At 33.1% G+C, this 60,948-nt stretch overlaps 4 protein-coding genes and 1 pseudogene across 9 annotated transcripts; 3 read left to right on the forward strand and 2 right to left on the reverse strand.

Annotated features, from left to right (window-relative positions):
• The first annotated feature begins 23,107 nt into the window (after window positions 1-23,107).
• On the forward strand, window positions 23,108-27,604 carry LOC133304297 (uncharacterized). 2 transcript variants are annotated; one of them, XR_009750591.1, is made up of 4 exons: window positions 23,108-23,325; window positions 23,433-23,499; window positions 23,588-25,815; window positions 27,210-27,604. XR_009750591.1 is itself a non-coding variant. In XM_061504301.1 (3 exons), exons 1-3 carry the CDS (start codon window positions 23,251-23,253, stop codon window positions 24,493-24,495), a joined length of 1,050 nt encoding a protein of 349 aa, XP_061360285.1. In that variant the 5' UTR covers window positions 23,108-23,250; the 3' UTR covers window positions 24,496-27,604. The 2 variants fall into 2 exon arrangements, 1 of the variants encoding a protein (XP_061360285.1); XM_061504301.1 differs by having other exon boundaries at window positions 23,588-27,604.
• Window positions 27,605-30,459: 2,855 nt separating this feature from the next.
• On the forward strand, window positions 30,460-31,848 carry LOC133304291 (uncharacterized). The gene is made up of 2 exons (XM_061504294.1): window positions 30,460-31,263; window positions 31,369-31,848. The coding sequence occupies exons 1-2, from the start codon at window positions 30,460-30,462 to the stop codon at window positions 31,846-31,848; spliced, it is 1,284 nt and encodes a 427-aa protein (XP_061360278.1).
• Window positions 31,849-35,298: 3,450 nt separating this feature from the next.
• Window positions 35,299-37,129, reverse strand: LOC133304292 (formin-like protein 8; annotated as a pseudogene).
• Window positions 37,130-38,208: 1,079 nt separating this feature from the next.
• Window positions 38,209-40,650, reverse strand: LOC133304307 (two-component response regulator ARR5-like). 5 transcript variants are annotated; one of them, XM_061504317.1, is made up of 5 exons: window positions 40,405-40,650; window positions 40,219-40,295; window positions 40,036-40,113; window positions 39,776-39,846; window positions 38,209-38,716 (listed from the first exon to the last, which is right to left on the reverse strand). In XM_061504317.1, exons 1-5 carry the CDS (start codon window positions 40,556-40,558, stop codon window positions 38,455-38,457), a joined length of 642 nt encoding a protein of 213 aa, XP_061360301.1. In that variant the 5' UTR covers window positions 40,559-40,650; the 3' UTR covers window positions 38,209-38,454. The 5 variants fall into 5 exon arrangements, with proteins under 5 accessions (XP_061360301.1, XP_061360299.1, XP_061360298.1 ...); XM_061504315.1 differs by having other exon boundaries at window positions 39,776-39,849; XM_061504318.1 differs by having other exon boundaries at window positions 38,211-38,713; window positions 40,405-40,649.
• Window positions 40,651-56,267: 15,617 nt separating this feature from the next.
• On the forward strand, window positions 56,268-59,520 carry LOC133304301 (uncharacterized). The gene is made up of 6 exons (XM_061504305.1): window positions 56,268-56,931; window positions 57,392-57,443; window positions 57,912-57,995; window positions 58,702-58,766; window positions 58,877-59,029; window positions 59,106-59,520. The coding sequence occupies exons 1-6, from the start codon at window positions 56,290-56,292 to the stop codon at window positions 59,154-59,156; spliced, it is 1,047 nt and encodes a 348-aa protein (XP_061360289.1). The 5' UTR covers window positions 56,268-56,289; the 3' UTR covers window positions 59,157-59,520.
• The last annotated feature ends 1,428 nt before the right edge of the window (window positions 59,521-60,948 follow it).

Consider the following 60,948-nt stretch of genomic DNA (forward strand, 5'->3'; position numbering starts at 1 on the left):
GATAAGCTCTTAATTAAGAGCTAAGATATTCTAACTACCTATTTTTTCTACTACCACTTCACTACCATTCTAATCACCATTTGATTAAAGGCAAAGTTGAATGAAGAGAGAAAAAAAAAAATAATTTTTGAATCTAATGATGATTAAAATGGTAGTGAAGTGGTAGTAGAAAAAATAAGTAGTAAGAATATCCTACCTCCTTAATTAATAGTAACTAGTTAACTATCCTCGTGAAGTTCCAATCCACCTGTCACGTACTTGGAAATCCGAACACAAAAAAGGAAGTATAGGGCGTGTAACCAACTCAGTAAAATGAAGACATGCTTTTGATAATATATGTGTTATGAGATTTTGAACTGAAGTTAAAAATTATAAAAATTACTATATGTTTATAACCATATATTTGGATTTTAAAACATTTCTTTCTTTCTTTTCTTTTCTTTTTTGGTGGAATAAAACATTTATTTTTTCTTCTTCTTTTGTTAATATTTTTTTGTTTTAATTTTGTTAATATATTTCTTTTTGTTGTTTAATCATTTGGGTTTAATAAAAAAAGAAGAAAAAAAGCAGCCAAATAACGCCATCCATCAAATGTGTAAACATCGATCCTTAGCAAAATAAAAATAAAAATACTTAGAAAAACAGTTAAAGATATAAAATAAGAAACAGTGTAAAATGTGTAATATATTTAGTTATTTATATTTATTATAAGAATTTAATTAGTATGAAGTATCAGTGTCAAATAGCTTTACACTGATATTCAAAAATATTTTAAAATTATTATTTATTACTTATATGTAAAATATGTCATGCGGGTGATATGCCTCCAGCATATATATGACTTATAGTCAAAAAGAAAAAGAATCTTGATCAATTTTGGATAAAAAGGCTATAATTGTTATTAAATTAATAAATTTCAATCAGATATCTTGTTACTGATTTTCTTCTAATTTTGTAGGAAAACAGGACAAAAAGAAGCTCAAATTGGAAGCACAAGTCTGAAGCCCCGCGCCATTAGCGCGGAATTTTTGATCCAGAACCACCACGCTACTAGCGTGGCATTGGCGCTATCAGCGCCAGCCATTCACACCAACCGTGCTATCAGCGTGGAAACCATGCTAGTAGCACGAGCCTGCTTTATCAAGAACAATGTTCTCACGCTATTAGCGCGAAACTGGCGCTAGTAGCACGGGAGATACGTGAGAAATTTTTAAACACATCTCAGGCTGTATCAGAAGAGATTGGATCCAAGATATACGATGAAGATTCGATCAAAATTTCTAAGCAAAGGCACAAAGTCTATAAATAGAGGCTCAGACCCTGAAGACAAGAATCTTTGGCTGGAGAGAATTGTGAGACCAGAGAATTGAGAGAGTTCTTGGAGACTCACGCTGGAAATCAGGATTCCGACGGAGTTGAAGACCGAAGGCCATTGATCTTCCATCTTCTTCTTTATTGCTTTCATGAATACTTTTTATTTATTTAATTTGTTTAAGCCAGCTATGTCTGACTAGTTTTTTTTTGTAGTTGGGATCACAGACTCGATGTGAATCCTTTATATTTTTCTATATTGCTTTTATAATTTAATTAGTTTGTTTGTTTTATTCTACCTATGTTAATTTTTTCATATCTTGATTAGAATTGGCAACTCTAATTATAAGCTTTGAGGGTTGAGATTCACAATAGACATATTGGGATTTTAGTCTGGACAAGGGTAGAATAACAATTTATGCATGACCTAGACATAGGCTTACATAGATTGCAGACTTGTAATTCATTTGTTTAATGTTTAATTCAAGAGGAATTACTAAGACATTAGAATTCTAATTGGGTTAAAGGATTGAAATCACTAAGACATTAGGGTTCAACTATTTTATAGGAAAATAATGAATTGTCTGAGCAAACCAATTAGTTAATTATAAAATACAATATAGGAATATAAGGGAGGATCGAAGGTGAAGTGCATCCTGGCTACAATCTTTTTACAAATTTCCATCAATATTTTCTTAACGTTCTTGATACTCTTGCATGCGTTTGAATTTAATTGTTCTTAATTTTCTATTTTTAAATATTATTGTTTTTAAATTCTGTTTTTAAAATACCAAAATCAATTACTTTCACAATTCAAAGAAATTTTCTTTTCCAACTTAAGGAGAATAGTTAAATTAGTACTTGGTGCATTAATCCTCGTGGGAACGATCTTTACTTATCATTTTATTACTTGAAACGAACGATATACTTGCCGATTTCGCAACAGCGGGTCCAGGGGGAAGCCCGTGGCGGGAGACCGTCACCAATGGGCTAAGCTACTCCAAATACACCAAGTGAGTCCGACACCACATCTTAACCGAAAACCTTAAGACATTGGATTCATGGGTACTTCCACTTATATACTCTTCACTTAACCCATTACCAATCAATTGGGACTCATCACCACTTGAATATCTCAACAATCTCCCCCTTAGGTCTGATACCATTGTCAGGCGGGTCCAGGGGGAAGTCTATCGCGGGGGACCCCCACCAATAGGCTAAGCTACTCCAAATATACCAAGTGAGTCCGGCATCACATCTTAACCCACAAAGCCTTAAGGTTTTGGGTTGAGATGTCGGACCCACTTGGTGTAGTTGATCCACTTAGCCCATTGGTGGTGGTCCCCCGCCACGGACTTCCCCCTGGACTCGTCTGACAGTGGTATCAGAGCCGGGTTGGGCTCGAGCTAGCCTGGTGATTGGCTAAGAGGTGGGTCCAGGGGGAAGCCCGTCGACCACCACCAATGGGCTAAGCTACTCCAAATACACCAAGTTAGTCCGGCATCACATCTTAACCCACAAAGCCTTAAGGTTTTGGGTTGAGATGTGGTGTCGGACCCACTTGGTGTAGTTGATCCACGTAGCCCATTGGTGGTAGTCCCCCGCCACGGGCTTCTCCCTGGACTCGCTTGACAGTGGTATCAGAGCCGGGTTGGGCTCGAGCTAGCCTGGTGATTGGCTAGGAGGCGGGTTGAGTACTTGGGCTCTGGGGTACTCGGTTGAGGGAAAGCATATCAATGTTGGGTTTCACACTTGAGGAGGAGATTGTTGAGATATTCAAGTGTGATGAGTGCCACATTGGTTGGTAATGGGTTAAGTGAAAAATATATAAGTGGAAGGACCCATGAACCCAATACCTTAAAATTTTGAGTTGAGATGTGATGTCGGACCCACTTGCTACGATTGATGTAGCTTAGCCCATTGGTGGTTGTCCTCTAGCCACGGGCTTCCCCCTGGACTCGCCTGACAGAATAGAGATAATCAGATAATAGTAAATGATAATATTAAAATATCAGTAAATATGAATGTAAAATTCTTTCACACTGAAATTGCATATTAATTAATTTTTTAATTTAAACTAGTATAATGATAGGGGTTGATCTAGGAGGAGAGGGTAAATGATAGGCGGTCATCCTTCCTTAAATTTTAATTTTTCTTATTATATTTATAAAATAAGTTTTTAATAATACTAGTGTTAATAATTATTCCTCTCTAAAAATACTTATAGTAGTTAAGCCTCTCTTATTAATCTAATGCTGGTAACTTTGATATTTTATTTTGTCCCTACTATAAAAAATCATAGGTTATATAATTAAATAAGGTACTTGTGTGAATTCTTATATTCTGGTTGAAGTCTGACAAAGCGACGATAATAATATAATACGTCAAAGTCTCTCTCCCAAACCAACACATAATCATTTAGTATAAAAAGATTTATGATTTATCTTTTGACGAAGTAATTTAGGAATTTAAAATTGCAAGATTTGGTCAAATACAGTGTGGTGAATCCTGCATAATGCCTACATTCACGTTATGCTTCATCAGCAAGAAATTAAATGAGCTGCATGCATTATCATCACAAACAAGACAAACTTTCGACTATTGCAAGAAAGCAAAAATCGATGCCACATTTTATTGCACATTTTATTTTAAATTATCATCACAAATAAATTAATTACGCATTTATTACCGTTTAAGAAATAATTACACATTTATTACACAATATGACGCCCAATGTGGGCGTCACTAAAGACATCTAAATTGGGCGTCACTCAAGAGGCAATCACGCCTAATTTAGACGTTACTCATCAGGTGTTGACACGTGTCATATTTTTTTTCCTAAAAAAATAATAATTTCATCATAAAACTTCTGAAGGCCATAACTTTTGACTCGGGTATCCAAATCAGGTAATTCTTTTTTTGATTCCACATAACTTTTTGAGATCTACGCAATGACATCTCATTTGACATATTTTATTTCTCACAAACACAATTTAAATTTGCAAGAATGGTATTATAAGAGCGGTTAAACTCAGAAGCCTATGAGTTTTGGATTTGTGATTTAATATTAAAAAATAAATAAAATTTTGATTTGTGATTTAAATTTTTTTATAATCATTTTTTTATTACAACAAAAATTTGGTTTGTGATTTAAATTAAAAATAAAATTAAAAATTATTATTAATAAGGAAAACAAAATAAAGATTTGATTTGTGATTTAAACTAAAAAATCAATTTGAAAAATCTGTAGAAAGAAAGAAAATAATTAAATAAATATTCTAAATCTCTAAGGAAGAAGGATATTATTTTTGAAATTAATGATTAATGCTATAAGCTTCTGGGTTATTATTTGTGGTCTGAAATTAATTATGGCTTATGAATGTTTTTCAAAAATAAAATTACCTAAATTATGCCTGATTGCCTCTTGATTGAAACTCAATTTAGACGTCATTGATGACGTGTCAAGTGTTGACACATGTCACGTTTTTAAACTCAGAAGCCTCTGAGTTCTGGGTTTGTGATTTAATATAAAAAATAAATCAAGATTTGATGTGTGATTTAAATTAAAAAAATAACAATTATTATTAATAAGGAAAACAAAATAAAGATTTGATTTGTGGTTTAAACTCAAAAATCAATTTGAAAAATCTGTATTAATAAAGGAAATAATTAAATAAATATTCTAAATCTCTAAGGAAGAAGGATTACTTGATTTAAATTTAAATTATGTTTGTGAGAAATAAAATATATCAAATGAGATGTCATTGCGTAGATCTCGAAAAGTTATATAGAATCGAAAAAAGAATTACCTGATTTGGATACCCGAGTCAAAAGTTATGGACTTCAGAAGTTTTATGATTAAATATATATTTTTTTTGGAAAAAAAAAATATGACACATGTCAACACCTGATGAGTAACGCCTGAATGAAGCGTGATTGCCTCTTGAGTGACACCCAATTTAGACATCTTTAGTGACGCCCAAATTGAGCGTCATATTGTGCAATAAATATATAATTATTTCCAAAATTATAATAAATGTATAATTAATTTATTAAAAAGCATTAAATTAATTTTTTTTGCCGTTTTAATCATCATAATTAATTTGGCTTATAAATCACATTGACGAGGCACGAGTCACTTTTGATACGCTTTGTACAATGAGATATGTTGATTGACCAAAAAGCACTAAGGATGAAAATAAAGGAATAATTGACCAAGCAAAACAACCTCCCATTCTCACGAGAATGAAATGCATGACTGAATTTTATTATTAAAAGAAATAGAGGGAGACAAGAAGCTAACAAAATGTGAGAGTTTATGTATTATACCCGTCAAGCCACGTGCAATTTCCTAACAAATGAAGCGACATGTAACATGGAGTGGGAGCCAAAATCTGCATATATATCCTTTAACAGAGGGAGAGAGGGAGAGAGAATAAGAAGCAAACAAAATGTGATTAAACCCATCTACGTCTATTTCCATCCCCTCTCGAGAAGAGACAGAGAGTTTGTGTGTATATTCCCAAGTTAAGCTAGCTCGTTCCACTATTGAACCCATCAACCCACGTGCAAATTTTCCTAACAAGTGAAGAGACATATAACATGAAGTGGGAGCCAAAATCTGTATATATATCTTTTAATTGACTCAGACATTCTTCATGTCAGTCATGGATTTGTCTCCTTTTTGGGACAGATAAAAGTGCATATAATTAATCCCCCGTAATATTCTAAACTAGAAGTATATATGTGAAACACATACATTATATTGATTAATTATACAAAAGAACTCAAACTTGAACAATGAAAATCCAAGTGTTTTTTTTAGTGCTTTGGTTATACCTCAATCACTTTTTAGTGATTATAATTATAACCAGACTTCAATTTTAGAATATTCATGAACTAAATATGACACAATCTTTTTACCAATATATATATATATATATATATATATATATATATATATATATATTGTGTGTGTGTGTTTGTGTGTGTGTGACACAATCTTGTGATAAATTGATGAGATAAGTCATATCCTTTTTCCTGTATTCCCACCCAATTTTAATAATATCTTATGTTAACAACATTTAAATAACACGTAATATAAAATTGTATAATTGAGTTTAATTTGTTTTAAACTCAAAGAAATTTGAGAGTGTGACATAATATGCTTAGATCAGAACTAACGTGTTATGATGAATGAGGCCAAGATAAGTAGAAGAGTTGGAGCCCCTTGCTGGGCCAAAGACTATGTAATGTGAGCAGCCCAAGATGGGGTATTGATTAGCTATTAGGCCCACTGGGTTGTAATTGTTGATTCATTAGTCAGATAGTATGGTGCTGGTGTGAGTCATGTTATGGGGTATACGTGTCTTGATTAGGAAATCAGTTAGAATGCTGTTAGGAAATGTGGCTTATATAGAGGATAGGTGTCATTATGCAAAAACTACTTGATTATACAGAATTTTCTTGTTGTTTTCTCTGTTCTTATTCCATTTATCTTGTTCTTCTTCTTTGAGATATCTCTGTAGGATTTATAATCCTATCATTGGTGCTTTCATCTCATTGGAGCTCAACGGGATTCCACCATGCGCGTTCAAGACTTGGCCGATGAGTTTGGGGCGTTTCAGGTTCGTATCGATCGTAGCTTGGAAGACATGCAAGCTAGGGTTGAACAACGATTCAACGAACATCAGAACCAGTTCATCACTATTAATGCTCAGTTACAGGAGAATTACCATTGCTCTGCTCAGGTAAAGGTAAAGCAAATGGTGTGTTATCTCCTCTAAAAGGTTTAAGTACCGAAACATGAAAGGAGGAGTGAATTTTACAGCTTGCAGGCAACCCCACTTGGTAAGCTACAGGACTCAAAATCCTAGTGATAGGAAAAGGGCCATAGTACCTTTTCGCAAGTTTCTGGCATTTCCTCTTGGTGAGTGTAATCTGTCTGTATGGCTGCAGTTTAATCAAAACCAAATCACCCACAGAGAAGGTAACTTCCTTCCTATGCTTATTAGCCTGAACTTTCATCCAGTTCTGAGCACTATATAATTGGTCCTTGAGAAATTTTAACAGCACATCACAGTGACTCAAGGTAACATCAACAGCTTCAACTCTAACCGAACCCTGAAGATAGGATGGAATCATGGTTGGAGCGTTACCATAAAGGGCTTGGAAATGAGACATTCCAATGGCTGAATGTGCAGCAGTATTGTAATGATACTCTGCCCATCCCAAGTAAAAGGCCCACTTATGGTTCTCTTCATGGCAGAAGGCTCTCAAATATTGTTCCAAATATCTATTGGTGACCTCCGATTGTCCATCGGATTGTGGGTGGTAAGTTGTGCTGGTCCTTAATGTAACACCCCGTATATATCTGGTTTGTTATCATATCATCATATTAAGCCACGCTTAATTTAAAAATGCGAAATATCTTTTTCTGTTCAATTATGACGTCATTATCATTAGCCAAGTTGAATTACTTAATTCATTTCATAAAACATCATTTGTATGTAAAATGCAAAAGACAACTAACTGAAATACCTCATAACATAGATGTGACTATCTAAGTCACGGATCTACAACACGTAGTCCGGACAATATCCTGATACATTATTAATTACAACTAGAAACAACTAAGCATAAAGTCAAGTCAAAGTGGCATGGACAATCCCCATGCTCAACCAAATAAGGCAACAAAGCCCTACAACAGTCTCAACAATAACATCATGAAGCTAAAAGCATAAGAGGCAACAATCAATATCCATCATCCAACATAAGTAGCATAACAGCATATATCAGCTAAGCTCCGGCCTCCTGCCGCTAGAGGTCTCAACCCCCGCATTACCTGAACCTGAAATATGTACCCCAAATGTGGGATGAGATCTCTAAAAATAAATCTCAGTAAGACAAGGGGTCCTCAAGGATCTTCCACCCCAAGCTCGCTTACACGTGCAATATAAGTTCAAAAGCATTTAACAGTATAAGTTCTAAACTACGCAGTGCAACAGATATTCATGCCATGTGTGTTTTAACTAAGGGTGCTAAACGAGCCAGGGGCCTTTGGCTCGGCTCGTGAAGGCCTGAGCTCACATGTCTAAAATTGATTGTTGGACCCAGGCTTGGACTTGTATAAAAGCTCGTTTAATAAAAAGGCATCAGGCTCCAATTCAAAAGTTCGGCCTTAGAGCCTCTCAGGCTTGCCTAATATATATATTTTTTTATATTTTTTATACTACTTGTGATAGCATTCTCTCTCTTCTCAATTCATTTCATCCCATTTTATTAATTAAACAGACTTTTTGAATGATTTTATTTTATATTATGCTACTTGGATATACATTAAATTTATGAATATTTATGGAATTACTAGTGTTGTTGATTGTAGATTTTGTTTGGGGTAAATTTTTGTTGTCTTATTATTTTAAAACAGGCTAACAGGCTAAACTAGGCTTTTATTTTTTGTAAATGAGTCAGGCCACAGACTGATATTATATTCGTAACAGGTAACAGGTTAAGGTCAGCCTGACACATTTGAACATAGGCTCGACCCGTTAAGATCAAACTCGGCTTGGCTCGACTCATTAACATCCCTAGTTTTAACTATTCTACTGGCCAGAGAAATGCAGGACGTACGTCTACAACCCACAATAAGTACAAGGAACACAGCTTGACACATCTTGTAAGTCTCCACATACTCAGGCTTACCGTATAGGTGGAACACCACATGCATATTATAAAGGCACTCGCATATAACAGCTCAATAGCATTTATCAAAACAATACATGAAAATAACATCATGCATATAAACCATCCCCCCATGGGACATGGTGGAACCAACGATGACTAAACCGAGGACACCAAAGCTTACCTTGTAAGCTAACAATTCAAGCCAAGAGTCCAACCAATCTCAAAGCCCAAACACAGCAGAATCACAATCTGTTTTGGACCAACAATCATATCAAAATCATACTCAACAAGTATAAGACACAAGGCCAACGTCTTTCCTTTACATTTCATGTCTTAAGGCTTCTCACAAAGCCACAAGCCCTTAATCACTTAGATTCTGCCTTAACTAATCAATACAGAAGCTTAACTTAACCAGTCTAGGGTCCACAAACCCCAAACATCATTCTGTATGAATAGTGCAGCTACTGTTCTTCGAAAACCCAGAATATTCGGATATTTGTCGGGGGCATATCCGGATATCAATATCCAGATATCTCTCTGCCAATATCCGGATATCAATATCCGGATATTCAGATCCCCATATCCAGATATCAATATCCGGATATTTCGCGACAGAATGCAGTTCTGCATTTCGCGAGATATCCTTCCTAAAGATGGTTCATTTCATGCATACAGAAGCTCAAACATGCGATTTTAAGTGTGTTTAACCTTACCCAACCTTAAGTTATGATCTTTAGCTCATTACATGCATCAAGGTTCCTTTTTTAACCATCAAACTCATGATCAAAGGTTGTACAACTTACCCAAGGCTCAAAACAGAGAAGGGAGTGCTCTTGGAGCTCACCAAACTGCTCCAAATATTCAGACTACTAAAGAATACGAAAATGGCACTCAACAAGGTTCTTTCTTTCAAAAGTTTCACACTTGGCTCTTCAAAAAACAAGGAAATGGTTTTCACCACTCAAGCCATGCAAATCAGCCCACACACTCCAACCATAGAGGCAGAACACTCAAAGAAAAAGGAGTCACACTCACTCACAAGGCCACTTCACCCTATCTCAAGATGCTAAGGTGAAGGTTTAATGAATGGAAAGGTCTCAATGCTCATAAAATGGAGAATAAGAGAAGATGACAAGCTTGGGAGGCAACCAACTCAGAAAGGAGGCGCAACATGCATAAGAATCTGACCTAGGGACAAGTGCCATAGCCTTATATAGGCCACTTAAGTCTTAATCGCACTGTATTAGAGCTAAATGTTACGCTTAGCATTTTAATCCCAAACTTAGGATTCAGAACCTACTCATTTTTCTAAGATTTAACATATTTTTATTTTATTTTTCGCAGCACCTTTCCGGTACGCGCTTTTCCATAGCCAGTATCAGTTCTGGCACCAGTTCTCATTATTTTAACTTGCAACTCGTTTTACAAGTCCTATATATTATTCTAGTAATATTCCTACACTTATTATAATTTTCCAGGATACTTTATCGGTACGCATTTATACCGAGTAGCAGAACCGGTATCTGCATTTTTCGTCCGAAAAGTGACTTTCAGCATTATTACTCACTTACTATAATTATCTAAGCCTCATAATAATTATTAGGGTCAATTATGGAATTATTTTTTAATTTCTCATAATTAATTACTTAACTTCCTTAATTAACGGTGTGGGTTCTTACACTTAGCATTGTACCACTGCATTTAAAAAGTTGAGACCAGAAATGACTCAAAAAAATTGAGTCCCTGTCAAAAACTATGGTTCTTGGAAACCCATGTAGTTTGACCACCATATCACAAAATAAAGAGGTTACCTTTGCAGCAGTGTAGGGAGTGGCTAAGGCACCAAAGTGAGCAAATTTGGTCAAACGGTCTACCACCACCAAGATAACACTAAACCCTTTGGATTGTGGCAGCCCTGTAATAAAATCCATGCTTAAGTCTTCAAAAACCCCATCTGGAATAGGCAATGGTTGAAGTAAACCCGAAGGGGGTGAGGTGGATGTTTTAATCATTTGGCAAGTAGAGCAGCACTTGACAAATTCATGGACATCCTTCATCAAGCCTTTCCAATAGAAAGAGGCAGATAACCTCAAGAAGGTTCTGGAAAAACTAGCATGTCCACCAATCAGAGTTGAATGGGCTTCCTGCATAATATTATCCTTCAATGCAGAATTTGTGCCTAACAAATATCGATTTTTATGGTATAAAATACCATCTCTTTCAGTAACTGCTGGATCTTCCAACTCATTTTGTTGAAGCTTCAGCCGAATATTAAGCAATTCAGGATCAACCTTGTTCTCCTCTCGAATTTGATCCACTAGTTGAAAAGTAACTTCTGATAGCAAAGCCATAGTACTACCTGTTTGCTCCTCCTCACAACATCGTGATACTGAGTCTGCTACAACATTGGCTGTCCCTGGTTTATATTCAATGGAAAAATCATATCCATTAATTTGCAAGCATACTTTTGTTGTTCAACCATTTGTACAGTTTGAGTTAAGAGCTCCTTAAGACTCCTATGATCTGTACGAATGGTAAACCTGGAGCCAAGCAAATAGTGTCTCCATTTCTTAACTGCTTCAGTCAAAGCATACAACTCTCTAACATAAGTTGATGCCACCCTCACCCTTGGTCCAAGCTTCTTGCTAAAGAAGGCAATATGATGGTTCTATTGTAGGAGAACAACCCTTATTCCCACAGCTGAAGCATCAGTCTCCACTACAAAAGGCAAGGAGAAATCAGGGAGAAATAGAACAGGAGTGCTAGACATAACCTCCTTCAATGCTTCAAATACATTGGCAGCTTCCTCAGTCCAAAAGAAGGAATCCTTCTTCAACATGTCAGTCAGTGGGAATGCTAAGGCTGCATACTGTTTAATGAATTTTCTATAATACCCTGTCAAGCCAATAAAGCCTCTCAACTGCTTAATGGTCTTCGGCTGGGGCCACTGCTTTATAGCAGCAATCTTCTTTGGGTCGGCTTTCACTCCCTTTCCAGAAACCAAATGACCCAAGTAATCCACTTCAGCCAATGCAAACCCACACTTACTAAGCTTCACCATAAACAAATTCTCCTGCAAACAAGTCAAAGTTATTGCAAGATGATTATAATGTTCCTCCATAGAACTACTATAGATGAGAATATCATCAAAAAAGACTATGATAAACTTCTTAAGATAGGACCGAAACATGTGGTACATGGCTGCCTTGAAAGTTGAGGGGGCATTGGTTATCCCAAAGGGCATCACCAAGAATTCATAATGCCCCTCATGAGTCCTGAATGCCGTTTTAGGAGTGTCTTCTGGAACCAATAATATTTGATGGTATCCACTCCTCAAGTCGAGCTTGGTAAAAATCCTTGCTCCTTGAAGCTCATCAAGTAACTCATCAATGGTTGGTATAGGAAATCTGTTTCTGATGGTGATGTTGTTCTCATCAAGTAACTCATCAAGTAATTTGTTTTAAACTCAAAGAAATTTGAGAGTGTGACATAATATGCTTAGATCAGAACTAACGTTATTCAAAATTTACTTTAAGTGATTCTAGATTTAACTCTCAACCATACATATCACATTCACTTTTTAGCTGTTGAATATGAAAAACAAAAAAGTTCCACATTATATTGTGTTTACTCGTTTTATCTCTTTATCCATCTGTAACTGTTTATTTTCTTTTCATTGCACTAAAATTCATAGCCGAGAGAGATCGTCAATCATGGATCAAGTGAGCAGTAATATTAAGTGGGCTCGAAACACCACAATCAAATGCAAAATCTTAAGATATTAGATGCATGAGTCCTTCCACTTATATAATGTTTACTTAGTCCATTCTTAACAAATGTTAGACTTCACTCACTCACACCTGTATTTCGTAACATTAGCATTGCTTCTTTCTTTTTGCCAGAAAAATTAGCAATTGCTAATAATTGTATCACAATTGCTCAAAGGAAAATGTCATTACTTGAGTAAAAGAAAAAATCCTTCTAAACTTTGGGAGTATTATACCTTTTTACTAAAAATATAACACATTAAATGACATGAATACATATTATTAAATTGATTTTTTTGGTACATATATCACTTGCTTAATTTTAAATATTATCATTAAATTTAAATTAAATCTTAACAATTGAGAATATTATTTTTAATATACTAAGGGGCTATTTGGTATGGAGATTGTTTTAGAAATCCTGGAAAAGTAGGGTGGGACAAATGTTTTTCCAACATTTGGTATAAGAAAACTAAAAATATTCGCGGAAAACTTTTTTTTTCCCATCATTTCAGTTTTAACTACAGAATCCAAAATGAAAATACCATCTAATACTAGGGAAAAAAAATTCCCACCATATTCCCAGAAATCTTTTTTTCCTAGTAAAAAAAATATATCGTCTGCCAAACGTCTCCTAATAGATTTACATATAAGAAGGTGAATTTTTTTTTTTTACAACTATGTGAGAAAGAAATTAGTTCATATAAATTTTCCACACGATAATATTATATGAAAAGAGAAATAAATAAAAATATTTTAAACAAAGTTTCATAAATTTTAATAAGACTTAATTTATTTAATATTTTTAGAATTTTTAAAGAAAAATAATGTGAGAAGAACAATGTAATGTACAAGATGCTAGTGGTGGTTGTTTTCCTTTGGGTCAAAAAGTACATGCCCAAACGGTCTTTTTTCTTTTTTGGATACAGGAACAGACTTGATCCCATGCAAAACGGTCTTTACATGTTGTTCAACCTGATAAGTGATGTATTTCTATGGTTTTATTGTGCAGCAAAGCTCAAGTGTTCAACCGCCTGTCCTCTAAGGCAAATTAGCGCCCAAAAAAAATGGATTTAAACTTTTTTTTTTTAATACAATGATAGGAATTGAATACATAATCTAATATAATGGCAAAATTTAATCTTTTTAATTGATAAAATTGTCAATTTATTTCAATCCTTCCTTAATCTTTTTTTTCCTTCTCACGAAGTCTTTTGAGCATTCCTTAAAGCCTCCTCCCAATATGGGCCTCTTTCTTGACCCCCCAAAAAAATGATGTAGATATATGTAAATTTTATAGGGACTGGTTATATTTACAAATTTTTTTTGTTTATAAACTCTTACAAACTACACTAAGTACGATCGGTCATACTTTAATCATGCAGTGTACGATCAGTCGCACTTAGTGTAATTTGCAAAAAAAAATTATACACGGATCCTATCCCAATTTTATAATGTAACATTTAAGTGTAAAACACTTATGCGTAGAAGTGTTCCCCTCATGTCATATACTTATCCAAATTTTCAAAAAAAATTTAAGAAAAAAAATTGGTGAACCCCAATATATCTTTATCTCAGCTGCAGAAGATGGAGCTTTGCAGCAACTGCAGAGATACGAAGCCAAACATTTATTCTAATAAATGGTCATGGAACCTTAGCATTCCAACGCTCAAGTAACAAAATCCAATTTCTAAGAAAAAAATATTTTTTATTCTTAGATTGCTATAAAAAAATTATTTTATTTTTTAAAGGGGGTCAAGGGAAGGGGATAAGGTTAGGAGGATGGGAAAAGAATTGCAGGGATCCTATAAAAATCAAACTCACTCTGTTACAATGCGATATAGCCCTGAAAACAAACCTTGTCCTCATCATTTTTTTCTGTCTTAACCGGGGCAGGTTGTTCTTTGTTTTTTTAGCTACCTGTCTAATAAAGACGAATAAGCTTCGAGGTGGAGTCCACTGTATTTGTCAAAAGGTGTACCAAATGTTCCACAAGAACTATGAATAGGGTCTATTTGGTATGGGTAGGCTAATAAAGCCATAAACGCTTTCATTAGCAACATTGTTGTCTGAGTTGGTCATGGGCCATGAGTCCTTAAATTGGGCTGATTGGCTTTCCTCAAGAGGTACGCATAGATATTCTATTACTTTGTGTTTGTTGGTTTTTTTTTTTTTTTTCTTAAATGCATCCACGAATGTTCTTTTACTACTGCTTGTTTGATACAAGGAGTAGGGCTAGTTTCTTGTGATGTTTTGGTTTTTTAGATTAGAATGAGAATTTCTGAGATGTTACTCACACTTGACAATATGGAAACTAGGGGTGCTAAACAAGCCAGGGGCCTTTGGCTCGTCTCGTGAGCTTACATGTCTAAAATTGATTGTTGGACTCAGGCTTGGACTTGTATAAAAGCTCGTTTGATAAAAAGGCCTCAGACTCCAATTCAAAAGTTCGGCCTTAGAGCCTCTCAGGCTTGCCTAATATTTTATTTTATTTTTATTTTTTTATACTACTTGTGATAGCCCTCTCTCTCTTCTCAATTCATTTCATCCCATTTTATTAATTAAGTAGACTTTTTAAATGATTTTATTTTATATTATGCTATTTGGATATACATTAAATTTATGAATATTTATGGAATTACTAGTGTTGTTGATTGTATATTTTGTTTGGATAGATTTTTGTTGTCTTATTTTTTTTAAACAGACTAAACAAGGCTTTTATTTTTTATAAATGAGCCAGGCCACGGGCTGATATTATATTCATAACAGGTAATAGACTAAGGTCAGTCTGACACATTTGAACACAGACTCAGCCCGTTAAGACCAAAGCTCGGCTCGTTAACACCCCTAATGGAAACTGAAAATTAAGTCTATATACTATAGTTATAAGTTTTTTTTTTTTTTTGGTAAGCTATAGTTATAAGTTTTACTTATTCGTTTCGATTATTTTTTAGGTAATAAAGGCATAAAGTTCAATTTTAGAATATTATATAATTTGTAAACTTCCCAATGCTTCAATTTATAGCCAACTCTGCAGGAACCGGGATTGGTCAAAATAAATGTTGATGGCATCAATGTAAAAAAGATCCGGCGGTGGTGTCAAGGTTGTATTATTTTTTAAAATTCAACAAATATTAAGGTTGTATCAAATTTTTAAAGAAAATCTACGGCATTTTAAAAAATTAGGTGTTACCTACCTCCCAAGTGGCTCCGCCACTTGATGGCATGGTTCGGAAGCACATCGAGTCCATGTTGTATGACACCAACATGACACGACACGACACTCCGACACATTAATTTTAAAAATATTAAATTTTGACATGTTAAAACACGTTTTGATATTAAATAATATTTTTAATTTATGTAGTGTGTATTATATTTAATATTTAATAATTTAATAAAAAAAATAAAACTAAACTTATAATACCTATCAATTTTGCAAAGAAACATAAGATGTAAATATTTACTGTTATATTTTCAATTTGAAAATCTCTTATACACTCGAGTGAGATTTATTCGGTATCCATTTTTAATTTTATTATATCAATTTAGTAAAACATTGATTAATTTTTTAATGATATATAATGAAATTTCAAATATTATAAGTGTCGGAACATGTTAAAGTGTTGGAGAATATCAGATACGACACGTCAGCTTTTTGAAGTGTCGGTATAACATAGCACTAAAAATAAGAGAAGCTAAAAATAAGATATACCAAACAAGTCCCTAGTTTTTCTTTATTTTCTTGGGCTTAGCCCTCTTTATCTACTAAAAAAAATGAGATTGATACGCTCAAATTTACATGTAAGTTTCTATTTGGTTCATATGAGTTAATTTACACAAAGTTCATATTGTTATGTATTAATTTTTTATGTGATTGAGTTAACAACGATATATGAAGAGAAGTTATCCTTTTCAAAAATATTCCAAATGTTATTTTAGAATTTTTTTTATACATGTTAGAAACTCTCAAAATCCCATTCTCAGACTAACACACTGTATCCAAAAAAAAAAAACTAACACACTCTAATAATCATAATCACAAAACATTGAAATAAGGCATAATAACAATTAAATTACCCTTATCTCGTAGGGCTCGTTTGGTGGACAGGATAGGATAAGGATAAGATATGATATGAGGCTGATAAGGGTAGGATATAATATGTGGCGCCTATAACTTGTTCTGTGTTTGATGAGCACCTGATTAGTAATCTGATATGATTATGTAGAAGGAGAAAGGAGAGAGAAAAATAAAATATAATGCAATAAATACAAATATATTGTGTAGTGTGGGATATAAGGGATAGCGTGAGAATATATTGGGTATCCAATATTGGTTTCCTATCCTGTTGAATCCTAACCCAGCTCCCCAATAGGATAAGAAATCATGTATTGGATACGATAAAATGAGATAATAGGATAAGCTAATCATATCCTATTGACCCACCAAACAAAAGATAAAAATAAGATATGATAAGTTATTATATCCTATCTTCTTTATCAGATGCTCCAAACAGACCCTTAAGGTTTAGAAAAATAGTGTTGAGTGGATTGTTTCGATCTGTAAAAGTTTTCTCCCTTTCTCTTATTATCTATTTGGATATGAGATTTGGGAAAAGATAATAGGGAAGGAAAATACTTACCATTAATATTTCTCTTATGTGCATGCGTGTCTTATAAAAATAGGAGAAATGAATGAGAATTTTTTTATTATCTGTCAAAATTTCTCTCTTCAGTATTTATCTGAATTATCTAAATTAGGAGCTTTAGAATAATAACAATTCAATTTACTTATTTACTCCTATTCAAGTTTAAGACATATTTTAATCAAATTTATAATAATTCCTTTATGTTATTGTTGTGAACCAAATTATTAAGCTCAATCTACAAATAATTCAAATTCTTCCTCGTGCGGGAAATTCCACTAAAGTACCTTAGTCAATTATTATTACGCCACATTGCTTTAATACCTCTAAACAATAACACTTCATTTTAGCCATCGCCACCAACAACCAATAAAATGATTTTGCTGCCAAAGACCCAACACTCATTTGTTGGGATCACTCGCATAAACTTTCAAACAAGTTTCCCACACACTATAAATAAGGTTACTTAATCCTTAGGGAGTGTTTGGTAGAGGGACAAAAAAAAATTAACCAGGAAAATAAGATAGGAAAAATAATAGACAATGTTTGGTAGGAGGATTAGAAAAAAGGTGTTTGGAGAAAAAAAGTGTCCGTGTTTTCATTTTGTTCATGAATGGGTTCAAAAATTTTGCAATTTTAAAGGTGGTTACCTTTTTTTCCTTGTCAGTGGCAAATTCTTAAACTTTGTTGTCACTAAAATGCCCTTGCATTAAAGTACATTTATCAAACCTCAATTGGTGAGCGATTGTTTAGGTGTGAAAAAAGGTAATTTCAGTACTAAATATTCCTATCATTTTTTTACAATCAACCAAATATACCTTAGTAAAATTAATCCAAATTTTCCTGCAAAATTTTGGGTTACCAAACACCTTTTCATTACTTATCCGACAACAAAAATTTCTCATCATATTCTCATAGAATTTTTCTTTCCGGTCAAAAAAAATTTCTCTAATACCAAACGCCCCCTTAAGGTATTTATATTCTTCCTCTAAATTAAATAGGTTTGAACAACTATCTTGCACCAGAGTGTCTTAGAGGTATATTCTTCACTAGTTTCATTGAAGACCCATGAAGAAACAACCTCAAAACATCATCAAAGGAGTTTCAACAATATGATCATGTTTAGTTGAGAAATTTAGGTCTAAAAGTTATTTATTCAAATACAAAACTTTGGACCAAATTCAATTCAATTAAAGTGCAATAGTTTCTTGATATTACAAATATGATTAATTTTGCACATTAATTATAGTTATCCATGAGTTGGTTTTTTATATTTATTTTTTCTATTTTATGAAAAATATATTATTTTAGTTGTTTTTTTAAAAGATAAATCCTTTGCAAATTTGTAACATTGCTTCGGGATCAAGGTCTCATTAGCCTTCTACCCAAAAAAAAAGGGGCGGGGGGGGGGGGGGGGGGGGGGGGGGGGGGGGGGGGGGGGTCTCATTACCCAAAGAAGACCCTAGCCAATCCACGTGGGTAAGGGTTTATTCCCTCATTTACAATTTTTTCTCATCCTTCATTCTCCGTTTGTATCTTCTCTTTTTCCATTTCCCCTTAGCTTTTAATTGTGAAACATACTTTTAAACCACCAATAAGATATTGTTGAGAGAGATAGCAACTTTAATTATATGACAATTTACATTAGGTCATTTATTTTTTTACCACTATATTTGAAAGGGGCATGTTGTATTTACAAACTTTTTCGTTTACAAACTACGCTATGTTCTCCCGGGAGAACACTGGTTAAAAAAGTTTGTAAACGGATCCTTCCCCTATTTGAAAAGTAAAAAAAACAAAAATGTCAATACAAGTAGCAAAACAAGTATAACTCATTGGATTGATCTTTTTAACCTATCACTGATTGAGACTCTCAACCCGTTTAAGACTACTATGCATAAGTGGGTCAAATAGTTTGAACTCGTGTTAAGATGGATTGACCTGTCATTTTTTAAAATAAAACATTAGTCATTTATCTTTCATTTTTTTTGGTAAATAATCGTTTAACTTTTTACAATTTTGTGATCTTGATTTCATACTATTTACTTCTCCGAGTGACACAAGTAATTGCGTTTTTTTTGTCAAATTCTATACTAAGAAGATTGGTAAGGCAAGTCGAGATAAATTGCTTACTTTACCACTTTACATATCAACACACTAAAATGAAAATGAAATTGAAAACATGTGCCAATAGTAATCACACTCAATTAAGTAAGAATAAATTTATAAAAAAATAATATAAGAATCAACAAATAAAGCAAATAAAACATAATTAACTAGTTAAGAATAACATTAATAAAACAAATTAAATCTAATCTTGATTGATTTAAGATAATAACAAATGTAAGTATTCATAGTTTTTGTATATATCCCAAGTGAAATTACAAGTTCACATTGTTTATGATTGAATTTAAATCATCCACAGTGACTCATTATTCTTTCATTTATTGATGTGTATGGTAAAGAAGAATTCCCGATAAAAGAGAACAATTGTTTCAACAATTACTTATGACTTAATAGGAAAAATAATAATGGTATAATTGATTTATCCTATTTTAGTATGAGATTAATGTTCTTTATGTTATAAAAGATAATTTTATCTCGTACATATGCATAAAAGTATGTGGGTCATGTGAAGAGAAAAGAAAAAAAAAATAGATCTCACACACTTTATTTATGTGTAGAAAATAAAAGAATCTCCTACAACATGAAAAATATTAATCTCTTTTAGTATTTAAATTAATACTTCTCTAAATATTATTGATAAATAAATTTTAGCGCGGGGCAACCTATCGTGAAATAAATTTAAAATAACAACTCATCTTGTATTGTGATAGGTTAACCCACCTAAACAATAAAAAATAAATAAAACTTTAAAATGAAATTGCATTAAATATGGGGAAATATTTATTTTTAACTACAGAAAAAAAAAATATCTGTTCGTATCCTGTATATCACGTGCAGATAACTTCTCATATGATGCTTAACTAGACGTAATAAATACGTACAAAATAATATGAAAAGTCACAACTAGGACGAAAGGTGTACTTGTTTCTGGGGACACGACATTTATACAATGTGAAAATCATGTGAAATCTATTAACCACAACATTTATTTTTAAAATTCGGAAAGATTAAGGAGAGCACTTATAATTAGGTAGATTAAATGCCTAATATTATTTCCTTGTGATATTGTGTGTTGACAAAAACAAACAAAATAGGTAATTGGATTTGGTTGTACAAAGACTGATTAAATTTTTTAACATTAGGGCCCTTTGGTATACGAAAAATTTTGCAGTGCCTGAGATATCATGGTTGTAGAAGTAACAACCCCATGTTTGGTACAATAAGATGAAAAAGTTTTCAGAGTAAATATATTTCCCAACAACGCTTTTTGTATGCAAACCTTTATACGGTAAACAGCTCAATAGTTCCATGGATTAAATGGAATTTTTTGGTAACCCACGAAGTGGAAATTAAGCGCAAAAATAGTGGCGAAATTAACCATGCTTTTCGTTGATATGTGTGAAAACATTTATTAAGATATAAAGTTGGGGTTATTTTCGTAAAATAACCTCGTATTCTCATAAATATTTCATAACCAACTAAACACATGTTCAATAGGGGTGTAAATGGGCTGGGCTGAGCTTTGGCCTTCTTGGCCCAAGTCTACGTAAAAAAAAATTTAGCTTATCTGGCCTATTGGCCTATCAAAGGCTTTATTTGTAGGCCAAATCCGGCCTATTTTTAAAAATAAGAAAGCCCGACATGGCCTACAGGCCTTGTAGACCTACCACTGTAGATACTAAGTAAAGAAAATAATTGTATAGAGCAAAGAAAGTTTCATTCATGAATGCACTAGTACTTCTCATAAGAAAAAAATAACAAACAAGAAAGAGTCAACATAATACCCCAGCTTTAGAATGTATATCATAGAGGAATAGAGTCAAAGAAATGAGCAAAATAAGAAAAATACAATTATTGGGTGCTGAAATAAAGTCTACAAGAGAATGTCTTTATCTTAAAAATAGGCTTGATATTGGTACTTTGTCATGCCACATAAAATAAATATTATTTTTTTTAATAAATTAAATAGGTCAGCCTACAAGGCTTTGGGCTAGGCTTGAAAAATTGGCCTACGGCCTATTTGTTAAAAAAACTTTCTTAAAAATCTAAGCCTACTCTACTTTTCTGAAAGGCTGGGCCAAGCCAGACTTAATGTAGGCCGGACTGGGCCAGCCAGCCCATTTACACCCCTAATGCTCAGTAATTTAACCATAAAATTTTAGAAAAATTTTATCCTACCAAACACATTTTAGTAACATTTGAGCTGAAATATTTTTTTTTATCACATTCTGATAATAATTATTTTTTGGATAAAAAAAAAATTCTTCAAACCGAATATCTCCTACATGAAAAATGAGGTGTGATGTGATCATATATCCTATTGAACTACGCGTTATAAATCGACCACATAGAACCAATCCTCTGAGCCGGACATTAGGGTCTATTATGAGTGCTAATCCCCTACACCCCAAAAATGAAACAAATGTTCCTTTATTACATACTATCCTTGTCACACCCCTCTAATTCTCGGTGTTCGCCTGTGACCACTCGGTGTTACTTCATTTTAGAGTTTTGATCATACTATTATCTCTTTAGATTACTGTTTTTTTTTTTGGTAGCATCTCTCTAGAATATTACTGTTATATCCACATATTCTACTCATGTGGGAAACAATTCTAACCCTTTCACCCAAACATTTCATCAATGAACATAAAAAAAATTCACAAAACGAATCGACCCGCATCTAAACCATTTTAACCCGTCTAATTTGATAAGTTAAATTATAATTATGGAACTATTAACCTGCCAGAATTCGCTCTATATGTGTTCATGGTGGGAGACAGCATAAATTTTTTTATAAAAACAAAATTAAAAAAAATATATAATTGATAATGATTTTCATTTAATGTACTTTAATCTTTAAAAAAGTTGTTATTTGTGGTAGAAGATTTATTTTGAGATTGATGGGAAAGTGTAAGTGAATATTGGAAAATATCACATTTGGTTCAGGTTTTTGAAAAAAAATATTAAGAATATAGGATAGATGAGAAAATGACTTTTGTGTTGATTTTTGGATGGAATTCACTATTACAGAATACTACTTAAGATTTGGTATTTTGAGATAAATGGGGAAGTGAAAAAACATGTGTGAAGTTTCTCCCGAACATAGATTTTGTAAATTTAAATAAATTTCTCTGATAATATTTCGGTCAACCAAATAATTTTTTTTACATTTTTCTACCAAACTCACTTTCTAACCATTTTCCTAATAATTACATTTTCTTAATATTTAAAAAATTTCTCCTTAACCAAACTCCACTCCCTGAAAAAGAAAATGGCAAACGGAATATCTTTTATCAAGAAACAAGCCAGAATTGTTTTTGTAATTGATTTAAGCGACACTCTAATTAATAATATATGGTCGAAATATGCTCACAGATATCAGCAAATCAACGACGTCGTCTAGCACTTGTATTTCACTTTACACATATAACCTTGATTTGCTTCAAAATTCTACAAATCGTGACCTCGAGTAGCGTAAATATTAATTAAAAGAAGAGGGTAATTGGTAATTAGGCATACTATAAAAGCTCAACCAGGATCTTTTTCTGAGGCGAAAAGGTGCGCGAGGACCAGAGGAGTTACCGTGATCCATATTTGTTCTCTCTAAGTTTTTTCTCTCTCTCAAGAATTTTCTATCGTCTCATTCTCCCTCACAAATTAGGGTTTTTGCGAATCTCTTATCTTTTGAAATCGAATCCAACGGTTCAGCCATGGTTTCCGATTCAATCGCCGCCGCTCCGATTCTTTCCGCCGCAAACACTAAGAACCCCGGCAAGAAGAAGAGGGTATGATTTCGATTTCGATTTTCGATTTTAGTTTTGAGTTTTTCTGTTGTTATATGCATGCCGTTCTCTGTTCTTATTAACCCATCGTTATCCCCTGTGGATTTCAGACCAACAGGTCTGCTAAATTGAAGCAGCATAAGATTGATGCCCGTCGCGAGCAATGGCTATCACAAGGTATGTGGTGTGCATAATAATGTTTCTGTTGACGTTTTCTATCGCTGATTTTGTTCCCTTCTTCGATTTCGGTTGGCGTGAGTTTCAGGTACGGTCGTCAAGAGCAAGGGGTGCAAGGACGGAGTGGACGATGACGGCCACGCGCCGCCGTTGCCAGCAATGAAACACGGCAAACGCTCGTTGGAGCCTTTGGAGACGAGGCATGGTGGAGGCGAAGAGGATGATGGTTCGATCCATCAGGACAGCGATTTGGAATCGCCATCTAACTGTCCCAACAGTCTTAATTTGTGTGGTAACGATTCTGGGACAAGTTTCACAGGTGGCAGCAGCATCGGCGGCAGCAGCAGCAGCAGCAGTAGTTCTAGCAGTGCCGGGTGCTGCTCCGGGAATATCACTGAAGAAGAAGACGAAGAAGAAGAAGAGGGTGATGATGGATGCTTGGATGATTGGGAGGCTGTGGCAGATGCTTTAGCCGCCGATGACAAGCATGAGAGCCCTTGTTTGGATTCCCCCCCTGCACGTAATGAACCTGTTCTGCAAACTGTTTTGCCTAACGAGTCAAATTCAGGAGCTCCGAATTCAAAACCAGAGAGTGGTAGGTTGGTTCCTTGGGCCACTGGTAATAGTCGAGCTTGGAGAGCTGATGATGCTTTTCGACCTCAGAGTTTGCCCAATCTGTCTAAGCAGCACAGTTTGCCGAATCCGGACCGGCTTTTTGGAGCAGGGGTCCCTTGGGTTCGCACTTCTCCGCCATCCCCATGTCCAATTTGCTTTGAGGATCTCGATTTGACGGATTCGAGTTTCTTGCCTTGCCTGTGTGGGTTTCGGCTTTGTCTTTTTTGCCACAAGAGGATTCTTGAGGAGGATGGCCGTTGTCCTGGGTGTAGGAAGCCGTATAAGTGTGAAACTATCGAGACAGAGACAACTGTGCTTGGAGTTGGAGGCAGCCTGGCTCTTAGGTTGGCTCGTTCCTGTAGCATGATCGAAAGGTCTTGAGAGATTCTCCGTTTTCATGAGTTATGTACGCCGTGGTCTCTTCTTTTTTGCATTATTCCATCGTCTGTATTTTAGTTCGAAATATCTGATTTTCATAGGTCTAGTTGGTTTAGGTTTATGGGTTTTTTTAGCACCGCGAAATCAAGTTGTTTCTCATTTGATCGTGCATGTGTTAATGTAGAATACTCATGTTGGTATGTGAATACATAAGGTGGTATAGAAATTCAATACATTGAAAATAGTTCCTGCTGCTTGTGGCTTATTTCCTTTATGCTTCCATTTCTTCGCATTTTCTGCACATTTTCTGTATTCCAAGTTCAGATACTTTACATATTGAATATAATCATGTTTAATTGAACGTGCTCGAATTTTGGATTGTGTAAATTCAATTTTTGCTCGTGTTGCGATGTATTATGTTTAAGTTCTTTCTTTTGCACTTGCAGTTATTGCATTCTGAGGCTGCTTATGATGCTGTCCTACTTCTTTATATCCCTTTTTCGTTGCTCTTCATTTGATATCTTCGTAACTATATATTAATGTATTGAGGGTAGATGCTAATGATCATTAGTCAAATTCTCTGAGTTTCCTCTATCCTTCAATCAATTTTGTTTTTGTTTTTATAAATAAGGAGGGCTAAGGCCCAGAAAACAAAGGAAATTAAGAACTACATCCTTTAATCATTTTTAAAATGTCTTATAGCTTAATGCTTCACTCTGTCTTCGAATGATGGAAGAGTTGGGGGTATTTTTTTGACTCATTCTTCTGCTTGGAAATAATATTGTTTGCCATATTATGCATCATATTCTTAAAATCTGTTATTATTTTAGTTAAGAATTGTGTTGGCAGTGACAGTGTTAGTAAAGCTCTGAAGACTTGATGAACTGATAGGTAACTAAAGTTCAAAAATAAATATTTAATCGTTCAACAAACTGGCTTGTGAGCTGTTTATGACCATCAAGGATGGTGCAGAAGCACTCTGTTGTCTGTATTTTTTGCTTCTAGTCTTGCTTTACATTTGACAAAATTTCTCTCATGCAAAATTTGTTTAATATGGATATCGTTGCATATGTCAGATATATGCCATTGTTAAAGCTTGGTCCTTCTTTGCTCTATGTCTCCTACTACCCTTACTTAAAAAGATTCTGCTGATTTGATTTGCTTTTCCTAATGTGAGTTATCATTGTCAATATAGCTTGATTTAATATACTTATGACATTTGAACATTGTTTTTGTTTCATGTTGATTCTATTCTAGGAACCTATATACTTGTGGTAAGTATAAATTTGAAGGCTGGTCAGTAGGGTTTTCAAGTTTTTCAAGGTATGGTAATAATATCTTTATGGCATTGCTGTATATGCTTCTTATAAGTTTGATTCAGAGTTAGTCAATGAATAATTTTCCCTTCCTGTTTCCTTGGGGTTCTGATAATTGGTGCTTGACTAGTTTATCTTTGATTTCTACCAACCACTGTCAGATTATCATCCTGATTTCCAAAATTCTTTCAAATTGGTACTTCTTTTAAGTAGAGTACATCAGTATTAGTTCTTGTGCAGAACAATCATTACATTATGTGTGCAACTTCTAATGCATTTTTGTGGGAAACCTTCTAATGCATTTTACATGTGTATATATTTTTTGCTCCTCCCTCCTTTATCTGTTTTCACTCAAAACCAAGAGACCCACAAAATAAGCGAAGTCAACTATAATCTTGAACATGGAAGTTGGACTATTTGTATAAGAGTTTAAAGTTTCTAAAGTTATTTTAGATAACTTTATCTAATGTTCACCAAAATACACACATAAAAGTGTATTGGGCCCATTTTTTTTTCTCTCTCTTCTCTTCATATGGGTCCACATGGACCCCATGCGTTTTTTTGTGTGTGTTTTGATGAACATTGGATAAAGTTATCTAAAGTAACTTTAGAAACTTTAAACCCTTTGTATAATTATGCAAATATTTATAGTAGTGGAATATTTATAGTGGTGGTTTGTTGTGAAATTTCTCTCTACAGAGTAAGGTTGGTCAATTAATATGAAAAATGCCAGTTGGTTAAACATAAAATTAGCAATTGTCGATAGATCAGTAGTCTACTTTAATGAAACTGAATGACAATGAAGAAGACAAATATCTTTATGCTAGTAGTGTTTATGTTGGTTGAGAAGACGGAGTGTGGGAAGGTGGAGATTTTGGAATGGAAATCACTTTCATTTGCTTAGTATAATGAAATATGATAAGGGTGGAGATTTAATTGGCTGATAATTTCAGATTTTGTGCCTTTCTCATATTGTTTAATAATCATATATCATCTGTCGCCATTTTCCATACTTGGTAATATATATGCTTTTCACAAAATTTTCCTCTGTTGCTCGGGCAGTTGCTAGTTTTTGGGGTTTCTTGTAGTAGACAATGGAACTGATGACATGAAAGGTACTAATGATTATTTGTTTTTGCACTGTGTGCTTTGGGTTGCTCTATCCATACTTAACGAAGATTTGATTTTATGAGAAGTATAAAACCTTTTGCTTTCATCACCCAAGGAAAAAAAAAGATTGTTGTTATTCTTTCGTTTCATTTATGGGCTACACCTCTTTGGTTGTTTTTTTCTCCCTACGAATTGGATGCCAACAGATGACACGCCATTTTTTAGGTCTTTGAGATGCAGAACTGTGGTAAGTCATACTTATGTTATGCCTTAATCAAGTTACTCTGCCAGTGGTAGGTCTGTCATTTAGATAAGTTCTGTTGATGATGTATCAAAACGAGCTGAAGAGTGGGAATCCCTAGGAAACTAAGATAAATATTATCAAGTCAGAACGTCACTGATGCTTATTTAGTCAGCGTGACAAGTTACAGAAGTTGCTGAAATGTCGCTTTGCAAACAGAAGACCTTTGCGCTTTTGGAAGTGGAGACATACACAAGAAAACTAACTCTTCGGGATTATAATTGGACATACCCTCCAATGGAGTAGATTAGATATGGGAAGACCAAGAAATCACTGCTTTTAGTCTTTTTTGTACTTTGCTGGTTGCCTACGTATGTACTTTATTGATGTGTAAGGAAATTACACGAGCCTTTATCTCCTAAGATGTGCACGTTGTACACATTAAGAAACCAATAGTAATATGTTCTTTTATTATTTCGTTGCGTGAAGTATTCGGTGTTAGTCACATGTGTTTGTGGGGCAAGTTTGCCTGGTTTGGAATAAGGAAGGTGGGTAAGATTTATCGAAGCTTTGCCTGGTTTGCAACGGATAGGAGCATATGCATATTGCAAAAGATAGGTTTTTGAATTGACGATTATTATGGCTGGCCAACTTTTATTGTGGGAGATAATCTTCTGTTTTGTCGGCTATCATTACTGATCGTGTGCTGATTTTCCGAATTTGAAGCTTTCTGTTTTCTTTTTCTCCCTCTTTCTCGTGTGTGATTTCATACTCTCTTGCATTTGTTTAATCGGTCGGTTCATTCCCTTCATCTTAATTTAATTGGTCGTTCATTCCCTTAATGTTCTCGGTTTTTTATTTATTTGCTGACTTGCTGTAACTAACGATGAAATTTGGTTTTGGCATTTGGGTAGCCACGTCATTGCGAATTGTAGTTTGGGCCAACTTTTATTGCAATTTGTATGTCGAAATCTAGGTTTTTGGAAGCTAGCCTTTTGTAATCAGTATGTTACTCGTCGGTCTTCATATCTCTTTTTGGAGAAGAGGCTGTGGCTGCAGGTGCTACAAGTAACTATCTAGTAACTTGTCGTAGATGATGATTTTCTTGTTGTTATCACACGTTGCGTCTTATAGTATTTAATGTGTTTCGTTTGTCTATTGATATATGGTGTGTTTTGGAGTCCGCTCTAATATATTCAATTTAAAAGTTCCCAACTGTTTGTACTTATTAAAGGACGGTATCTAATAATGTGCATTAATACCCGACTCGCTAATTCTAAAAAGTATTAAATTTTGACACATAAGAACACGTTTTGATATTAACTAATTTTTTAATTTATGTAGTGTATATTATATTTAATATTTAATAATTTAAATAAAAAATAAAGCTAACCTTATAATTACGGCTGTAAATAGACTAGTCTTTGGCTTAAATAGGCTAGATCTGTGTAAAAAGTATTGGGTCTGACCTGGCCTTTTAACCTGTGTAGGCTTCAAATTACAAATCTGGTCTGATCTATATTTAAAAAGTTAAAGTTTTGGTTTAGGCTTGTTAGCCTATTAAACATTCAACAATTAAAATAATAACTAAAATAATATTATATTATTATTCAAAATTATTAAAATAATAATTTTATTTAAAATAATATACGATATAGGCCGGCCTGTAGACTTATAGGTCCGACATGTATAAAAAAAATCTATGGCATGTTGTCTAAATAGGTTTTTTTAAAATCTAAGCCTATTCTATTTTATTATTTGTAATAGGTTAAACCTGGCCTAATATAGGCTAGGCAATAAGCCCCTATAGGCCGACCTAGTTCATTTACACTCCTACTTATAATATCCATCAATTTTACAAAAAATAAAATAAAAAATATTTCAAATATTTATATTAAACTCAGTAAAATTATAATCATACTCCAACAATGGAAGTAAAAATCAAAATGCAACACAACCTTTGTAAGTTTTTGTCTTTTTTTCCTCATCATTTCAACTGAATTTTTATTGGAAACTTCCAACTAAATATTTTTCTGTAAAATGAATGCGTGGTACTGGACACGGTTTTCTTGGAAAACAAAGGTGGGAACAATTACAAACGACACATTTCATGGTTATTTGCACTGAATTGAGGCGTTTATTGAGGAATTTGGATTTCAGGCTTTGACTGCTTCTCTGCGTCTTTTGTACATATATACAATTCTCAGTTTTCTTTTAATGTCACTGGAAAGAAAGGAATCCATGCCTTTAAGCGAGCAATGGAGGTGGCTTTGGCGCTTGAACATCCCTCAAAGGTGCAAGATCTTTCTATGGCTGGCCTTGAATGATAGGCTCCCTACAAATACTTCAAAAGCACTTCCTCATATTGCAGATTTTGCACCTTCATCTTGCCCCTTTTGCCATGGACAGGAGACTCTACTTCATTTGTTGCGTGATTGCCCTCGAGCCACAAGCGTTTGGGTTCATCTTGTTGCTCCCCATCACCAACGTTGCTTTTTCTCTTGCTCTTTATGGGGCTGGATGGTGACTTATCTTCAACAGCCTTGGTCCAGTGTCAACGCAAAAGATAATGATTGTGTTTTATTCGCTGCTACTGTTTGGTTATTATGGAAGAATAGAAAAACTTGGGTCCCTGATGGCCGTGGTTTTTCCTCTGAAAGATTGCTTCATGAAATGGGCACTCTAGCTGATGATTATGGGCGAGTTCTTCAAGTGGAACATTCTGCACCTACCCCTGCTGTACGCAATGTTTCATGGTGTTTCTACTGGAACCAACCTCCTTCACAGCTTCATTTGAGGTTGGTGGCTGATAGTTCACATGACGTGTTTCCCAAGTTGTAGATTTGCATGGTTTTGATGGCTAATGGGTTGTGAGTTTTCACATGTTTCACTGCAAGTGATAGAAAACTCTTGTTTGATAAAAACTGTTAGAGTCTCTTTCTTTTTTGTCCGTTAGAAAATTCAATGGTCTTTTAAGTTTGATGTAACGGCCATGTGCTGCACTAAAGTTGTTTGATGAGTCTTAACGGTATCATAATGGGTCAGTTTTGGGTAGTATAATGAGTCATTAAGTTAGAGTTTATTTGGGTGTAATGTGTCTCTTAATGTTATGTTTTTCAGTTTTAGTTTCTGATTTATATTAAGTTTGAGTCAGTTTATGAAATTTGTATTCCCTCTTCAAAACATTGTGAGTTATATTTCTGCATCTTAATTTTTCTCTATCAGTGGTATCAAGAGCCAGGTTGAGAGTTAAACACGTGAGGGAATTGAGTTGTGAAAAAAAGAGTAAAGTGAAGAGTCATGGCCACAGATTCTAATTTTGTGCAAGCAGCCATTCCACGTTTCGATGGTCATTATGATCATTGGAGCATGTTGATGGAGAATTTCCTTCGATCCAAGGAATATTGGGATGTAGTTACCAATGGTGTTGTTGAACCAGCACTAGCAGAAGGAGCTCAGTTGACAGCAGCACAACGAGCAGCTCATGAAGCAGTAAAGTTGAAGGATTTGAAGGCGAAGAATTATCTCTTCCAGGCCATTGACCGTTCTATCTTGGAAACCATTCTTTCCAAAGAAACTTCCAAGGATATTTGGGACTCCATGAAAAAGAAGTATCAAGGCTCTGCAAGAGCAAAGAGGCAGCAACTTCAAGCTTTACGCTCGGAATTCGAAACACTTCGAATGAAGTCGGGAGAATCAATTGCAGATTATTTCTCTCGCGTGATGACCATTGTCAATAAAATGCGAATTCATGGAGGCAGGATAGAAGAAATAACTGTCATAGAAAAAATTCTTCGATCATTAACAGCAAAATTTAACTTTGTTGTTTGTGCTATAGAAGAATCTAAAGATATAGATGATTTGTCACTTGATGAATTGCAGAGTTCATTGGTGGTGCATGAACAGAAGTTCAAACAGGAAGACACAGATGAGCAAGCATTAAAGGCTTCTACCGATACTCGTTCCAACAATTTTCAAGGAAGGGGTAGAGGTAGAGGCAGAGGTAGAGACAGAGGCAGAGGCAGAGGAAGGTCCACTAATTTCAGAGCCAATAATGATCAATTTCAAGGCAGAGGCAGAGGAGGAGCCCCTGATAAATCCAAGGTAGAATGTTTCAGGTGTCATAAATTTGGTCATTATCAATCTGAATGTTATACTAAGCTGCCAAATAGCAAAGAAAAAGAAGAAAGTTCAAACTTTGCAGAAAAGGAGGAAGGTGAAACCTTATTGATGGTTGCTAAAGATGAAAAGCAAATTGAGCCAGATGTTTGGTATGTGGATACTGGCTGTAGCAACCACATGAGTGGTAGTAAGTCTTCTTTCTCTCATCTGAATGAAAATTTTCAATCTACTGTGAGTTTTGGTGATCATTCTACTGTGAAAGTAATGGGAAAAGGTGACATTAAAATAAAAACCAAGAATGGTTTTGTGGAAACAATATCTAATGTATTGTATGTTCCTGATTTGAAAAGTAATTTATTGAGTGCTGGCCAATTACAAGAAAAGGGTTATGTGATCACTATTAAAAATGGTGTTTGTGAAATATATGATTCTGTTAGAGGTGCTATTGCTGTTATTCAGATGAGTTCAAACAGATTGTTTCCATTAAAGATTGAAGGAATCCAATCTAGTTTAATGGCTGAAATGAAAGACCCTTCATGGTTGTGGCATTTTCGCTATAGCCATTAGAGCTTTGGTGGGTTGAAGACGCTCCAACAGGAAAATATGGTGACAGGCCTCCCTCAAATCACAATTCCTCATTCTTTAATATGTGAAGAATGTGTTGTTAGCAAACAACATCGTTCTGAATTTGCAAAAGGGAACTCATTGAGAGCAAAGGGAATTTTGCAATTGATGCATTTAGACATTTGTGGTCCAATAAATCCAATCTATAATGGAGGTAAAAAAAATATTTAATTACCTTCATTGATGATTTTTTTAGAAAAACGTGGGTTTATTTTTTACAAGAAAAGTCAGAAGCTTTCTCTACATTTAAAAATTTCAAAGCTCGTGTGGAGAATGAGATAGGAAGGATGATTCAGACACTTCGCACAGATCGTGGTGGTGAATATTGCTCAAAAGAATTTGAAGCTTTTTGTGAAGAACATGACATCCGAAAAGAGCTTACAACTGCGTATACACCAAAACAAAATGGTGTATCAGAGAGGAAGAATATAACCAACCTCAACATGGTTAGAAGCTTGTTGGCAAGAGGAAGAGTTCCAAAGACGTTTTGGCCAGAAGCAGTAAACTGGTGCATTCATGTCTTGAACAGAAGTCCAACCTTTGCAGTTCAAAATATGACGCCAGAAGATGCTTGAAGTGGGAGAAAACCAAATGTGGATCACTTTAGAATTTTTGGATGCATTGCATATGCTCATGTCTCGGATCAGAAAAGAAAAAAACTTGATGACAAGACTGAAAATTGTGTCTTTCTAGGTGTAAGTGATACATCTAAAGCGTATAAATTATTTAATCCACTGATAAAAAAATTTGTGGTTAGCAGGGATGTTGTTTTTTATGAAGAAAACACTTGGCATTGGAATATGCAGCAGCCTATCCAAGTTCTTTGTGATATTGATTTTGAACAAGAGCAAAATTCAGCATCTAGTATGCCTGAAAATTCATCCATTGCAACTTCTTCAGCCAATGAATCCTCACCAACAGTAGTTGGAGTTAACGAAGAAGAAACTCAATCTCTTCGTCGTGTTAGAAGAAGGCCTACTTGGATGGAAGATTATGAGGTAACTGGAATTGAAGATCCAATTACTCACTTTGCTTTGTTTTCAGAATGTGATCCCGTGACTTTTGAGAGTGCTGTCAAAGAAGAAAAATGGCGAAAAGCAATGGATGCTGAAATTGATGCAATTGAGAGGAATGATACTTGGGAGTTAACTGATCTTCCAAATGGACACAAAATCATTGGTGTGAAGTGGGTGTTTAAAACAAAGTTAAAGGAAAATGGTGAAATTGACAAGCACAAAGCACGCTTGGTTGTCAAGGGGTACAAGCAACAATATGGGATTGATTATACAGAAGTTTTTTCTCCTGTTGCGAGACATGATACAATCAGGTTGGTGGTTGCATTGGCTGCACAAAATTCTTGGCCTATTTACCAGCTAGATGTCAAATCGGCATTCTTGCATGGGTACTTAGAGGAACAAATATTTATTGAACAACCCCCTGGTTATGAGAAAGTTGGAAATGAGCATAAAGTTTACAAATTGAAAAAGGCACTTTATGGACTAAAACAAGCCCCTCGAGCTTGGTATAGTCGCATTGAGTCTTATTTTCTTAAGGCTGGTTTTATAAAGTGTCCTTATGAACATACACTCTTTGTTAAGATTGGTGATGAAGGAAAAATGCTTATTGTTTGCTTATATGTAGATGATCTTATATTCACTGGAAATTGTGATGTTATGTTTGAAGAATTTAAAAAGTCTATGATGAATGAGTTTGAAATGACTGATCTTGGTATGATGCATTACTTTCTTGGCATAAGTGTAGCACAATCAAGTGATGGAATTTTTATTTCTCAAAATAAATATGTGGAAGATATTCTAGACAGGTTTCAGATGAAGGATTGTAATCCTGTGCACACTCCAGTTGAATGTGGCTTGAAGTTACATAAAGATCATGGAGGAAAGAAGGTTGACAGCACCTTCTACAAACAAATTGTGGGAAGTTTGATGTATCTCACTGCAACAAGACCAGACATAATGTATTCTGTGAGTTTAATTAGCAGGTATATGGAAAATCCTACAGAAATACATTTGTTGGCTGCCAAGAGAATCCTTCGCTACTTGCAAGGAACAAGAACTTTCGGGATATTTTACAAGAAGGGTGTAAAATCTGATTTAGTGGGATTTACTGACAGTGATTATGCAGGAGATCAAGATGACAGGAAGAGCATATCAGGTTATGTTTTTATGATTGGTACAGGTGCTATTTCTTGGGCATCGAAGAAGCAACCAATTGTCACTTTATCAAGCACAGAAGCTGAATTTGTTGCTGCTACAGCTTGTGCATGCCAAGCCATTTGGCTAAGGAGAATTCTTGAAGAACTTCACTTCAAGCAAGAAGGAGCAACTTTAATTTATTGTGACAATAATTCTGCAATTAAATTGTCAAAGAATCCAATTTTACATGGGAGAAGCAAGCATATAGATGTGAAGTATCATTTCTTAAGGGATCTTACAAAGGCTGGTATAATTGATCTTATTTTTTGTAGAAGTGAGGATCAAGTTGCTGATTTGTTTACGAAGCCTCTCAAATATGTTGCGTTTCAAAAGCTCAGGGGATTACTTGGCATGTGTTCCATGGAGAAAGTCAAAGGATTTGGAGTAAACTGAATTTTTCAAGAACATCACTTTAAGGGAGGGAATGTTAGAGTCTCTTTGTTTTTTGTCCGTTAGAAAATTCAATGGTCTTTTAAGTTTGATGTAACGGCCATGTGCTGCACTAAAGTTGTTTGATGAGTCTTAACGGTATCATAATGGGTCAGTTTTGGGTAGTATAATGAGTCATTAAGTTAGAGTTTATTTGGGTGTAATGTGTCTCTTAATGTTATGTTTTTCAGTTTTAGTTTCTGATTTATATTAAGTTTGAGTCAGTTTATGAAATTTGTATTCCCTCTTCAAAACATTGTGAGTTATATTTCTGCATCTTAATTTTTCTCTATCAAAAACTAATACAAAATAGATTAAATAAAATAACAGTCGTGGGTTAAGTAAAATAAATATTTTGTTGTTGACTGTGATGTTTGCTGAAGAACAGAAATGTTGGTAATTTCTTTTCTGAAATAGATCATATATTTTCTGTTAGCGAGACCTGTTTGGTGTTGGTTCCTGTTCTTTGCATAAATATGTATGCTGGCATTTCTTTTTAGAACATTAACTTTGATCCTTCCTTGACATCTCCTGAGTTTTGCTTTGTTGGCGGAACAATAAATCCTTGCCTTCTCTCTTAACGTTTACAGATACACACAGAAGATATGGTGGGATTGGAAGACATTAGTTGGGTAGGTTGGACAGTATTACATGCACACACACAAAAAAAAGCTTTTTTCTTTCTTGTTTCTTTTTTTCCCAGGGCAGTCTTGAAATTTTCATTTTGACTGAAAGCCAAAAATAACAAAGCTCACAGCTTCACAAGCTCCATGATCCTTGTCTAATCCTCTCTTTCCACCTTAAGCTCCTCCTCCTCCTCCTCCTCGCATTCCTTTGGGAATCCTTTCATTACCTTAAATCCACCTCTATCACTGTTGTCACAGCATGTTATGAAATCTGTCGAATTTCATTAACATTAGCTTTGAGAGTAGAGCACATACCAATGAAATTCTGATGCTCGATACTGGCTGTTTTCTTTACTTTGGATAACTCATCCCTTAGCCCTTCTAACACTGGTATACCTAGCATTAGATACTCTTTTGTCTGTCTCTTGTTGTATCAGTCTATCTGAATATGGTAATTGGTGTTGCTTATTTCACCAGTGCTTCTGTGAAGGTTGTGCTTTTGATCGATAACTTGTCTTCTTTCATACTGAACTACCTGCTTCACAGTAAAGTGTAGCAAACTAGTCTTCCCATCTGTGCTTCTTACATCAGAAAGCTTTTTAAGGGCGCTTAGGTTGAAACTTTGTGCATTGCCTCTTGAAGTTCCAGCATTTATCCGGTTTCCAGCTTTGAGAATGGCCTCAAGGAATTTCAAAAGCAGACCTCTAGTCTTCATCTCCTTACAACCTATTTCAAGAGTTTGTAGGTGTTCTTTAAGCTGAATAACCTCACAATCATAACTTGAACCGAAAAGCATTGCTTATAAACGAATGAATGCTGTTGGAATTGCTCTCACGATGTAGTAGAGGAATGATTCAGCATCAGCAAGTTTTATGGATTGACACTAAATTGGATGATTTTCACTTGTTCTTCTTGGGTAGGAGCTATCTTAGTGTCTCAATACTGTGTCCTTGGCCATCAAGGAGTGCAACCAGGATTCCCCTGCGAGAAATTGCAAGAGATCTTAGCACAATTGCTGTGTTTTGGGATTTTGAGGGTCCAGAATGAATAATTGAGGTGCTGTGTTGGAGTTGGACTTGGTTGAAGTTGAAAGGCTTTGTTTGTTAGTTGAATATCCAAAGAGTATTTCCATGAGTTCATAATCAAACCTGTAAATGAGATTTGGAAAAAAAAGAAAACCATAAATTATGAAGTTGACAATGGTACAATGCACTGAAGAAAAAGAAAATATAAGGTAGGGATTCATATTAAGGAAGACTAACCAAAAAGAACCATCATTTATCTGATCCCACACTGTTGAATGATCAACATTAACTACAACCTCTTCCCAATATAGAGGCTTCGGCCTTGTTTGGCCAGCACCCTTTCATCTTGAGCTCTCCCCTGTTGCAGCCTCAGTGGTGTTTTTTTATGTTTGGTTTTTTGTTCAGATGCTAATGGGGGTCTTAACGAGGAAATGAAGCCACAGGCCTTTGAAGGTGACACTGCACCTTCCCTATTTATAATGGGAGATGAAGGCCGGATGGGTGCTTTTAGAACTTCCTTTCTTGGAGGGGATGGTTGTGGAGGATGAGGTGGCAGTGGCAGTGGTAGTGATTGAGTTTTCTTCTAAAGAAACACGGGTGAAGGTTGTGGTAGTGAAAGAAGTAGAGGTGGTAACAGATGCGATTGTGGCATGTGGTGTGTCGGTGCTATTGATGCTTAAACTAGCTTAAATTTTTAGATTGAATTGGTTCGTTACATATATTAGAGCTTCTGTGACCATTTGGTTCATAAGTTCTACTCACTGCCCCATTCTATTAAAAATAATGATGCTAAAACTGAATAGGGCAGAGAAGATGCTTGTGATACTGGTTTGATTAGATTCTCATGATCAATCAAGCCTGGACCTCGAGATTCACATAGCAGTGGAACTAGAACCTCCTGAGACTTAAATTGTTTGAATCTTTGGACCATTATCTCTATTCTATTTTCTTTATCATCTTCATAACTTTTGTGTCTGTGGCGTTATCGAGCAAGAGCAGGTTTTTGGACGTAAAAGAAAATCCCAGCAAAATGTAAAGTAGCCGCAGGTGTAGCACCCACAGTCATTGCAGGATTAGGGCCTAACATTGATTAGTCTTAAGGTGGAAGGATTCAAGTGTGCTTTGGTGATATTTTAATGGATCTTTAAGTGATCACAGGCAAGAGATATATCAATATTCCACTGTATAATGCCACTGTCACTGTGATATTCTAATGGATCTTTAGGTTCTGTCCCACCTCGAGAATCTATTGCCAATGTTAAAAAGGCACACAATTGATGACCTTTCTCTCGGTATAATGCTCCTCCGAATGATAATATTAGTTGTGCTTTTTTGCTATAAATGATGCTGTTTCTCAATATTGTAACTTGGAAGGCAACAAGCTTGCATCAGCTGCTGCATTGGGTAAGAAGTTTGTTCACGTCTCAATCTTTAAGGGCATCATCAGTGCTGAGTGCTACTTACTTATTGTACTGATGGTCTTTTGTGCTGATTGAAAATGGCTTGGAAACGCGCATGCTCCTCCAGGGCATTGTCCTAGTCTCTATAGGTAGGTTGCAGTATAATAATGGCGATCCAATTTGGAGTCACTTACAAGCTTCCCACCGGCAAGATTATTTAAATTGGCATAGAAGAGTTTAGACTATGGCCTTAGTTAGGCACGCGGGGTTGGGGTTGGAATTATTGCTGCTAATGCCTAACTATTCGAGATAACAAGAAAACATATAAAGAAAAATGCAAAATAAAAACTTCATATAAAATTATGTAAAATAAAAGGAATTTAGACGTAAGGTAGTGCCAGCATATACGTTTTCTTGTTATATTCAACATTTCATCAGCAGTTCCTTTTGTGTGATTTTCCCGAAACTAGGACTTCATTGAGTATAATAATGTGGATGGTGATAATGATTGAGCATCCCAGGCTCTGCTTTAGTTTTTTTGTTCATTCATATTTTATAAGATTCGGACACTTTGGAAATTAAAAATATAGAAGAGATATTTAAGCAGTTGCAATTAAAAAAATATTGGTCAAAACAACACCCTGTTTTTTAATTTTTCAAAAAAATTGATCTGTTCAGAAGCAAAGTCAGCAAAGAAATCAGCTGCCAAAAAAAAAAAAGGGAGGGGTTCTCATTCCTAATACGAGTACTAACTGTATAGATTTGTGAACAATAGCAAAGCACACTACATGCTTTTGATATGACCATTGGTGTAGCAAAAATGGAGACATATATAGGGCCCAAGATCAATCTCTGATCACAATCTAGACTTCTTTGAGGATAATAATGTGGATGGTGATAATGGTGAAATTACTGATGATGGATCGCATGGATGAGACATTGGTGAGAACATAGTTGATAAAGATGGACTGCAATCATCATCTGATCGTCTTCTTTTGGGAGATCCTTTCTCGCTTTCTTTCATTTCACCTCTCATGATGAAATCTTTTAGGCGTGTTACATCTGACAACTTGACGGGCTTCAACAGAAACTCCTCTGCTCCTTCCTCCAGGCACCTGCTAATTGGTAAACATGAACTATTAAGAAGCATGCCTTGAAAAACTGGCCACTAAACAGAAGCAGAGACTTAATTAATCGTCACTACTGCTAGGTACAGAATACGATGTAATATTTTATTTAAAATAAATTAAATTTCCAATTGATTTATATTACCAAAAGCGCTCAATACTAATACAAATACATGCTTTGTGTAGTTGTTATAAAATGTACAAGAATGTGGCAGTTGTAATGATAAAAGTTGCTGACATGCCTATAAGAAATCTGTAGAATCTGTTGATCATTAGACGAATAGATATATCTGATTTTTAACAAGCTTCAATCATTTCAAGAGTAACATGTTTCCCAAGGCTTGAAATCCAAGCCTATGACACTATTCTGTCTACTATAGTTAAGAGGATTTTGGCCATGTTTTGTTGAGGGGAGGGAAGGATTTGTTATTTTGGAAATTTTGCTTAATAGTTTTGTGCTTACTTAGTTATTTATTGTTTGCTAAACACTAAATAGGGGGACAGAAATCTTAATCACAAAAAAAATTCAAAGTAGCTTTCATATCCATTACGATGCCGGTTGCCAGCCTAGGCCAAAGTGGCAATCTGCAATCCCTTAGAATCTTCCACACTCTCGCCTCCCTAAACCTTATAATTATTCATAATGGTATGATGGCTTACTGCGTTATTAGTGCTAAACATGGCATGGCCTATCACAGTGCCAACCTCGGCCTAAGTGGCCATCAAAGATCTCTAGAGAATTTTAACACTCTTGATTCAATATTATCAGTTCAATATTTGGGATCCACACAAGGGAGATTATGATCTTTACATGAGACAATTTTGATTAGAACCAGGTTAGAAATAGGAAAACTTAAGGAATTCAAGTTAGATGGGATTCATCACTTATGTCCAAATATGCAAGTTTTTCACAGGAAATATCAGATTGCAGATGAAATACGATGGTAATCCTCAATAATTTTCTGGAGAGGTTTGACACTTCATCTTAACAAAGCACAGGCATAATCAACAAACACCATCAAACGAAGTGTAATTTAGTCAAGAGCTTACTTATCAATTCGAGTCAAGATATTCTCCGACGACATGACCACCACTGGAATCTCTCTAAAAACAGAAGACTCCTGCTGAAATTAACACAAGGGAGTAGATTTAAGAAACAACTTCCTCCTTCATACAATTTAAAAATGCAACACAAAAAGCAGAAAAATACAACACAATTCTGTACTCAACTATTACTAACGAAACATTTAACTGTTATGAGCAAGCATCTCTTAATAGATAGAAAACTCCAAATAACACTAAATACCCACCTTGATTTTCTTGAGTAGTTCATATCCAGTCATCCCCGGCATGGAATAATCCGTCATTATCAGATTAACCTTCACACCCTGCAACCGTAACCAATCAAACAAAAACGTTAGCAACCACCATTTCCACGCAACTAACATCATCATCGAATCACAGTTAAGAATCCAAAAGCAAGATTTTCTTACATCAAGCCCTAGAGAACCCTTCTCTCCGTCCAATCCCAAATACTGAAGAGCTCGTGTTCCACTCTCTACAACCGTCACTGATTATTAACAAAACAGTTCCAAAAACATCAATTCCAAATGCAACAACAACAACAACAACAACAAACAAACAAAGTCACAGACACGGGATTTGTTTAACCGAATTACCTTTGCAAGAAGAAATCTTGAGCAAGCGTTCAATTAACTTGCGATCGACGAGGCTGTCATCAACAGCAAGAACGTGCAGCTCGTCTGCACCGGAAGGTGACTCCTCGAACATCTCAGTAAAATTCTGCCTGAAAACTTCGCCGGCGGCAGCCATTAAACTCAACTCAATTGTGCTTTTTTTCTTTTCTTTTGGGTGAGAATAACAAACACACACAACAGAACAGACAGTTACGAGTGAAAATGAAAAACGAAAGAGCGGTGAGGGGTTCTATTTATATGAGAGTAAAAGGAAAGAGCAAGAGGGACGCGTAATAATAAATTAAATAATAAATAAATAAATGGATAAAAAGAAAGAAGAGAATGTGGGGCTGAATTAAAGAAAATAATAAAGTTGAGAGATTCGGAGGATCCAAATCTCAGAGATCTTTGCAAATCCGATTATCCCACCTCCACTTGTCCCTTCTCATGTCAATATCAAAATCAAACTCAAAATCTTACTTTTATCATTTTGTTTTAATTATTTAATTAATAGCCAACGTTGGTCACCGTTATAGGAGGCCGAACGTATCTTGTTTGGGCCCAGTTTTTCTTGTACTTGCCCGGATTTTGACTTGGCTTGGCTATTCCACTTTTCCTTTTTCTTTTTGTTTAAGATGTTGAACAACTCTACACCACAAAATAAAAAAAAGTTTAACAATCTTTTCCTTCTTTTTTTAATTATTTGTTTTTGGGTGGTGTATGGATTAGGATTAAGATGAAAAGAAACAAAAAAAAATTACGAGAAAAATGAGAATATCAGTTAAATGATTTTTTTTTTTAACGTCAAATTCATATGAGATATGCTACGTATAAGTATCATAACGCTCCGTCATCAAGTAAGATAGTTTTTTTTTTTTAGGTTATTTTCATGATGAAATTATGTATTTTTTAGCGCTAGTTATACGGCAGTCCCCGTTCTCTTATAGTTGATGTGTAACATAATAATTTAATAATATATTTAGCACTTTCTGATGTTTAATTCAAATGCGTGGACATTCAATTTAAATATACTCTGATTACAAGGAAAAATGAATATAAAAAAAACTCTCTACTCTCCTGGTAAAATGTGTATTTTAAAAAATCTTTAGAATAAGTACAGAATTGCATATCATATGAGGAGCAAAATTTGCATGAAGATTCGGTACAATAAGATAAGCTTATCAGCAGTATGAGCTTCTAAAGAATAGCAGTGACATTTGCTTGCAATATGTTAAGAATTAATAAATTATTATTTTTATTATTGTTATTATTATCATTATAAAGAAATATTACTCTCACATGGTTCGTAGAAGAGAAGGTGTTAGTTCACGTTGCAACATTACAAATATTTTTTTACAACACTATTTCACATGATGCCCGGTAAAGAATTACATGTAAGGGGGCGTTTGGTTCAGGAAATATTTTTGGAATAGTAGGGAAATGTAATAGATAGAGAAATGATTGGAAAGATAGATAAGTAGGATAGATAGATAAATGTAAAAAAAAATTGTTTGGTGGGAAAAAACTTTACTGAGAAAATTAGGTAATTTTATGAAATCAACAATGCATTAAAAGCTAGATAACCGGTTTTCCGAAAAATTTCACCTTCAAATTGGGTTTCTAAACAGTACGGATATCTATGTTTCTCATAAATTCATACAGATTGAATAGATGAATTTTTGGTGAAAATACGTTGAAACAAACATGGTGTTTCTAAAAACCATACTTGAAAAACATAGATATCCGCTGAAAAGCTCCCAACCAAACACCACCTAAGGGCCTTTTGGTGAAAATAATTTTTTTATTATTGTGAATTATGGGTTCCATAAATATGTTGAGAAAGTTAATTTTTTAAAAATGTGAGCAAAAAATTATTTAGTAAGTCAAAATATTATCCTGATTCTATGTTTGGATTATCAAATATTACTGATAATGTATGTGATTTAAAAAATTATACTGTTAGTGCTAATGGCGTCGTCACCATACTAGTGGAAGAAAATATTACTTGAAGTTTGTGGTGCAGAGTCAAAATATTTTTTTTACCTCTAAAAAATCCTGACGACATTTTGTCTTAAAAAATATTCATAAATTAGAATTTTTGAAAAATCAGATTTTTGAAAAAAAAATTATTAACCCTATATTACACCTGAATAAATAAAATTTTTAATTTTAATTTTCCGCGATGCAAGAAAAATCTCTTTACTAAAAGGACCGTAACGACTTCTTACCGAAGTGAGATGGTAAAAAGTTTTTTTTAAAAAAAAAATAAAATATTTTTATACGTTTCTAAATTTAATTCCAATTTGGTTATATTCCTTCTTCTTTTTCACACTTATTATGTTTTAGGAAGGCGGCGTTTGGGTTTGCCGGCAGCGGTAGTGGGAATAGTGTTATTGAGACGTACAGGATTATATCTTAGGACGATACGTTTACATTTATTACATTACAGGTAGTCCCCACTCCCCACACCACACCCCTCGTATTTTCCTCCGTTTGCGTGAACGGAGATCTCTAATAAAATAAAATAAAAAGTAATATTATATAATAACATATATCGCCATTCATTTGTTTCGTGATTGTTTCTGTCATGGGATTCGCTGCTTCCATAAAAGTTGGCTCGATTTGCTTCGAAGTTTACACTCCATCAAATCCACCTGATCTACCTTTTCATGCTCCATTCACGATGCAACTTATCAAAGTATCTATTAAAATAAAAGGATAGATTATGTTTATAAATTTTCTTTTACAATTTTTTATAAATTATTATGTATTTTAGATAATATATATTCAGAGCAGGTTATATTTATAAAAAAAATTGTTTACAAATTCTTACAAATTACACTATGTTTTCTCGGGAGAACACTGATTACACTATGTTCTTCCGGGAGAACATAGTATAATTTGTAAAACATTTCAAAAAAAATTTGTAAACAGATCCGTCTCCTATATATTCATGTAATATATATTATCCATAATACATAACATAATTTGTAAAAATGTTGTAAGCAAAAAATTTATAAACCTCTTAAACAAATATTATATGAACTAGCTTTTTAAACAAATAGAAATATTATTTCGTGCGAGAATTAAAACTTACGAATATTAAATGTTAATATATTCTCCTGGGAGAACATAGTATAATTTATAAAAAATTTTAAAAAAAATTTGTAAACGCATCTGTCTCCTATATATTCATGTATATATATTATCCATAATACATAACATAATTTGTAAAAATGTTGTAAAAAAAAAATTTATAAACCTCTTAAATAAATATTATATGAACTAGCTTTTTAAACAAATAGAAATATTATTTCGTGTGAGAATTAAAACTTACGAATATTAAATGTTAATTAAGGGAATAAATTTTAAATTTTTCTATTCGAACGGATGACTTCACATTTTTCTATTGTGCTTCCGCGATTTTTAAACCCAAGTAGTTTTACATTCATTCATTCAAACTAGCATAGTTGATAAATTGTACATTTATCTTCACATAAATTAGATAACAGTAAATTTCCACAACATTTAAAATAATATTTGTCCCCACCAAAATATTAATAATAATATTTGTCTCTTTTGATGAAATTCATAATTGGATATTGGGAGGTAACTTTACTTTTTTGCGAAAAGTTGTTCCTTTCAATGCAACTAAATAGATCCGAGTCCTCAAGTCCATCACAAAGAAGCATTTGTCTATTGAGCCATATGACGCGCATTCGAAGTATTATTTTATTTTTTTTACTTGTTTTAATTAACTTGACCTTTAGTAAATTAATATAAATATTACAATTTTATATGTGCGTGTAGTTTGATATCCTTTCAATAGATGCCTTTTCGGGTTTTCCCAAGCTAATACATAGTACATAATAATCAATAGCTTCATTTAATAATTTCAGTTTTTAAGAAAGCTTTGTTATAACATGATATAAGGACTTTTTATAAACATATGTATTATTTGCACTTCTAATAAAAAAATCTAATACAAAAGAGCTATGTTGAATCGACACTGACACAAGATAAGAGATATGACATAATATTTTGATATATTAATTCTAAAAAAATATTAAATTTTGACACGTTTTGATATTATATAATATTTTTAATTTATGTAGTGTATATATATTTAGTATTCAATAATTTAACAAAAAAATAAAACTAAACTTATAATACCTATCAATTTTGCAAAGAGACATAATGTATTCAATATGTTTATATCAAACTCAATAAAATTATAATCGTAATCTAACGAATCTAATAGTTGGAACTCAAAATGCAACACAACGTAACCTTTAAATCTTTTTTGAGTCTTTGCAATGAGTATTGGAGTGTCGGTGAGTGTTAGTAAATGTCGGACAGAACGCGTCGGAATTTTTGAAGTGTCTGTGCTTCATAGCAAAATAGAGCATGATAGTGATGATAGTAATATTTACATTTGATATAATTGATATCTATTTTATATTTATTTTTTTCTGGAAGTTTTTATTTTCGGTAGGAAAATAGATACTGAGGAGATATTTGGTTTACTTTATAATTTTAGGCTTAGTTAATATATTTTTTATTGATAAGTGAAAGCTGACATGTTATTTTATTTTATGTTTTGTTTTATAAATTTTATGAAAAATGTAAAAATAAAGAGATAAAGAATAAAAATAATGTTATATTTTTTATAATTGTAAGTAAAAATAAATTAATTAAAAATGAAAAAAAAATTCTCATGTGTCTTTTAAATAAATGTCGCGATCCATTTGGTTGATATTCTTGAAACCAATCATATCATCTAAAGACCTAGTAAACTTAACGTGATACATGTACCAAAAAAAATACGGCGTGATACAAATTAACACATAAATAATAAATTTTCAAAATTACAAGACACAACACTGTCAAAATAAAACATAAGATTAATCTAATATTAACATAAAAATGCGAATTTTAAATTAAAATAAGTACATTAATGTTTCCTACTTTAAAAATAATCACTGTACATATAATAGCATAATATTACCTATTCAATCATTTCGATAACTTACTTTTATTAATGTAAAAAATCAATTAATGTTAAAATATCAATTAATGTTAAAATATATGGCTTATTGTGCCAAGATATATATATATATATATATATATATATAGGGAAAATGTCTATCATTTAAAAGAACCATCCTTTTAGATGAATGTAGTGCTTTTTTTAAAATTTTAAATTTTAAACTTTTCCCTCCACTCTCTCTCCTCCATAGCTTGTTCCTCTATCTCTCTTAAAGGATATAAGTGTGTGTCCTTTTAAAGGACACACACTTTTCCCTATATATATATATATATATATATATATATATATATATATATATATATATATATATGTGTGGCTTAAAATATAAGTACAAAATCATTTCAAAACGAGTGTTGTAAGTGCGAGGATGTGTAATGTTGCTATTTTGGTAAGTAAATCGATCACAACTCTCTTGGCACTTGGCAGAAACAATCGCTTAGAGGGCGTTTGGTATGAGGGATTCCCGGGAAATTAAATTTTTCTAAATTTTAAATTTTCAGATATTATCGTAAACTGAATGCAAAAATTATATTTTTGAAAATTGAGATTCCCGGACAAATAAAAATTTCTCTTATACCAAACGCCCAGTCAAAATTGGACCCCGTGTCCCTACTTGAGGAATCTCTATGCCTTGTAACTGAATTTTTCACTTATATTAAGACTGTGTTTACATTTTCACTTTTATATTTGTGTACAATATTATTTTATTAAAAAAATTAAATTATGAATTTTTTTAATTTATAAAAAATATTTTAAGAAAGTATTATATATTTGTCTGTTAAAGTAATTTTTAATGTATTGAATGTGATAAAAAATATAAAATTATAGTTTTGGATTGTTCACTAGTTGCCGTGGCCATAAGACTTTTGGCTTGGACTTTTATAGGGTTATTTGATTTGGTTGTTTTTTTGTCCCTAACCCATGTGAAATAGGATCCAATGAAATGGGTTGGTCCATTTTGATTTTTAACTGCTCCGGCTACCATATGCGAAAGCTAGGGGTGTTCGCGGTCTGGGTTGGATCAGTTTTGGAAGCAAAATTCATCTGATCCAATCCCTTCGGTTTGATCATATAATCATTCATTCGGTTTTGATTTTTTTTCAAATCCGATCCGATCCAATGGATGGGATCGGTTTTCGGTTTTTTGAAAATCCTAAAATTTATTTCATGATTATTGTGCAAATAACATCTTTTGTATATATTGGCTTTGTAAAAAAAAAATTGAAATACAAAAGCATTAATAAACTATAATATAATCTTTTTAATTTTGGCAATGAGATATGAAGCTCTACAAAGATAAAATTTTGTTGATAAGATATGACTAGATTTTTTCTTGGGTTTAGTTGATGGGATAATGGGTCTTGGGTTTAGAAATTTGTAGGCTATGATTAGGGAAATAACCAAGTAGGTAGAGAGAAATTAATATATTGGATCGGTTTGGATTGGATCGGTTTTCATCAACCCATCCAAAAACCGATCCAATCCAATTAAAATTTGCGGTTTTTAATCGGTTTTCGGTTTTTCGGTTTTCGATTTATTCGGTTATCGGTTTTTCGGTTCGGCGGTTTGAATCAGTTTGGATCGGTTGATGAACACCCCTAAAAGCTAATAACCTGTCATGAAAACCAAGTCAACAATTCAAATTGGAAGTTTTAATCTTTTAAATTAAATTTCTGTTATATTAATGTTTTATTTATAATTAATTGTTAATTTATTTATATAAAAAAAAAGAGTTTTATAAGAATTATGTTGTAGGAAAAGTGATTGTGTAATGTTATAGAGATTCGTTTTGCGTGCCTTAATTTTTTATTTATTTTTTTGTTTTAAAAAGTGTGAGCCCCACAAAATGTTGTGAGTGTAGGAAAGTTTGTTGTGTTATGTTAAAGGATAAAACGAAACCCAAAAAAAAAATCTTAATAGTATAGTCGCTGAACTCACACAAGTCAATCTTTCTCTTGCGTAAGGATAGATGTATGACAACGGACTAGGATTCTAGGAAGGCTAGACCCAGCTTACTGTGGGTCAATATTTGTGAGTTCAATTCAACTCGAGCGTATTATAGATTGGGCAGGCATCAATTTTAATTTTTTTTAAATATAGTAAATTTAATCTTTACAAAATTTAAATTATTAAGTATTAAGAAACTTAAATGACTTTGTCTGATCTAATAATATTTATATGGGTCCATTTCTTTTTACTGTAGTTGCAAAAAGACTTCTTCTACTATCGATTATAATTATATATTTCGATAAATATATAATTATAATAAGTTTTAATTTTTCTAAAATGAATATAGATAAATTATTTACATTGGCTCTCAAAACAACGTCGTTTCGGGTGGAAAAATTAAAAAATTATAATAAAAAAAGACTATTATAACCCTTAAATAAATTATAATTACAAAAATACCCTGAATTTTGCCTCAAAACGACATCGTTTTGGGCTCAATGTAGATAAGTTATCTAGATTGACGGTAGAAAAAGCGAACCCATTATAACATACAAATTATTTTTATCTCTCTACATGTTAGCCAACAAATTATGAAGAGAGAGAAAAAATAACTTTAATATTATAACTATATATTGCATAGAGTACATAGTTATAATTGATGGAAGAAGATGATTTTTTGCAACAACATAAGAACTAGACATATATATGGGAAAAAAAATTCTCAAACAGTTTAGATAAGTTTATCTACGGCTACCCAAAAACTACGTCATTTTATTTATTTATTTTCTTGTATTAATTGATTCTCCTTTGAATGATTATGATTTCCTTTTTCTCTCTATTCCTTTATCACCATTGATCCATCTTTCTACGGTTATGATTTAGTAGTCAGAGATAAGATTATCTCAAGCAGCTTGAGAAACGATAAGCCATATATATATATATATATATATATATATATATAGGTCTTTTTATAATTATAATTTAATTCAATTATATATATATAGGTCTTTTATAATTATAATTTATTTCAGAGTTATAATTGTTTTTCTTATTATAATTTTTTAAATTTCCAACTCCAAAACAATGTCATTTTGGGAGTGAATGTAAATAATTTATCTACATTCACTGTATAAAGTAAAAACATTGAAGCCATATGTGTGTGTGTGTGTGTGTATGGTTATATTTATCTTATTCAACATGAGATAAACTAAATTCCTACACACACATAATAAAGGTGGGTCCCACATTTATTTTTTTCTCTCCAATTAATTGTGGGTCCCTATTATAATTTTATTTTACTAACATAAGATAATAAATCTCCAACAAAATAAGAAAAATATTTCCTATATATATATATATATGTTTGTTTGTCTTTTTAAATTATGGTCATTTTAATAAAACTAATATTTTTATTTAAAATTTAAATAAATAATACTCACTTTCTCCCTCCATGATTTTTATTATGTATCTCTCTCTCTCGTTTAAAATGACACAATTCTATGACTTTTAAAAGGACAAACACCAAACTCATATGTATATATATATATATGGGGCATGATATTTTTATATTGATGTAAGAATAAAAATTCTTACATCAAGATTTGTTTCTATCTAACTACCGTTAAATATAAATGAGATAAACAATCAAGATTAAGAGTGTAACTTACATTATTGTGTGAATATATATACATATATATATATATATTACAGTGAATACATACAAGTTATCTGCACTGAGCTCAAAATGATATTGTTTTGGGGCAATAATTAAGGTATTTTTGTAATTATAATTTATTCTAAGTTTATAAATTATCTTTATCATTATAATTTTGTAACATTTCAACTCAAAATGATGTCATTATATATATAATAAAAAATATTTCTCCAGTAACTTGAGATAAGTTTATCTAGTCACTCCAAAACTACGTCGTTTTGTTTATTTATTTCTTTTTATTAATTGATTCAACTTTAAATGGTTATGATTCCTTTTTTCTCACTCTTCCTTGGTGATTGGGTTGGTTGTAAATGTGATAAAAAATTTTGGTGGTAAGTATATCATTCCCCATATATATATGGGGTTTACATTTCTGCAGCTGTTGTACGTGCAGCAATCAAATACTTGCCATGTATATACTTGAAAGCATTAAATGCAGGAATCATAACCATAGAAAGGATAAAAGCATTAAATGCAGGAATCATAAACATACAAAGGATGAAAGCATTAAATATGGAAAATTATAACCATATACATGTCGTTGTTGTACTTGTATGTAAAGTGGCTGCAGAAATAATTTTACCTATTTATATATATATAGGGAAAAGTGTTTATCATTTTAAATGACAGAAAGTTATGTCATTTTAAGAGAGATACAGACACAGAAAATTTGAATTTTAAATTAAAAAAAACCACTCACTTTCTCTCTTCCATGATTTCCGTTTTTCTGTGTCTATCTCTCTCCTAAAATGACATAACTTATGTCATTTAAAATAACAAACACCAAACCCATATATATATATATATATATATATATATATATATATATATATAGCTTATCGTTTTATATATATATATATATATATATATATAGCTTATCGTTTCTCAAGTAGCCGGAGATAACTTTATCTCCAACTACTAAATCATAACCATACAAAGATGGATCAATAACGATAAAGGAAGAGATACAAAAAGGGAATCATAACTATTTATAGATGAATCAATTAATATAAGTAAATAAATAAACAAAACAACGTAATTTTTTTATAAACAAAGATAAATATATCTCAAGCTGCTAAAGAAATATTTTTCTCATATATATATATATATATATATATATATATATATATATATATATATATATATATACGTATACATATTTCTACAGTCACTTTAGATAAGTTTATCTGTCATTACTCAAAAACTACGTCATTTTGATTAATGAAGGGTGTTTCTGTAATTTTAGGTGAATTAATGAAGGGTGCTCGAGTAAAATTCATATGATAAAAAATAATTACAAAAATACTCTTCATTAATTCACATAAAATTACAGAAACACTCTTTATTAATCAAAACGACGTAGTTTTTGGGATAACTGTAGATAACCTTATTTAAGGTGACTGTATAAATGTTTACCATATATATATATATATATATATATATATATATATATATATATATATAGGGAAAAACTATTCTTATGTTGCATAAGATACATTTTCTCTCCTACACACCCTTCGATAACTTTGCCACCTTTTTTCTGGTGGTGGAGCCCACAAATTTGTCTCTATGACATGAGATAACTATCTCCTTTAACATGAGATTATTAAAACTCATATATATATGGGGGAAAATGTTTCTGCAGTTAATGCAGATAAATTATCTGCATTTATTTCCAAAACGACGTCGTTTTGTTATTGAAATTTTAAAAAATTATAAATATAACGACTATTATAACCCTGAAATAAATTAGAATTACAAAAACATAATGATTTTCGCCCCAAAACGACGTCGTATTGGCTTACTGTAGATGAATCCATATATATATATTCAGACTTAAGTTTTGTTAATTAAATCTATTAAATTCGAACTTAGTTCAGTTAGTTGGATAGTTTTAGCCGAGAAATAGTTATATTCCGTGTTTTTTGGAAAAAGAAATAAAAGATGCTTAAATTGGATAATTTTAACTATATTGAAGAGTGGATATTAATTGGATAAAATAATAGATATATTTATCAAGCCGGGGTCTATAGATATCAATTTCTTCATAAAAAAATATATAATATTTAATTTTTTCCAATCAATATCTTGCTAGATATCCTAAACTAATATATACAAAATGTCTGGTAAGGTGCGTGCAACACTAGCAGCACTAGATAACTGTATTGTACAAAAAGTATGTCAATCTTTATACAGAGACATAAATATAATATAAATAAAGGGTTAAACTAATTTCATGTTGCATGAAAGAATATGTCTTATGTTGTGACAAATTTAATGTGGGTCTCAATAAAAAATAAAAAGTAAAAAAAAAAATAGGGTTTTGATTTTCTCATGCGATAGAAGAAAAATTTCTCATATTGCACGAAATCGAAGAGTCACTGGTAGGAAAAAACAATTCTCCTACGACATGAGAAAATGTTTTCCCAAAAAAATAATTAAGATGAGATTCACTTTAATTTTGTTACATCCACGTAAGAGAATTATCTCCTACTACATAATATTAGTTTAGCCCATAAACAAAATGGCTATGGATAGGAATGTTAAACGAACCAAAGGCCTTTGTCTCGGCTCGTGAAGGTCTGAGCTTACATGTATAAAATTGGTTGTTGCACCATGTTTGAACTTGTATAAAAGCTCGTTTAATAAAATGCCTCAGACTCCAATTCAAAAGCTCGGCCTTAGAGCCTCACAGGCTGACCTAGTATATTATTATTATTATTATTTTATACTTCTTGGAATAGCTCTCTCTTTCTCCTCAATTTATTTCACCTCATTTTATGGTTAAAAAGACTTTTTGAATAATTTTGTTCTATTTTGTGCTATTTGGATATACATTGAATTTATGAATATTTATAGAATTACTAGTGTTGTTGATTGTATATCTTGTTTGGATAAATTTTTGTTGTCATATTATTTTTAAAGAGGCGAAACCAGACTTTTATTTTTTGTAAACGAGACATGCCACAGACCGATAATTATGTTTATAACAAGTAACAGACTTGGTCAGTCTGACACATTTAAACACAATTTTAACCTTTTAAGATCAAAGTTCGGCTCGTTAACACCCTGGCTATGGATACCAACACTTTTCACATTTTAAAAACCCCAAAAGGAATCATTTTATTTTTTAATTTTTTTATTAGACGAGGGATATAACTTTACTACGTGATCCTTCTATGTGGATTTGTAGAAGTAAAAAGGACAGGATCAAGTTTGATATACCCCAGCGACTCCAGTACGTGAGCTTTTATCGGCCATTAACTATTATAAATTGATTCCTCTTGTTTTGCAAACAAGAAGAAGAAATATATGCAAAAAGCATATCTTCCTTTAAGACCTAACTTTCTCAAAATGATAAAAAAAAAAAAAAAAAAAAAAAACACTTTTTTTTCGAATGTGAGATAAGCCTAGAGCCCTAGACAACTCAAATGATAAAGTGAATGATAATTTAAATGAAAATTGTTTAAATTTCAACAACTACGTGCTTCATATGGGTTATAAAAACTTGAAAATAAACCTGGTATTCATCGATATATTATATTTTGTATACTTTTTGTTTTGAATATTAATTTTAAAAGAAGTTAACCTTCAGGCATTGGCAGACCCACATTGGGGCAATTGTCTGCAAGTGCACACAGAAATTTTTGAAGATTTTTTTTTTTTTGAAGAAGAAGAAGACCATGCAGGTACCATGGCAATGGGAGAAATGCATCTATGAACTTTGAAGGGAAACGTGTATGTTGTTATTATACGTCCTGTGATCGTTACTAGTACTTACTGAAAACCTTTCCCTAAGGTGTGAGGTAAATTACCAAATTTTATGTCATTTATTCTAGGAAAAAATATTTGTTTTTTTAAATGACATAACTTATATCCTTTCACTCTCACAAAGAGGTGAGATTCGCACATTTATATCTCTCTCTCCTCTTTTATCTATTTCTTTCTCTCACTTAAAATGACACAATTTTACATCCTTTAAAATGATACATGTTTTTTCCTTTATTATATCCATGCATTGAGTTTCATTATCCACCATTTTATGTTATGCTTTGCAGAAAGTGGTATTTAGAAATGTAAACACACAACCCAATTTTTTTTTGCCTTGGGAATTTTGGTCAAGATCATAGACTGTTTGATTCTTCCTTACGCTAAAGGAAAATTAACATGCATCCTTGTTGATCTTACATAGTTTTTGATGCGGTGAGTACTTAAATAAAAGACTTTCTTCTTAATTAGCAGTCTAGCCCCTTCACCACTGACTCCAGGTATGGCTTATGTGTTTCTTCCCAATTGGCTCGAAGCTGCCACATTTTTGTTGAGATTGTATATACATCTTTTCGTTTGATTAACAATTTATTGCTTCTTCAAAGTTTTTTAGAATAATGATTTCTTTTGCAAAATTTAGAATATTAAATTATTTTTTGAAATATTATTGGCATTAGTTTGATCTACGAATAACAATCATTAAATGATATCAATTTGGTCACATTTCTTTTAAAGTGATGGAATAATATTTCAATAACGAGATTTCAAAAAACTCTCTAACACCATAATAGTCTTTGGGCCCACTTTCTCATTGACAAGTATGGTAGGAACAATGATCCTAAGCGCAACTTTGTAGCCAAAAATAGCACTTTATCTTTTTAGATAAAAAATTTATAAGACCCGGAATAAGATGTCTCAACATTTAAAATGAGAGGTTGGAAATGGCAACTCTATTTTTTTCTAGCCTAATAGCTGAGGAGGTTGGCAAAGTAGTTTATTTGACATTGCCTCTACCAAACCTCCTCAATCTGACCTTGTTCTCAAAGTTAGCGAGATTGTGGAGACAACAACGGGAGATTGGAATTGAACTTATATCTTAGTCTTTCTTGATAACGCAACCCTTTCTAGATTGAGAATTATTGTTCCCCCTGTTGATAGAGACGTTGTTGATTGTTTAAAGTGGAAGAGAAACAGTCTTAGTAAGTCACTTGTGAAAGAATGCTTACTGCCATCTCACTGAAACTAACACCAACGCTGATAAGCTTTGGTCCTCCATCTGGCAGTGGAAAGGACCTTATAGGATTGCAGTTTTTCTTTGGATGACTTGTTTAAACAAGTTCCCTGATAGAGACAGAACTTGCCTTTGGAGTATGGGTGATCAATTTTGTCATTTTTGCCACAACTTCCCTGAAACAATCATCCACACGCTTTGTGACTGCAGTTTTGCTAGAAATATTTGGGAAAATTGGTTTGCTGGAATCATTCCTAGTGATTTATTCTCCTTAGAATGAGAGGCTTGGTTCAAACTCAGTCTCCTTCAGTTTATCTCTATCTTTTTTTTGGCTTTCTTGGAAAGAGATTTTTTATGTGACTTGTTGGTTTCTTTGGAAATGGAGAAACTCTATTATTTATGAGGGGAATTTTTCAATGCCTTAGGACCTTAATACCATATTCTCATGTATTTGGCTGATATGAAGAAGTGATGTGGAGCCGCTCCCTTTACTGTTAACTCTGACCTACCTAGCTCTTTTTGCATTTCAGGGAAAATTTCTCGCCATTTTATCTCTAGACTGTTTGTAGATGGAGCTTTCAATTTTATTAGCAACAAAGGGGCATGTGGTGGTTTCATTTGTTTTTTATCTGGAGATTGGAAGGGTGGTTTTGCCTTTAATATTGGCCCTTGCCCAACCTTAGAAGTGGATTTGTGGGATTTACTTAAAGGTTTGAGTCTTACTAGTAATATGAATTGCTCTAATCTCTGAGTTTTGTGATTCAAATGATGTTTTATTGTGTTTAGAGACCCAGTCTGTTCACTGTGGTTACTCTTCTCTGATAAATCACATCAGAAGTGCTGCCCAGTTACTTGGATGCCTTCACCAAGACTTCATTCCCAGAGAGCTCAATGCGTGTGTGGACGGTTTAGTTAAATTTGGTTTTTCTCTACAAACTGAAGAACTGTTTTTTTTTTCCTCTCCCTCTGCTAGTATTCTTCCTTTTTGGAATATAACTAGATCTAAGATGATGATGGAACATGTTGTTTCTGACGTGCAAGATCTCACTTTGTAGTTTTTCTTTGGGCTTTGCCCTCCCTTTTTATCAAAATAAAAATAAAAAAGTTACTTCTAAATCTGACTCGAGGATACCAAAAAAAAAAAAAAAATTACTCCAATTTTGACTGCTACATATATAAAAGTGGATGGGTCTTATTTTTTCAATTTTTCTTTTCTTTTCTACGCACTATTTTGTATGTCTAAGAGGAACATTAACTCGTTTGTTAATTAGTTCTTTTTTTTTGGTATCTTGTAATTAGTTCTATATTAATATGTTATATTATTCATCTTATAACATAATAAAACCGATAAATTTTTTAATAGATATTTAGAGTTTAAAAGATTTAACTTATTAACATAAATAAATAAAAAATAAAACTTTTACACCCAAGAATAAAAAAAAAGAATAAAATATCTAATGCTCACTAAAATAATGTTGATTTGGGTTGAAAAAATGAAAAAATAAAAAAATATTATTATTATAATTCTAGAATAAATTAAAATTACAAAAATACATCATAATTTTCGCTCCAAAACAACGTCGTTTCGTTGAATATTAGTCAAAATTTTACAAAGTAATTTTAGAAAAATCGAACCCATAAAAAAATCATCTTCTACACATATAAAAATATGGAATCCATATTTTTTTTTCTCTCTCTTCTTTATATCACTTCACATTGGGCTTATATAATTTTAGGGAAAAGTGTCTATACATTTAAATTACACAACTTACATCCTTTCACTCTCACAAAGAGGTGGGACCCACAACTTTATTTTTTTTGTCAACTCTCTCTCCTCCTTTATCTATCTCTTTCTCTCTCTTAAAATGACACAACTTTACATCCTTCAAAATTATACACACTTTTCCCATAATTTTATGTGTATATAAGAAATAAAATTATGTGGTACAAAGAAATAATAATCTATTAAAATTAACATGATCATGTTTTTCACTACTAAGTATAATTTTTATTGATTACCAAAAAAAAATAAATAGAATTTTTATTTAAAAAAGAAAAAAACCAAAAATGAATTTTTGTTACTTACTTTTGTTGGGGTGTTGGGATATATTCAGATCCGCGAAGAGTGAACATCGAAGAAAAGCGAAAAGAAAGATGGAAGAAGAGAAGGCTGCAGCATACTATGACGAGCTTACCCGAAAAGGTGAAGGAGCCGCCAGGTTCAAGCAAGGCCTCGGTTTTTCGGCCTCCGCATCAAACGACGACGTTCCCAAACCCGGTTCAGCTCTCGTTTCTTCCTCTTCATTCCTGTCCAAATTCGTCAAAGCCTCGAGCCCTTCCAAAGCATCGGAGTCAGACAAGCAAGCGCATCTCCAATCCATTCAGAACAAGCTCAAGAAAAAACCCTCTTCCGAATCTAGGGTTTCTGAGAAAACCAACCACGGTTCTTCTTCAAGCAGAGTGAGGGATAGCGATAGAAGTAGAAGGCGAAGCAGAAGCAGAAGCAGAAGCACGAGCAGAGATAGATACAGGGAAAGGGGTAAGGAGTCGAGGAGGCGAAGCAGGAGTAGAGAGAGATACAGGCATAGAGATCGAGATAGAAGGAGAAGCAGAAGCGATTCGGATGAGGATAGAGATAGGCGGCGAAAGGAAAGAGAGAGAGGGAGACGAAGGAGTAGAAGCGTTTCTCCTCGTCAACAACGAAGGTCGGAGAATAGAGGTAAAGTGAGTGAAATGGGGAAGGGGAAGAATGATGTGGTTGATTATGCGAAGCTAATTGAAGGTTATGATAATATGGTACGTTCACGGCCTTCAATTTCATCATGAATTTATTTTATTTTTATTTTTTTGTTTAATTATTTTTTTGTTGCCATGGTCTGGATAGAAAAACGGTGTATTTTCACGTTATGGAATAGGGCTAGTTAATGCATGATTGGGTTTTGATGTTCAGAATAATAAGCTGAAACAGAATGAATTTTGTTTAAGCTGCATTCTCTAGCGAGTCATTATAGTGGTGAATACAGGACTCAGTTTGTGTTATGCTTTTATATTTCAATTTGAATGAATATGCCATGTCAAACTGATTCTCTGAATGATGTGAGTAATGGACTTACTGTTTTATAATTTGTAATTAATGTTTTAAATCCCCACTATGTTATCATTAAAAAAAGGGGGGCTGTGAAGTCATTAGGATTTTTCAATTTGAGATGTTACTCTTTCATGAGTCATGAGCACCTATCTTTGCTATTATCAACAGTCATCTGCGGAAAGAGTCAAAGCCAAGATGAAGCTTCAACTATCTGAAACTGGTAAGTCTATACATGGAAAACTTGGGTTTGTTTGGTTTAAAAAAAAAGTTTTTTGTTTTCATTTCCTGTTTTCAAAGATTTGTACTGGAAATGATGAAAACAACATTTCCTTAAACCCTATTTCTGGCATTTCGTATACACCCTGCTTTCACCATTTCCTGAACAAAAATTTGAAAACAGTAAATGAAGTGAAAACAGGGTGGAAATTTTGTAATTATTTGTGAAAACCGGAAATGGAAACAGAAAAGATTTTCTTAATCCTAGTAGGCCCGTAATTTTTGGGTTGCATTGTCTCCTTGTCTTATCTTCGGGTGGTATGATCATTAGGTATCAGAAACTGAATTAGGTTGCTACTATCTAGTGAGATATATCGGGCTAGGGATTGTGAAAAGTGTTTTAATTATTTCATACTTGAAGTGTGTATAGAAATAATTTTTGCAATTTTTCTTTGGATATTTTTCAATGTAGCTGCACAGGATTCAGGAAAAGGTGTTGGCTGGGAGCGATTTGAGTTCAACAAGGATGCCCCTCTAGATGATGAGGAAATTGAAGGTCAGGCTTGTTTGGCAATATTGTTATTCTAAATAAATTTGTGGGATTGCATTCCCTTGCTACTCATGAATTCTTCAGTTTTATCCTCTCTGTTTTTAATTCCTCCATGGAGCTGTAAGCACAATTTGTTTTGTTAGTTGGTTGTTCTCCTTTCTTAGAAAGAGTCATTAAAATACTTACATCATGTAAAATTGTCATTTCTATATAGATATTTTTTTTTAAAAAAAAAAAAAAAAGAGCGAGCCTGAAGCAGTGGTAAAGCTTCTCCTTTGTAACTGAAATTGTTCGAATCTGGGAAATAACCTCTTTGCAAATATGCAAAGGTAAGATTGTATACAAGAATTACCTCATCCCTACCCTCACTAGTCGGGATTTAATAGGGAGTTTAGATTTATTTATTTATTTACTTTTAGATAGACTTTTTTTTTGTCTCCTTGTGGTTTTCCTGGTAATGTAATTAACATAGTTTCCATATTAGAGTGAATGTTTATGCATTTTGTTGCATGGAAATTAAAGTGAAGCCTTGTCAATTTAACTCAATATCGACTGCTTAAATATATGCTTGTCAATAATTATACTTGTAAATTATTTGTTCGTATGCTTACAGCTTATTAATAGTTACACTTTTGCTTGTAATTGACAATGAGTAATAGGGGATTTGGGTTCAACTTAATATAACTGAGTGTACATGACCACCTATCTGCAGTTGCTGAAGATGATGCATCCTTGGTCAAGCACATTGGCCAGAGTTTCCGATTTTCTGCTGTTGAGGTGTCCTCTCATCTTTATGCGCTCGAAGTCAATTTAGTTCCTTGATGATGTACATGCCTGATCTATGTTTTGGAAGACTTAATTCAAATTTAATTCATATTGTTACGTAGGCAAGAAGGGAGGAACAAATCCAAGCTGCTCATGAGGAAGCTATGTTTGGTGCTACAGCAGTTCCGCCTCCCACAAGTACAGACAGCGAGCCTGAAAGGGAGAGCGAGGAGGTTGATAAAAAAGGCCTTGTTACAAGCCTTTTAAATGAAACAGTAAGTGATTTCTATGTCACAATGCACATAGATAAGTGTGACCAATAATTTAGGTAACCCGTGTATTTGGTTTCAGGTGCTAGCCAAGCGAAAAGGGTCTTGGCGTGATCGGGTTCGTAAGGCATAGAATTTGCACATGGAAGTTGATGCTGCTGACGGAAAAGCGGACCAAATGTCACATGGAGTTTAGAACTTAGTCTTTGGATTTTGCAGCTGGAATTACTGTGCAAATTTGCTGGTTAGTATATGGGGTGTGGTGGGTGGGCTCTAACCATGTATACAGCTTGTATCTAGTTCCTATGCAACTGCCATTATATTTGCAAGCATATATCACTAGTAAGGCAGGCTATTTGTGCTAATATTTATCATTTGAAAAAGAGGAAGCGGGATGTTTGAAAATTTGTTTTGTCTTTTGTCTGTTAGTTTCAGTGCAAATTTTAGAGGGAAAGCTACCTTGTACTTGTAGAATAGTTTTAAACAAATACCGTTTTACACCCATCACCTTAGATTTGCATAGTATTCAGCACCTTATTAAAATTGGTTTTTTCTTTTTTTTTGTTTTGTTTTTGGGTGTGTTTAAGTATTTTGAGTGGGGAGGAAAATTTCCAAAATTTCCTTTCTAGTTAGTAAACCCCTTCAAGTCGATGATAAAATAATTTCATTTTGAACTTCGTCGTTTTAGTCAATTGTAGTTGTGAATCTGTTATTAATTTAAAGTGCCACTTTTTGTACCCTAAAAAATTGTCTCTCTAAATCACAGAATGTTCTGGTTTAGCATGTGTACCAAATGGTATATATTGCCAATATTGGTAAGGTGCTGTTGGCATTAATCTAAAGCATTTTTGAAATTTATCATTTAGCAAAATAGCTGGCGTTATCATCCATTTTTTTTCGCACATCACAGTTGTTACTTTTTTTCTTTTTTTAAAAAATAAGTTATGTGTTGAAATGCATGTATTTTTTCAATTTTATCATAAAAAAGTGGTTTAAGCAAAATATAATGAAATAAATAACATTTTTGTTGGCTCAAGTAGCACAAATGCAATTGTCTTTTGACAAATCTATTGATTTTTGTTAACGTGTTATCATAATATAAGTTAAGAAATTTTAAATAAAAATTATTAATTGCAAAATATATAATATCTCAAAATTTGTAAAAATATCTAATATTTTTAAGTAATTAATAAATGATAATAAATAATTTTTACTATTTAATAATACATTTTAACAAAAATAACGCTTTTATTTATGCATCAATTAAATGCTTGAGAGTGAGAAAATCCCCACGTAATGGGCTACTTGTGGAACATATGATTAGGAAGAAAGACAACGAATGGAGTAGGTAATTAATATTCTTATGAAATCAATTTCTTTAGGTATTGTTACTTAGGATGGGCAAAGGAAATGGATAACAAATTAGACAAGTAAATTATGATCAACAAATTTGAAGTTAAATATGTTTAAATATAGAGAATACTTATACAAATGAGAAAAATGTTAAACTCCTAGTTCGGTCACAACCACGATGACTTATGTCCAACCTTCAATCACTACAATGGTTGTTCCATCATCAATCAAGTTTAAAAGGTGCTTGAACAAATTACTACAACTTCTGAGATTTTGGTTCTTGATCACCTTACGCTTTCACCCAAATTTCTAAGGCAATGGGCTACCTATCCAACACTTAAGTATCTAATACGAAAGTGTTTAAGAATAATCAATTATTCTCAAAATACATATTATACAAATTGAAGGCTTGTATATGTTGATAATATCACAAGAATGATGCTCAAGTGTTTTAATGTTCAATAAGAGAGAGAATCAACAATAAATGTGTTTGATTCAAGATAATAATCGAAATAGTTTTATGATCAATGAAACAATGATTAAGAGAGATTGGAGGCATAATAAATAAGTAT

The sequence above is a fragment of the Gastrolobium bilobum genome, unplaced genomic scaffold (assembly GCF_033153095.1).
Source record: "Gastrolobium bilobum isolate Gb01-03AN ecotype WA unplaced genomic scaffold, APGP_CSIRO_Gbil_v1 utg4007, whole genome shotgun sequence".
NCBI classification, from domain to species: domain Eukaryota; kingdom Viridiplantae; phylum Streptophyta; class Magnoliopsida; order Fabales; family Fabaceae; genus Gastrolobium; species Gastrolobium bilobum.

What these genes read in the sequence shown, in the direction of transcription:
- LOC133304297 (XM_061504301.1), top strand. Translation starts at nt 23,251, where the DNA reads ATGGTTTCCGATTCAATCGCCGCCGCTCCGATTCTTTCCGCCGCAAAC. An exon ending in ACCCCGGCAAGAAGAAGAGG is followed by an intron (nt 23,326 to 23,432) that starts GTATGATTTCGA and finishes TGTGGATTTCAG; the next exon opens with ACCAACAGGTCTGCTAAATT. An exon ending in CGAGCAATGGCTATCACAAG is followed by an intron (nt 23,500 to 23,587) that starts GTATGTGGTGTG and finishes CGTGAGTTTCAG; the next exon opens with GTACGGTCGTCAAGAGCAAG.
- LOC133304291 (XM_061504294.1), top strand. Translation starts at nt 30,460, where the DNA reads ATGGCCACAGATTCTAATTTTGTGCAAGCAGCCATTCCACGTTTCGAT. An exon ending in GAGCCCCTGATAAATCCAAG is followed by an intron (nt 31,264 to 31,368) that starts GTAGAATGTTTC and finishes TTTGCAGAAAAG; the next exon opens with GAGGAAGGTGAAACCTTATT.
- LOC133304307 (XM_061504314.1), bottom strand. Translation starts at nt 40,558, where the DNA reads ATGGCTGCCGCCGGCGAAGTTTTCAGGCAGAATTTTACTGAGATGTTC. An exon ending in CAAGATTTCTTCTTGCAAAG is followed by an intron (nt 40,296 to 40,404) that starts GTAATTCGGTTA and finishes GTTAATAATCAG; the next exon opens with TGACGGTTGTAGAGAGTGGA. An exon ending in AACTACTCAAGAAAATCAAG is followed by an intron (nt 39,847 to 40,035) that starts GTGGGTATTTAG and finishes TAATTTCAGCAG; the next exon opens with GAGTCTTCTGTTTTTAGAGA.
- LOC133304301 (XM_061504305.1), top strand. Translation starts at nt 56,290, where the DNA reads ATGGAAGAAGAGAAGGCTGCAGCATACTATGACGAGCTTACCCGAAAA. An exon ending in TCCGATTTTCTGCTGTTGAG is followed by an intron (nt 58,767 to 58,876) that starts GTGTCCTCTCAT and finishes ATTGTTACGTAG; the next exon opens with GCAAGAAGGGAGGAACAAAT. An exon ending in CAAGCCTTTTAAATGAAACA is followed by an intron (nt 59,030 to 59,105) that starts GTAAGTGATTTC and finishes ATTTGGTTTCAG; the next exon opens with GTGCTAGCCAAGCGAAAAGG.